Source organism: Danio aesculapii, chromosome 18 (genome assembly GCF_903798145.1).
Source record: "Danio aesculapii chromosome 18, fDanAes4.1, whole genome shotgun sequence".
Classification (NCBI taxonomy): domain Eukaryota; kingdom Metazoa; phylum Chordata; class Actinopteri; order Cypriniformes; family Danionidae; genus Danio; species Danio aesculapii.
Window position 1 is genome coordinate 1,428,228 of NC_079452.1, and position 72,089 is coordinate 1,500,316.

At 36.8% G+C, this 72,089-nt stretch overlaps 1 protein-coding gene and 4 long non-coding RNA genes across 5 annotated transcripts in view; 2 read left to right on the forward strand and 3 right to left on the reverse strand.

Annotated features, from left to right (window-relative positions):
* The first annotated feature begins 9,785 nt into the window (after positions 1-9,785).
* Positions 9,786-12,289, forward strand: LOC130245486 (uncharacterized). Its single transcript, XR_008839336.1, has 3 exons — positions 9,786-9,813; positions 10,184-10,243; positions 12,268-12,289. It is a non-coding gene; the product is annotated as an uncharacterized LOC130245486 (long non-coding RNA).
* Positions 12,290-16,085: 3,796 nt separating this feature from the next.
* LOC130245977 (uncharacterized) lies at positions 16,086-18,032 on the reverse strand. Its single transcript, XR_008839382.1, has 3 exons — positions 17,751-18,032; positions 17,069-17,645; positions 16,086-16,886 (listed from the first exon to the last, which is right to left on the reverse strand). It is a non-coding gene; the product is annotated as an uncharacterized LOC130245977 (long non-coding RNA).
* A 9,071-nt stretch (positions 18,033-27,103) lies between these two features.
* On the reverse strand, positions 27,104-27,767 carry LOC130245279 (uncharacterized). Its single transcript, XR_008839322.1, has 4 exons — positions 27,716-27,767; positions 27,581-27,636; positions 27,314-27,489; positions 27,104-27,217 (listed from the first exon to the last, which is right to left on the reverse strand). It is a non-coding gene; the product is annotated as an uncharacterized LOC130245279 (long non-coding RNA).
* A 17,031-nt stretch (positions 27,768-44,798) lies between these two features.
* Positions 44,799-48,494, forward strand: LOC130245480 (extracellular calcium-sensing receptor-like). Its single transcript, XM_056478175.1, has 6 exons — positions 44,799-45,007; positions 45,183-45,471; positions 45,548-46,303; positions 46,425-46,652; positions 47,370-47,493; positions 47,590-48,494. The coding sequence occupies exons 1-6, from the start codon at positions 44,799-44,801 to the stop codon at positions 48,492-48,494; spliced, it is 2,511 nt and encodes an 836-aa protein (XP_056334150.1).
* A 22,712-nt stretch (positions 48,495-71,206) lies between these two features.
* Positions 71,207-72,089, reverse strand: part of LOC130245481 (uncharacterized) — a 1,035-nt gene continuing 152 nt past the window's right edge. The window contains exons 2-3 of the long non-coding RNA XR_008839335.1: positions 71,715-71,770; positions 71,207-71,292 (exon numbers count right to left, since the gene is read on the reverse strand). This is a non-coding gene — a long non-coding RNA (uncharacterized LOC130245481). The remainder of the gene's footprint in view (positions 71,293-71,714; positions 71,771-72,089) is intronic.

Consider the following 72,089-nt stretch of genomic DNA (forward strand, 5'->3'; position numbering starts at 1 on the left):
GTTCCAAATTTGTTAGACTTATTTTCTTCTGTTGAACACAAAAATATATTTTTTGTAAGCTGGAAACATGTAACCAAGGTCTTCTATAAAATTTGTTTTTCTTACTATAAAAATGAATTGTTACAGGTTTTAAGTTTTCTCAAATAGGTTTAAAATCACTTAAAGGAGGGCAAAAATTTTTTTTGCATACTCTATGTCTTTCCTGAAACTCAAGAGTTTTGCTTTTCACACTTGGCCCTACTCACTGGCTCTCTCATAACCAAACTGAGAACAAAATGTTAGATATGGGAATCCTAAAGGGCAAAAGAACTTAAAAAGCAATCACTTTTCACATGCAGTGAGAAGTGTAAGGCCTGTCTTTGCATGAACAATTGACTGATAATGCTATTACGCCTACCACAAAGTGAAATAAAAAAAGACTGTAAATTGTTAAATGCTAAATAATAAACAGAGGAAAAACTGCCTGAAATGTTCTATTTTATCAAAATGTTTTGGGCAAACATTTTTTCTGTATCTTGTTTTGATGAAAAAAAGTTACAATTAACATCTGATGTATTAAATATGATACTATATGTAGCATTTTCCTATGTCTTGATTCAGGGATTTCACATTTATGTCAAATAATCTTATTTTCATTGATTTTAACATAAACATAAGATTTTTTGTTGTCCTGGTTGAAAGTCTCTTCACATTCCAATAGTAATGATTAAATTAAATGATATAAATTTATGTGTATTTCTTATGTTTTGGGCAAGGCATGAGAATTAAAAAAAGTTCATCCAACTAAAGATTTCAGGCTGAAAATTACAATAGGTAGCCCAAACTGTCTGTTAACAAATGTAAATTAGTGTATTTGTGCACCCTATTCATACATACAGAAGCTTCATTTGCACGTTCATGTGCAGCGGTGACCTGCAGCTGACAGAGAAAGCGACAGCAGGCAAACTCAACATCAACATCCTTCAAAAAAACTAACTCGTGGCCTTGTATCCATGAAAAGTATGATTGTTTTTGAAAGGGCTTCTGCTTTGTTGCAAAGATACAGCTTTAGAGAAACTGGCAATAATAAGTGTAATTCCTGCACCCCACTGACCAAGGCACCAAGCACTAAGCATGGTCCCTTTAGGACAGAAGTGCATGTCTCCATGGAGACGTCAACAGAGACCAGCGTTCCTTGCATGCATGAAATATAATTTTGCTTGCTACACAACTGAAAATGTGCTAGATGGCGAATGACATGATGTTTGTAATACATCTACTCCAGTTGGGTTCATGATTTCAGGAGGCATTATTTTGAACAGCAGTTGGGGGATGTATGTTTGCAATGCTATTATTCTAACGTTAGTATTATCCCAGATCTCCTACTGCACCTTTAAATTCAAAATAGCTTTATGACCCTGTTACAAAAAAACCCTGACAAACTACTTATGCATGACAAAAGTCCCCTTGTCAATTCTGTGTTTAAAGAAATATTAGTAATAAATATTAGTGCTTTTAATATATTACAGCAAAGACTTAATGCTTTTGGAAGCTTTTTTTTTTATTTACTTGGTACTTTTATGTTTATTTTAAACGTTAACAAACCAGGATTGTAAAAATATTTTTTGAGTTTGAAAAATAAAAATAAAGAATTCCGTCTTAAAAACCATCCTGTTACGGCCTGCTGTCACTTTCTCTGTCAGCTGCAGGTCACCGCTGCACATGAACGTGCAAATGAAGCTTCTGTATGTATGAATAGGGTGCACAAATACACTAATCTACATTTGTTAACAGACAGTTTGGGCTACCTATCATAATTTTCAGCCTGAAATCTTTAGTTGGATGAACTTTTTTTTTTAATTCTAATGCCTTGCCCAGAACATAAGAAATAAACATAAATAAATTTATATCATTTAATTAACCCATGGTCCCCGAATACGGAACAGAGACGTGTGTCTAATAACAGACATATGGGAGTACACCAGATGACCTATCACTCTGAAGAGTAAGAAAATGGGCCAATGACTGCCAAATTAATTGGTGTAGCTTAGCTCGGGTGCCAGAGGCTGCCTGTTTCAGAAAAAGGAAGTGCTCTTAGTAAGCGCACCCTGATGAAGACCGAGTCCAGCTCCAACCTGAGATAAGAGAAGCTCTGCCCGGGGAGAGCTTGTTCATTCTTGTTTGATCTGAAACCCCAAGAGGCCGAAGTGCCAGAGCACCAGGTCCCTGTTGTAGGACTCAAATGGTCCATTGCATGTTCAAAAATTGACGGAAATCTGAGTTGAAAATTAAGAAGTTTTATTTTGAATGCAAGAAGCTAGAGAATACAATTTCTGCGCAGGAGAGATGTAATATCAATTCAGCTCCCTCTATTATGCCCTCCTTCAGGCTTTTTATACTGTTTTCGCACACTATCTAACCCCAACCCTATTGACTTATATGGTGTTGTCTTGACAGTTTGACCATTCAGCAACCAGATATTCCTCTTCCTGGTATCTGTTATGAGCAGCAGGCCTCCACCCTGCCAGTAGCAGGATGTTGGGTTCCTCTTTCTTGTACACACATTATCACAGTTAACCCTTTAAAAGAAGAAACCCTTTATGTCTGCATTTGTTAGTAAATGTTTAGCAAAATCTAACAATAAAAAATGATATCCTTCACTGTGCATAATCAATTAGTTCAAAGACCTGAAAAATTAAACCAATCATTGAATAATCAAAAATGCCAATTCTCTTGCACTGAAGAGGCACAGGGCATCCTCCATGCATGGAAACAGGGAGAGCCCGAAGGGGAAGACCGTTCACTGCCATGCTCAGCCCCGGTCACACTGGAAAAAACACGATATAAGTAGGGAGAAAGTGAGACATAGAGTGAGCTTCCTTCAGGTCTATAGCTGCAACCAATGCCACGGACGGACGCAATGGGGGATACATTTCTGTATGAGCATCTTGATCTGCATCCTGAACAGATGACAGATCAAAATGCGCAGATAGGATTGGTATAACCCACTGCTCTCTGAGTAAGATGAAAAGGGGGCTTAAACCCGCTCTCCATCTCGGCTGGAGGGATTGGCTCGATTGTATCCTTCGCAAGGACGATGGCAATGATCGCTTAAATACACACCTGTGAATTCGGGAGGCCAACAGCGAACTGAAACATAGAAGAGTCTGACCATCCGTGTGAGATACTACGATGAGCTGAGCAGCGCATCGCTAACCAGGCTGACAGAGTCCAGAACACTGATGTACCTGTGGAGGGGCAGTTTCGGGATGGGGAGTACTCACCACATGAAATGGAGCGTCCAGAGGAAGAGCTGAAAGTAAGACATTGACAGAGAGGCTGGAGGTACAAGAAAGGAATCCATCCTCTGGTGCCCTCAAAGCCTGTGGCAAAGTGCACCAAAGCTGAGAGCTGGAAGGCAGGACGTCCCTTGCTGGCAGCCATTGGACTTCTACATCCAGAGGGAGGAAACCGCTCTTTTTTTTGCTGTATTCATTCACGGGGGGGGCGACCTCTCTAAGCGGCCCACCTTAGGTTTGCTTCGCGGTCCGATTACTGGACTTTATGGCAACTTGTGATGGGTGCATCAACTTCCTGCAGGTGGGCTCTGCACATTCACTAGCCAGAATTCACTGTGACGGCGGAGCATTTTGGTGTTGTAGGAAGAGCACTCTCAGCGATGAATAGTCAGCGCGGATGGGTCTGGTGGGGGAGCAGTTTTCCGAGCCCACTAAGAGATGACCTGCTCCATTGCGCATGGCTCGCTGTACGCCCCTGGGAAGAAGGGGACAGGAGCTGAAAGATTCATCTTACATCAGCCAGCACGTCACACCCTCTAGTCCAGGAGTCGGCAACCCAAAATGTTGAAAGAGCCATATTGGACCAAAAAAAAAAAAAAAAAAAAACTTTGATGGCTATATCAGCCATTTCTATTTCAAGGTCAGCTTGATTCATTCCTGGGAATGTGCTCAACAAGGAAGGGTCAATCTCCAGGGGTGTGACATGGAAAGACAGTGTCGCTTTTTCCTTTCGGAAAATCCGCCAAATTTGACAACTTCTCACCACAGAGCAAACATTCAGGCAATCCTTCCACATTGGCAATGAATGCAAATGATTTGGTCCAAGAAACGTTGAATCCTCTGTTCTCTTCAGTTATTTTTCTCTTTTTCCCTTTGGGAAAATGGCCCATTACACAGCCACCAGTTTGTTTACAACAGCCACCTGCCTGGCATCCCGCCCTGCTGATGTTGAAATTAAATGTTGAAATTAAATATTTATTCGACACACTTTTACAGCATTGGAAAACGTTAAGAATGTTTGTCCTCCTATAGAAACCATATTAAAACAAAAAATATGTTTACCTCCCATATCTTTTTCCATTTTCAAACATTTTTGAAAAAGCTCCAGGGAGCCACTAAGGCAGCGCTAAAGAGCCGCATGCAGCTCTAGAGCCGCGGGTTGCCGACCCCTGCTCTAGTTGGTCCGTGGTGAGACTGGGGGACAAGCCATCTCCAGCCACACTGCGGAAGCAGCCCAGGAAGCGCAGCCATTATGTCTGACACGAGAACAGTGACCACGCAATTCACCCCGTAGGATGGTAGTGAGCCTGGTCTGTCATCTGAGAATGACAGCTCGCTCTCCAATGTTGCGATGGGCGTCTGATCTCTGGTGTCATCAAGTGGAGGCTTGGGGCATGAACCGACACAACCACTTGAAGCTTGGATGGGGCACGCTGTGGAGGAATGGGGGGTCCGCGGGCCCCATTGCAGAGGTGGGGACAAAGTCATTGTTTGGCAAGTCACAAGCAAGTCTCAATTTATTGCCCTCAAGTCCCAAGTCAAAAGCCAACAAGTCTCAAGTCAAGTCCAAAGTCCTACAGCAGGGGTAGGGAACCTATGGCTCGGGAGCCAGATGTGGCTCTTTGACCAAAAATATGTGGCTCTCCAGCTGTTTTTCTTCAATAATATTTCAGATTAAAAAAAATAAATAAAATAGAACTCTGTTACTAGAAATCAGTTTCCTATTGAAAATACAATTACAATTCCCTTTATATTGTATTTTCAACAGAAAAACGAATAAGAACTCTGTTTACAATAAAAGGACGTTTTAACCAATGCACATATGTGGTGCTGTGGTTTAACTTAAGTCGCGACAACAATAAAGGGCAAGTTATATTTCTTACATTTCTATTGTAACCCCACACACTTAGTTCAAATATTCATGAGTGACGGTGCCAAAAAGAAAAAAAAATCTGTAAATTGTCCTTTCTTTATACATTATGATGCATCATATTTATTTTTTAGTTGTGCATGGACATAATGGTTTTGTTTATAAATAAATAAAGGTTTTGTTATACACACACACCCCATATGGCTCTTTAAAAAACGCGTTTGATTAAAAAAAAAAACCTGAAATGGCTCTTTGCTGAAAAAAGGTTCCTGACCCCTGTCCTACGGTTTGACTTTCGAGTCTTTTCGAGTCTTTTTAACAGAAAAATTAAATTTATAAAGATTATTTATGGTTGTTAGATCTGTATTTATTAAACAAACCTTAATGAAAGAACATTGCTCAGATACATAAAAATACAAATGTAAAAAGTGCTGAACAGTAGTGCGTCTTGCTCCACACACAGAATCTACCACAGATTCCATTTTGTCTCACATTACACAGAAATGGCAGGTCTACTGCTGTCTAATTCATTAATTTCATTTTTGTTGTGCTATGTCATGTCTTTGGTGATCAACTTGTGATTAACTAAAATTACATAAACTATCACAATGAGGCAGCAGTAGATCAACATCTGTATGCTGCAAAGTAAAATTGAGTGAAATTGGTATTTTGTCAATTAAATCTCGTGTCTGCTGAAGAGATTGAGATGCAAATCCATCTAGCAGCAATGTAAAATGGTAGCACATATTCTAAATAAAGTAGGCTACTTCATACAAACAATAAAGTTTTTTTCCTTCACATAACATTGAAGAACTTTGCTCTCTACCTTTTGTGATGCTTGTGTATCGATTTCCTCTATTGGACAAAACTGCTTGCGAGCTCTCAAATATACGCTTCTCGTCTCAAATATGCACTGCTCATGCACACATTTTCTTGAGCACTCTCAGAGATTATATGCAAACTGTCATGATTACCAGCGATCTCTAACCACCAGAGGTCGCTGGTAAGCACTCACCCTCACAATAACCTATGGACTACAAATCCGCCATTCATGGACTACATTTTCATACATGCACTCCGTTCACAAACACGCATGCTTCCTCATTTTGACTGATTACATTTGCACCAGCTAAGGATTGTCAGAGACTGATTACACACACTATTTAAACCACACACACTCTCACTTCCATTGCCGAGTCTTGTTTCACTGTAAAGTGACATTACAACGCGTTTTCTTAGTCTTGTTTCGCCGTGTGTTTATCCTAGCCTTGTTTACCTAGTTATCCTTGTCTGCCGCCTGCCTTCCGACCTCTCGCCTGTGTTTGATTACGATTTTGGACTGCCTTTATACATCTGTTTGCACCTGTGTTGACAATTGCCTCCCTGAGTTTGAATAAACCTGCGCGTGGATCCTAAACCTCAGTTGTCTCTGTCACTCTCCGTGTTACAGAAGACTCGGCCAAACATGGATCCAGCGGGGATTAAAATCATGTGCCTGCGTCAGGGAGCACGGTCAATTGAGGAATATGTGGAGGACTTTATTGAACTATCACATTTAACATCGATAAGTGAGGTATGTCTCATGATATTTTTTCATGGTGGGCTATCTGAACCACTATACTCACAGATGCCATTAAATGATCCTCACTGTTCAATAAAGAACTATATTGACCTGGCACTACAAATGAGTGGGTCCCCCTTCACCGTAGAAGAGGTGGAGGAAACTCCTAAATGTTTTTTGGGGAGGGGCAGTGTACAGCATGAACAGATGACAACAGGGGTTGCTGTACACTCCACCGAATCATTAATGCTGGCATCACCATCTCTCCAGTATACGGTACATCCTCCAGCTCACAAGATGGCCGCTTTCAGTCCTCCAGCTCACAAGATGGCCGCTTCCAGTCCTCTAGCTCACAAGATGGCCGCTTCCAGTTCTCCGGCTCACAAGATGGTTTCCTGTTCCGAGTCTGTTCCTGCCTTTGTTCCTGCCATCGTTCCAGTTCAAGTTCCTGAAAGACCATCGCCAGAGCCACTACTGCCAGTGCCACTGCCTGAGCCACTGCCGCCAGAGCTGCCAGAACCACTGCCAGAGCCACCACTGCCGCCAGTACTGCCAGATCCTCCAGAGCTCCACGCCCCAGGCCCTCCACAGCTCCACGCCCCAGGCCCCCCGCAGCTCCACGCCCCAGGCCCCTCGCAGCTCCACGCCCCAGGCCCCCCGCAACTCCACGCCCCAGGCCCCCCGCAGCTCCACGCCCCAGGCCCCCCGCAGCTCCAGGCCCTCCGCAGCTCCACGCCCCAGGCCCTCCGCAGCTCCACGCCCCAGGCCCTCCGCAGCTCCACGCCCCAGGCCCTCCGCAGCTCCACGCCCCAGGCCCTCCGCAGCTCCACGCCCCAGGCCCCCCGCAGCTCCACGCCCCAGGCCCCCCGCAACTCCACGCCCCAGGCCCCCCGCAGCTCCACGCTCCAGGCCCCCCGCAGCTCCAGGCCCTCCGCAGCTCCACGCCCCAGGCCCTCCGCAGCTCCACGCCCCAGGCCCTCCGCAGCTCCACGCCCCAGGCCCTCCGCAGCTCCACGCCCCAGGCCCTCCGCAGCTCCACGCCCCAGGCCCTCCGCAGCTCCACGCCCCAGGCCCTCCGCAGCTCCACGCCCCAGGCCCTCCGCAGCTCCACGCTCCAGGCCCTCCGCAGCTCCACTCTCCAGGCCTTCCTCAGCTCCATGCTCCAGGTCCTCCGCAGCTCCACTCTCCAGGCCTTCCTCAGCTCCACGCTCCAGGCCCTCCTCAGCTCCATGCTTCAGGTACGCCTCCTCTACATGGTCCTGGTCCTCCATCCCTCCCCCTGTTCCGCCTCAGCTCCACCTCCCGCCTGATCAGTATTAGGAGTGTCTGGAAGCCACTCCTAGAGGGGGGGGCTCTGTCATGATTACCAGCAATCTCTAACCAACAGAGGTCGCTGGTAAGCACTCACCCTCACAATAACCTATGGACTACAAATCCGCCATTCATGGACTACATTTTCATACATGCACTCCGTTCACAAACACACATGCTTCCTCATTTTGACTGATTACGTTTGCACCAGCTGAGGATTGTCAGAGACTGATTACACACACTATTTAAACCACACACACTTTCACTTCCATTGCCGAGTCTTGTTTTACTGTAGTGACATTACAACGCGTTTCCTTAGTCTTGTTTCTCCGTGTGTTTACCCTAGCCTTGTTTACCTAGTTATCCTTGTCTGCCGCCTGCCTTCCGTCCTCTCGCCTGAGTTTGATTATGATTTTGGACTGCCTTCATACATCTGTTTGCACCTGTGTTGACAATTGCCTCCCTGAGTTTGAATAAACCTGCACGTGGATCCTAAACCTCAGTTGTCTCTGTCACTCCCCGTGTTACACAGACTCACAATTTGTGTCTAGTTTTTCCTCCTCCTTTCCTGCTTTTTGATCTGAATTTTATTGGTGCATTATTTACTAACAATAACTAAAATTACTAAAATAGACTTAGATATTAAATTTTTAATCTAATAAACCATAAAATTTTGGCTATGTTATATGATGAGATATTTCCAGTTTCAAACACTTAAAGACAGAGAACAGGCATTGAATGTAAAAGAATACATTTTATTTTTACATTTATTAATTTCATTTATTAAACATCCAAAAGGTGCACCATCCTCTCAGCTGTGCAACATCAATGCTTTTACAGTGAGAGCATGAGCTGTCCACAAGCAGCGCATTGACATGATGGACCCCCAGACCTGTGATGCCAACCCAGTCTCACGGCAGTTCGTGAAATAGTCACGAAATTTAATCTATTGATTCATGTTCATGGGCACGAATTTCCCTCTTTTTTTCGTGTCACCTTGCACGAATTTCCATCCAATGTATTTCAATAGGAAATAATTTTCATGTCTCTAGCACGATTTATTTTGCCATAGGGTACCCGATGCTGCGCTTTTAAAAAAAATATTTGTGTTAAATATTATTATAACCACAGGGTACCAGACTTAGTATTACGATTATTATTATAGCCACAGGGTACCACACGCAGTATTTTGATTATTATTACAGCCACAGGGTACCAGACGCAGTATTTTGATTATTATTATTACAGCCACAGGGTACCAGACGCAGTATTTTGATTATTATTATTACAGCCACAGGGTACCAGACGCAGTTTTTTTTTTATTATTATTATTGACAAAGTGTACCAGACGCAGTTTTTTTAATTAATTTATATTTTATTAAATTTTTTTCCATAGAAATTGCAGACGCTGTATTGTTTATTTATTTTATTTTGCCACAGGGTATGCAGTATTTTTTTATTTATTCTTTTGCCATGGGGTACCAGACGTTGTGTCTTTTCATAATTTATTATAATAATTGTTACTTTTCTTCAAGCACTATTTTCTATACCGACGCAAAAGGAATTCCATTGCTTTCAATGGGTTGCCTCAGGCGTCATATGGAGACGTTCAAAGCCTGGTATAATTACCAAAAGATGTCAACGCAATATTTTAAACCTGGTTTACGCCTATTATCACAGTTTGTTTTTTTTTAATATGTGATTTTTGTTTTGTTCATGAAAAGCGTCTGTAAAGAGGGTCGAGACAACTGTAAATGGGAATATACATCGGTCAACGTGACTTCTATTCAACAGTGAGTTTAACATCGCTCAGCTATTGGTCAAAATGCATCACCGGTGAGTTCACCGATGAGTTCAACTGTGCAGGAATACGTGGTAGGTTAATGCTACATAATGTGTTTTTTAATTTCTATTGGAGATTAGTTGGTATTCATAAATATGTTATCATTTACTTTATATTTGATGAGTGAAATTATATTCAATTGCCCAGTTTAGGGTAATTATGCCTAATAAAATTGATTAATTTGCTTGTTTTTTTTTTACTTAAAAAATATTACATTTAAAGTACTAAGTTTTAAAAGTATTTTTAGCTGATCTTTTTATAATTAAATTATTAATTGAAGTTGGGGTCATAGTACGTCGAGATCTATTTTTTTTTTACAGTCTATGGTCGCAATCCCAAGGTTCATTGCGATCCCAAGGTCCACTGCGGTTTTCCACGCGGTGAGTAAAAAGTAAACAAATAAAGACGATTTGTTGATTTAGATAAGAGGTTTGTTTAGAACTTTTATAAAAGCAAGGAAGTTATCTCCTGATGCATTAAATGACTGCAGACTTGATATAAATAAAGCATGTACTGCAAACTAGCGATGTTATCTAATTACATCCAAGTTCATTTATCAAAAAATATATTTTCCCCACATATAGTCGTGCATAGCTCAGAACAATATAGTTATACATTTGAAGATGAGGAACAGTATTACCAGATTGTTGTTTTCCACAATAGTAATTGTCCAAAATCTAAATAAATTATACAATATGCAATAAATATTACCTCTAATAATACAATTTTATTCATAACTACATCAATATTAAAGCAAATCAAGTGTTTCTCTAAACTTTAAAGGCTACATTGTAACTGCAATTATTTTTCTTGCCTTAAAACAGACACACACAAATACACATTATATATAATGCCCCCCTTTGAATTTTTTTTCTTTTATGAATATTTCCCAAATGATGTTTAACAGAGGAAGGAAATTTTCACAGTATGTCTGACAATATTTTTTCTTCTGGAGAATGTCTTATTTGTTTTATTTCGGCTAGAATAAAAGCAATTTTAATTTTTTAAAAACCATTTTCACCTCTTAGGGCTTAGTGGCCACATACATGGACAGCACATTTTAGCTGTTATGTCTTTTGTTTTTATATTTTGCTACAGACATACAGTGTCATACTGCAACTGTTTTGCAGCATATGAAATGTCCCAAACACTATTTTAACTGTCCAAAAAGGGCAAAAAAATGTTTTTACTGATAGTCAAAGCATGTTCAAAAATATGTGTGTATGTGTTATTAATGCATTAAAAAAGGCAAGAAAAAAAAACTGCTGTGTTCAAGGCAGAAATAAAGAGTTTTTCATTCAATTACACAAAGGTGACTTTATTGTGTTTTATATAAATTCGGGCATATTCCACATATATGGACATGTTTTTCTCTAAAAGTACATTATATCAAAAGATGGTACTTAGGTTTTATTCTAATCAGGTTCCAATAAGCCAAAATAAAAAAAATAAAATAAAGAGAAATATAAAATGCATGTAAAAAACAGCTTGGGCCTTAAGAAGTTAAGGTAAAAAATTTTAGCCCCTTTAAACTATATTTTTTCGATAGTCTACAGAACAAACCATCATTATACAATAACTTGCCTAATTACCCTAACCTGCTTAGTTAACCTAATTAACCTAGTTAAGCCTTTAAATGTCACTTGCAGCTGTATAAAAGTGTCTTGAAGAATATCTAGTCTAATATTATTTACTGTCATCATGACAAAGAGAAAATAAATCAGTAATTAGAGATGACTTATTAAAACTATTATGATTAGAAATGTGTTGAGAAAATCTGCTCTCCGTTAAACAGAAATTGGGGTAAAAATAATCAGGGGGGCTAATAATTCTGACTTCAACTATATATATATATATATATATATGTGTGTGTGTGTGAGTGAGTGAGTGAGTGAGTGAGATAAGCCTGTTGAGAGAAGAAGGCTGGAAAATTGCAGGGCATGTAATTGATTATGCCCTTATTTTATGCCCAACTTTTCATTATTCAAAGCATAACATAAGCTCAAGTTTAACATAAACTGATGTATTTCACACAATATAATACACTATTACCAGTATAATTTGGCCTTTACCAATTAATTTAATAAAAGAAAGAATCTATCATCTCTAAATTGTGGTAAAGAGACGCAACAAGCTGTCTTCTCAAATATTATGTTAGTCATGATGTTAATGGTAAAACTCAAGGATTATATTGCACCTTCTCAGAAATTTACCATTGATCATATGTATTACAAGAGACAGGAATTTTTTAATGCAAGAAATACTTTTTAAATCATAATCTTAAACAGATTAAGGCTAATTTTGGACTACACTTAAATGACATTACAATTGCTTAATGCAGTACTGATGTACCTAGTAGTTTAGTGTGTTTAACTAATGTCACATCTGTTTTTATTCATTTCAGATGCAGAACCTTTAGACACTGGATTAATGTCCTGGATTAAGTCCTATGTATTTATTGGAAAACAGTAGAAAAACCTGCAAATAAGTGGGTTGCAGACATAATTACTCATCTGTCTTCCATACATGTAGCAAAAGAATGCAGAGGCCATATGAATTCATCTTGACTAAGGGTAAGGTTTTTCAGAATTAATCATTATTTAAAATTATTGTGTTTTCTTTGTTAATATGTACAGATTTGAAAAGAATGTACTTTCTTTTAATAAAGAACTCTTCACAGCACTGCATCTGAACAGTCACAACCTTACAGCAGCACAACCACCCCACTCAGGATCAGTGTTATGCTGCCATTTTGAAGCTGGAACCTCATCTTGTGTTCAGAAAAGGTAGAGTTGAAAATTCACTGGTTGTCTTGTATTGTGTGGTAAGTCATAGTTTTATTATTTGTTTAATTTCATTGCAACACTAAGTAGTCCATTCTGTGGCCAATATGATATAAAGGGCATAAAATGGGACTGATCTGATCATTGTTTTGATTTCTAATTAAGTACTCAAGGCGCTACACACGTAGCTGAAGTTAGCTACATTGAGTAGGACATTTCTTTCAGTACACTCTTAAAGAGATAGTTCACCCAAAAATGAAATGAAAACTCTTGTCATTAACGTCTCATCCTTCACTAGTTCCAAATGTGTCTGAGTTGCTTTCTTCAGTTAAACACAAAAAATATATATATTTTAAAGAAAGATGAAAATCTGTAAACATTGACTTCCATAGTATTTTTTTTTTCCTATGTGTGTCAATGGTTTCAGGTTTTCAGCTTTCTTCAAAAAACTTCCTTCATGTTCAACACAAAGAAACTTAGAAGTTTTAAAAATAAAGGTTTACAACCACTTGAGGGAGAGTAAGTAGTGAACTATTCCTTTAACCAAATCTAGTTGACTTTACTTAACAATTGTATAGAAACTCATTGCCTTAAACCCCTTACATTATATGCAAGATAAAACTTAACAGCCCTACTTGAATTAAAATATTACTGTAAGTCCAATAAGATTGTAAATGTAAGTATGGCTGTTTAGTTTCACCTTGTATAAAAACATAAGTGGTTTCTGGCAACAGGTTTCTATGCAGTTTTCTAATAAAGTCAACTAGTTTAGGTTAAAACTGTAATGGGTTACAGTAATCTTTATCTGATTACTTTTACTTTCATGCAACTTATTGTGTCTTGGGGTGAAACTCAATCTGGATAATTTTGTAGACACTGCATTTAATTATTGTTTTCATCATGGGTTAATTTGCTAATTATTTTCTTTATTAATCAAATGATTTGTAAGAATTGCTGCATTGTAAAAATCATAAAAATTGTAAGAAATTAGGTTACAATGACGAAAAGATATCTTTACAAATGCTGTGAATAGTTCAAACCTCCAAATGATTATAACACATAGCCATTAACCAACAAAATAAAAATGCAAACCTTCAGATTATCTAAACTAAAAGTAAAATAATGTTGTGCCGTACTTATATGTAAGTATAAGCTATTGAGATGGATTATGTCTACCAAAAAATCATATTTTATATATTTTTTGTTAGTTTTGAAAATGTTTTAATTGGCATCATTTGATTTTTTTTTTTTTTTGCATTCAATAGAACATTGTACAAATAGTATTTTTATTTTATTATTATTATTTTCATTTTCAACAGAACAACAGTGGTACTGGTATCTTGTAACAATATGTACAGCAGTTTTTGTTGGACATTCTAACAAATGCATACAAATGCAACAAAGCAAAGACAAAAATAAAAGGAGATAAAACAAATTTAGAAAGACATATCGTCACCTTAGAGTTATAAGGTTCTATCTGACATATTGACTGGAGGTATCTGAGCAGTTGACCATAATAATAATAATAATAAACATTTTTTGGCCAAGTATATGCAAAAATTCAATACACATTCTTCATCATAGAATTCATATTTTAAAAGCTCTTAATGTCAGTTAATGTATTTATTTTATTTTTATATAGAGTACCTCAAATCTATATATGTTGTAAGCAGTTAGGTGTTCAATAATGCTCAAAATTAACACCACTGATTGATTTAAGAGGCACACTGTAAAAACTAATCTATAGAATTTACCCAATAAATCTGAGGTAACAATTTGCATCGACTTTGGTTGGGTAGATTTAACCCCATATATTGAGTATAAATTATCTGAAGTAAAAAGTTTTTAAATACTTGCATAAATTGGGTAAAAAATACCTCACATTTATGTATATATTCAACAGCTACTTATTAGGTAAAAATTATCTCTTTAAATCAAAGTTTATTAATATCAGTTACTTAATAACAATTACTTATTCAGAGAAGGTAAAATGTACCTCTACAATAAAGACATTCAAATGGGTTATCAACTCAATGTTTCCAAAAATCCTAAAACACACTCAAAATATAGTGCAGTACATCAGCTTTACACAACATTTTAAGTATTGAACCTGTTTTATAACTCAGTGATCTATCAAATGTTTCAATAATGTTGGATAATAAAACATATCCCTGTTTTGGGGCATCCAGATCAGAGCAGAAAAGAAGTGAGCAAAAAAAGGGAAAATGAAAGGAAAAATGAGGAGATCAGAGCTGAGCTGGATGTCCAATCGCATCAAGATTTTCTTTTACTAAACTCTTAGACAAAACTCTTTGTGTCTCGTCAGATTTACACAACAGTGGTCTGTTGTCCAGATACATTTATAAAACAAATAACTGAACAGCCTTGCTTGTATGAAGCAATGATGTAGGGGTGGGCGATATGTAAAAAAATATCATATCCCGATTTTTTCTGGGGAAATCACGATTCACGATTTTTATCCCGATTTTTTTTTTTAAGTTGGTTTTTTAAGAATATTTTGCAAATTACAAAGGTACAATACAACCAAACTAATGTCCCCATATAAAAATATACTCTTAGCATGTATGTATAAGAATATTTTAATCAAGTGAAGATTTAATGCAAGTGCTATTCTGCAAAGAAAGAACATTCAACAAGACTTGCATTACAATTACTGTACCAACAACAATGTATCAATTAGATTTAACCTAATGCACAACACAATGTAAAAATATATATAAAATGTTTAAATGTACTCGCGTGGGGTCCTTTTAAAATTTGACTCCGCATATTCTTTCGGGTGCTTTCTCTTGAGGTGGTTAAAAAGGTTCGTTGTGTTGCTATCCGTCGTGCGAATCTTATCATTGCAACATTTGCAAATAACTGTTGTTTGCGCTGTGTCTGTTAGCAAAAAATCCGAACCATTTCCATATTACAGAAGTTCAATTTTTTTTAGGAACCAACTCCGTGTTTCCTTCCATTATCACCAACTCTGTCTATCGAACTGCAAAGGATATGACGTGTTGTGCACTTTATATGGCGATACAACGATTCTTCCGAAAAAGTGGATCGTGCAGTAATTTTGATCGTCCACGATCAAATATCGTGTTATCGCACAGCCCTACAATGATGCACCAAATTATCAAAACACAGAATAAAGTGCTAAATATAGTACAAAAGCTTCTCACAACAATGAACAAATAAACCTGTTATAACTCATTAAGACAACAGTTTCAAATGATTGTTTCAATAATGTTGGATAATAAAACATATCCCTGTTTTAGGACATCCAGATCAGAGCGGAAAAGAGAAGTGAGGAGAGAAGGGAGCAAAAAAAAAGGAAAATGAAAGGAGAAGTGAGGTAATCAGAGCAGAGCTGGATGTCCAATCACATCAAGATTTTCTTGGATCTAAAAACACAGAATAAAGTGCTAATTAAAGTACATCTTAACACAACAATGAATGAATAAACCTGTATTATAACTCACTAAGATGATTTTCAAATGTTTTTTCTGGATAATTGGCTACTTGCTTACAACACTTTCAAAGGCCACTTATTCTATTTTAAAAGCCAAAAGCACACACAAACTTGTGGTTGTTTATGTGTATGTACAGTATAAAATATCTGAATAAAAGTAAAACAAAATACCAACATTCTTTAGTTTTTGTCCTACTCTCACTCTCGCAGATAGGATGAGAATAAAATAAACAAATGGGGAGGAAAAGAGGGTAGGTGAGATCAAAATTGTTCAGGCCACTTTCTATAAGTATTCCTTTTCTGTCAATATGGGAGAAAACAAGAGCAATGTAGAGGGCTGAGAGACAGTGGATGGGTCTGTGTCTGTGTGTGGAGCAAATGAGGGAAGAGAAGAAAAATATAAAACACTCCATTACAACTCCATCAAGGTATATCCAAACAAAAGATCCTCTTCAAACAAGAGGAGAAATGTCTACTGCATGAGCTTATTTTTGAGGCTTTGGACCTTCTTCAGTAGTTTTGCCCCATCAATTTCCAAAAAAAGTTTTTGAAAAGCCTAAAACGTGTTCTTCAGCTCCTTTGGATATTCAATGTTGATTGCATATATGAGTCCCATCAGCAGTATGCATGCCTTTGTTCGGCTTCCACATCCTTCCATCACTTGGTTTCCCTCGATCACAATGGACAAATCGTCCTCCTCAGCCATGACATTGTGTTTCACAATCACCTTCATCGTCTTGTCTGTGTACTTGTCTCACATTCCTACATGTTTAAAAGACACAAACAATAAGCATACACAATTTTTGTTTAATATGCTGTTTCAATATATTTCAGTTTATCTAAAGGAGAGCAGAAGGGGAGTAGAAGACAAAGGAAAAGGGTGGATATGAGAGGAGAGGAGGATACCTTGAGTTAATCAAGAATCTGTTATCAGTATGACATACCTGCCAGTCATGGAAAAGATCTTCTTGTCTTTCACCGAGGTAGTTAATGAGGCAGCAGACAACAGCATCTCTTTTTTTCTCAATGTTCTGTGTCTGTAGGGAGATACAATTTAGCAGAATGAGGAGTGATTTACATATACTAAGACTGAATTCCAGTCCTGCAATAGACTGGTGACCTGTCCAGGGTGAACCCTACCCCTTCGCCTGATAAATGCTTGGTTGGCTCAAGCTTCTCGTAACCCGAATGGATAAAGCAGTAAAGAAAATGGATTGATAAGACCGAATTCACACATTGATGTTAAAAGGTAGTTTAAGTTGGTAAGGAGCTCAACTTAACACAACAAAGCAATTGTTTACAAATTATTTCACTTTTAATTCCCTCATATTAATAATTATATATTTGTGAAAAAATAAAATAACATTCAATTAAAGTGTCCAGCAGAGGACGCATCTTGCAACCAGCTGCTCCTCCTTTGGCACGCATTAGCTGCAAAAGACCAGGTGTGTACTCATCAAGCTTCCGCAGGAATGTGTCCTCCAAGGAAACTGTTGTGATGCGTCTGAACTCCTCCTTGATCTAGGAAGTAAATGGACCAAAAATTATATTTTAAATGACAGACCAGATCTTATAGTAATCACATGAAAGTATTTTAGTGGGAAGAAAAAAATAAAACATTCTCACCTGAGCCTCAGTGAATAATGCTGGCCACCTTTCTTTAAACACACCAACTGAGGGGCTGAGGCTGACCACTTCAATTCTTCGGCTAGAGAAGGTTTTATTCATTTTATCTGCAATTGTCTTTGCATTGTTTTTCTTTGTAATTTCACAAATTAATTCAAGTCTCTCTTTCTCCAGTGTCTCTTGGCTTTCACCAGTAGGGTGTGGAGGGAGGTAATTAACCTCTGTTTTTTTATATTTTTCAAAGGTCCTACATCAGCTGGATGCTTCCTTTTTAAAGTGTTGATTTCAATTTCCGTCTAAGAATATTTTCGAGATCTTAGCTTGGCACGGTAATTGTGCATCTTGTTTTTTATGCGCTGCTGCCAGCCATATAATCCCGCAAATGATCCTGGCTCCGTAAGACACGGAAACTTAGAAACCAAGGTTTCAGCTACTGAGAGGATCTGCTCATTGGTTGGGTAAGCAGTGTATGAAAAAATTACTTTTGCAAGCTCTTGCATTATTGCTGATTTAATACTGGCATCCATGAAGTGTCTTCCAGTGGCATGATATGAGTTGTTTGCCTCTGCGAGGATTAGTTCTATGTCTCTAGAAAACTCTGGAACTTGGAACGGCACTGGCCATGCAGCAGAGCGACATGAATCAGGAAGAATAATGGTATCACTGGAACTTGAAGATGCGCAGTTTGATACCTCTGAGGATGCATCATGATCTGCAGGGCAGATGTCCGTTTCAGTAGTACTAGCAGAATGGGTGCTCACTTTACTCAATGTAGATGATTCAAATACTGGGTGTAGGTCAAGGGTGATTGTCGGCTCTTTTAGGATCACTTTAACAGTGGCCTTGTCATACAAGTCAGCAGTTGAGGTGACACTGAAAAACTGATTGTCAAAGTTACTGTCTTGGTATAGTAGTCCAATTTCCCCATGCAATTGGAAAGTTGCAGTAATTATGGAAACAAGATCTTCCAATGTTTTTGGAATTCCTGTTGGAAGTTTCAATTTTTGAATGTTGTGTTCTTCTAAAATTACTCTTAACTGGACCGACATTGTTGATTGTAGTGTGTTTCTTTAGCTGTAGAGAGAGAAAAAGAAAAAAATTAGACAGGTTATTAATAGTTGATGAGCTTATTTGCATAGGTTCAATATTGTTCTGGCAAAGCAATAAACTGATATTTAGTGAAGTGGAAATTTCAAGAAATAATCTTTGATTTGTCATTATTATTTTAAGAAGAGGTAGATGAGGAAAAAAGAAGGAGGATAGTATCACACATTTTCTGTAGCAATATTGTATGTATCGTCCCTGTTAAATAAACATTACAATAAATAAATAAGACAGGATTCCTGGCCATACAGCTGTTAAATAATTGTTTCAATAACAATTTGAAATGTGCTTACATATTTGACATGACAACATATATAAATCAACCCATTACACTTACTCTGATGTACAAATGAAATGTTCTAGGGTCACCATACGGCCATCTGCTGTATTGTATGCAGCCAAGGGGTATGTTTCTTTACATTCAGAATGTTTAAGGATTTCTGTCTCTCCTGTGTGTTCTACTTTGAAACTCCTCAGGTGTTCACAATACCAACCATTGAGCAATTTCAGAACAAAGACAGAAGTTTTGTGCACAATGATTATTTGCTGGATTTCTCCAAAGTCAGGTAGGCCTCCTGTTGAACCAAATGGCAGCATCATGCCAGTATTATAGTCTGTGCCTAAAATGTTTGCTTTATTTGTCATGTTCACAAACACTTCCCCAGGGAACTTCCTTGCAAAGGACTCCTTAATGCCATCTTTTAGAAGATCAACTGCGACCAGAGTCCTCTGGGACACTGACAGTGCTGGCCTTTGGTTGTTGCAATTGTTGGTATGATATGCAATCATCGATTGGTGCTTTCTTGCCATTGTCATAAGTATGTTTCTAAAACACCCAGTCTGTCTCACAATCCTTTTAAAGAATCGATGTTTGGCTTCAAACCGCATAGTCCAGAAATGTACAAGTGGCCCGTAAACAGTTGTAAGCCATGGATAATGCTCAAGAAAGTGGTGTTTTGGTCGAACTTTCTCTTCTGGGAACACTTCAAAATATCTGTAACGGTGTTCTGAGATCTTACTTTGCATGTATCCGATTGTTTCATCTGTGTGGTGAGGAGCCATGACAAGCTCCACAACATCTTTTATGGTCATCAATACCTCCCAAGCAGGCTCATCTTCTGAGACTTTTTCGCCAATCATGAGTGGCATCATTCTCAACAAACACCAGTTTTCATGTGCGTTACCTCCTATGCTTTTTCGTAGGTGGAAATTTGGGGCAATGGGCTGTGGACGGTTTGTTTTGTCACTCCATTTGAAAGGAAAGCATTGAATGGAATGGTTGAGCTCCTGAAGAGAGAAGTATTTCTTTTTGATTAACACATCGAGACAGATTGATATTTCCAGAGTTACAATCCCTTCAAGCAAATCATGCAAAGCATCAGGGGGATAACTTGATATAGCATGAAAGTTATGAAGTCTGACTGAGATGGGACACTGTCTTTTAACTCCGCAGTGGTGACCTTGTGCTGGATCAGAAAGTGCTGCTTTGACATGCATGGCATAGTTGGACTTAGTCGGTAGAGGAAACAGTCCTTCTCCTACTTCATGCTCCTGGATCTGTGACCGTTCTCCAATGCAAAAGTGACAGAAATGGGAAGCTGAAAAGCTTTCAACAAAGCCACCTATTGAATGAGCACCAAGATTGTCAGCGACAACAGCTCGTACAGTGCCCTTGACCACTTTGCCCAGACTTGAAACAAAAATACCATCATCTTCAAAGGACTTCAAATCTTTGAGCAATGGGTCCAAAACTTTTGCATAGCCATACTGGTTGACATCATTTGCCTTGCACAAAATGGCTAAGTAAATGGAAGTCAGTGTAGATCTCGATGTGGCATGTATGTCTGCAAACACCCAGTACACTGCTGTGACTTTATGCTTCTTGCGGGATGTACCCAGAGGGTTGCATATCTCAAAGTCATCTATATATAATATGAGGGGGAGTTTAAGTTCATCCTCACATAAAAAGTTGTTTTCTTTTAGTAAAGATCCATCATTAAATGATTTGTATCCAGAAGAGGCATCAGACGGCTTTTTGTTTTGTAATATTGTGTTTTGAATGTGTCTGTTGTTCACAAGTTGAGTTAATAATGGGAGGATTGGTATATACTGAAATGACTTTTTCTCTGTACTATCAATTATGTACTCAACTGGTTCAATCAATGAGAAATGCTCCTTACTAAATTGCTCTCTCCTGAACTTGCTGCTTAAAGGACCATTTACTTGTAAAGCAGCACAGACAGGGCTTAGCCGGCAAAGGTCTTTGACCAGTTCTGATATCACCACGTCTTGGAATGTACAGCCATGTTTTCTTAAAGTACTCAAAATGATCTCTTTAATGGCAGGGCCAGATGCAGACGCTGTAAGGAAATAAAATTCCTCTACTAGTTCATCAATGCATGAATTGGAGACATTAAAAATGTTCTCCATTTTCAGGAGGAGCAACCCCACTCTTTTAGTAATCATTTTGTTGAAGTCTTCATCCTCCTCAAGGACTGAGCCACAGTCGTTTTCATCCTCAACAAAATCACTTTCTTCGTCTAGGTTGTTATGGTGTTGTTACAGTCAAATGTAAATTATGCCTGTCTGTTTTGCTTGTGTGTGTTCGCTCGCTCTCTCTCTCTCTCTCTTTCGCTCGCTCGCTCCCTCCCTCTCTCTCTGTCAATTCTCAGGTACGCCCATTCCAGTTTCCCATTCGTCCGTGAAGATGTCAATCTCTATTCCACCCTGTGACGTCATCGACAATCGCTACCAATCACATTAGGAGCTCACAGTTTAAAGGGACGCGAGCGGGGAAGCTCGTTCTGCTTTTTGTTCTGTCTTGTTTGCTTTATGCTGCTTGCTTTTGTGTGTGTTTTGGCTTATGTGATGTGATATTGATGTTAGTTTAGAGTTTTGATTTTGGTCTTGTTCTTGTTGTGTTCATAGCTGTTACCGTCTTGTTTGTGTGCTTGTAAAAATCCCTTATCTCTGGCGTCAGCCTTTCCCTGGGATTCGAGGAGTTTAGAGGTCACGTGACATACATCTTACATCACGTAGATAACTCCACTGTCTTAACACACTAGTTTAGAAGTGAGCGCCACCCGCTGTAAGTTTTCTTCATATTTTTGGTTAGAAGAGTAGGATTAGATATAGCGTAAAAACGCTGAAGATGCTCTTTTTGTTTATTTTCTATTAGATAGTTTAGAGGGTTATAATAGCTAGATTTGGGCGTTTTGTTCTATTACTTTCATTTCTTTGGCGCCACTTAATTCTCGTTTCCCCAACCATAATACGTTGATTTATTCTCTTTTGTGTGATCTTGTAAATAATACTTTTCTTTTCTGTTTGCCTTTTCACGATTGTAAATAAATTCACCTATTTTTGGCAGTATTTTGGTTGTTATTGAAATTTTGCCACCTACTCACCACAAATTTTAACCACCTTTAAATGTTGCCTCTTAAACCCTAGAACAAAACTATAAAGTCGTAACATTTAAATGGGGGCTCGTCCGGGATATGAACCCGGGACCTCTCGCAAGTTAATATCTGATTTTAACTGTTTGTTTAATGATGTTCCAACCCAAACAAATGTGTTAAAACACGATATTAATGTGGATGGCGCGCGTCCAATAAAGCAGCACCCATATCGTTTGAATATGGTTAAAAGATCCATTATGCGTCAAGAAGTGAACTACTTGCTTGAAAATAAATTGGCAAAACCTAGCAGTAGCCCTTGGAGTTCACCGTGCTTGCTGGTGCCAAAACCAGATGGAACGAACAGATTTTGTACTGATTACCGAAAGGTTAACGCAGTCACTGTCCCAGACAGCTATCCTTTACCACGCATGGAGGACTGCGTTGACAACGTCGGTTCTGCGCGGTTTGTCTCTAAATTAGACATGCTGAAGGGTTATTGGCAAATTCCACTCAAAGATAGAGCTTCTGACATCTCAGCATTCGTCACTCCAGATTCATTTACACAATATACTTCGATGGCTTTCGGTCTTAGAAACGCACCCGCAACGTTTCAACGTCTAGTAAATACGGTGTTGGCAGATGTACCAAACTGTAGCGCATATCTCGATGATGTAGTAGTTTATTCCATGAGCTGGCGTGATCATGTGAATTCGTTAAGGGAAATATTTACACGACTTTCTAACGCATCTCTGACACTGAATTTAGCTAAATGTGAGTTCGGCCAAGCGACTGTCACATACCTGGGTAAGGAGGTTGGACAAGGTCAAGTTCGCCCTGTAGATGCGAAAGTAACCGCTATTTCACAGTTTCCAGTCCCCACCACTCGCCGAGAACTACGGAGGTTCTTGGGTATGGCCGGTTATTACCGCAGTTTTTGCAAAAACTTTTCTACTGTGGTTAACCCCTTAACATCCTTACTTAGCCCTTCTACATCGTATGTATGGTCTGATGCTTGTCAAAGTGCCTTTGATAGTGTGAAAGCACTGTTATGTAATGCACCTGTTCTTGCCGCTCCTGACTGTGCATCACCATTTAAGCTTGAGATTGATGCAAGTGCTGTGGGTTCTGGTGCAGTACTCCTCCAGGAAGATGAAACTAGTATTGACCATCCTGTTAGCTATTTCTCTCGTAAGTTTAATAAACATCAGCTCAATTACTCTACGATTGAAAAGGAAACCCTTGCTCTGTTGTTTGCTTTGCAACACTTTGAGGTTTACATTGGTTCCAGCTGTTTACCTGTGATTGTATATACGGATCACAATCCCCTCGTATTTTTATCCAGGATGTACAATCATAACCAACGACTGATGAGATGGTCTCTGCTAGTCCAGAATTATAATTTGGATATTAGACATAAAAAAGGCATTGATAATGTCATGGCGGATGCCCTGTCTAGAGTTTAATTTTTTTTTCTCTGGTTTATTTTAACAAACAGGTTTGTTCTTGAGGGTCAGGGCGTTACAGTCAAATGTAAATTATGCCTGTCTGTTTTGCTTGTGTGTGTTCGCTCGCTCTCTCTCTCTCTCTTTCGCTCACTCGCTCGCTCCCTCCCTCTCTCTCTGTCAATTCTCAGGTACGCCCATTCCAGTTTCCCATTCGTCCGTGAAGATGTCAATCTCTATTCCACCCTGTGACGTCATCGACATCGCTACCAATCACATTAGGAGCTCACAGTTTAAAGGGACGCGAGCGGAGAAGCTCGTTCTGCTTTTTGCTGCTTGCTTTTGTGTGTGTTTTGGCTTATGTGATGTGATATTGATGTTAGTTTAGAGTTTTGATTTTGGTCTTGTTCTTGTTGTGTTCATAGCTGTTACCGTCTTGTTTCTGTGCTTGTAAAAATCCCTTATCTCTGGCGTCAGCCTTTCCCTGGGATTCGAGGAGTTTAGAGGTCACGTGACATACATCTTACATCACGTAGATAACTCCACTGTCTTAACACACTAGTTTAGAACTGAGCGCCACCCGCTGTAAGTTTTCTTCATATTTTTGGTTAGAAGAGTAGGATTAGATATAGCGTAAAAACGCTGAAGATGTTCTTTTTGTTTATTTTCTATTAGATAGTTTAGAGGGTTATAATAGCTAGATTTGGGCGTTTTGTTCTATTACTTTCATTTCTTTGGCGCCACTTAATTCTCGTTTCCCCAACCATAATACGTTGATTTATTCTCTTTTGTGTGATCTTGTAAATAATACTTTTCTGTTTGCCTTTTCACGATTGTAAATAAATTCACCTATTTTTGGCAGTATTTTGGTTGTTATTGAAATTTTGCCACCTACTCACCACAAATTTTAACCACCTTTAAATGTTGCCTCTTAAACCCTAGAACAAAACTATAAAGTCGTAACAGTGTTGATAAAGAACATTGGTCTTAAAATCTTCCAATGAATGTGGGTTGTGTTGTCTACACTTGTGGCTGTGATATGTTGTATATTTGTTGGTCTTATAATCACAACCATCAAAAACACATGGCACAGTTTCAAACTTTTTTGGATGGCCACCAAGATGTTCAAAAAAATGCCTCTCATTGTCAAAAGAGCATGAATTACAGACAATGCATGTAAACGACAGGGTGTTTCCTGGCTGGTTTGACTGAGAATGATGCCTTGACAAATGTGTCCTTAATTCACCCCATGTCTTGACGGTGCAAGGACAATCTGCATAGAGGCAGGGTATGGAGTGGACTCGACCTAAATGCTCATGTTTTAGCCTGCTGTGTTTCAGCAGGTCCAATCTTTTTGATGTTGTGAATTTGCACAACTTGCATTTCCAGTTCATTTTCCCATAACTGAGAACTTTGGTTAAGGTAGCTACACCTTTAAGGACAATGCGATTTATTTTATTTAGAAAACTTGCATACCTGTAAAGGATACACTTGCGGTGTGGACGTGGGTGGATGTATCAGCCCTAGAATGCATAACAGCGGTCCATCAGTGAGTCTCTACTTGTGGAGGACAGACAAGAGAAACCGAAGAGAGGGTCAAATAGTGAATGTCCACATACACAGACTCTGCCTACAACAGAAATAAATAACCCCTGGTGGTTATTCAGGTGGGTGTTTAATATGCAAAATGGATTATAACCCCAGCCATTTAAATAAACTAATTGCAGAACGGCGATTAATTGGGAAAACACGGTAGTTTATCTGTGCTCCTCTGATCAGGGCAGTCTGTCTGACAAGGGTCGGTTATGCAGAAATAACAGACTGTGTACTTAACTCACTAAAATTAAGGCATTGCAAATACATATTAATATCTATGGTTCATTTATTTTTAGCATCATAGATTTAATATGCCTCATATAACATATTACAAGATTATGGAAACATTTATTAAGCACTGATGTTCTAAAAATACAAAATATAATATAAAATCAGCTCTTAAATGTTTTAAGTGATCCCACAATTTGTTAAAAAAAACTTAGGTGAAGCAACAGTGGGTGTTTTCACACATATTTGTGGTATACAGTGGTACTATGTTTTTTATTTTTAATCCTCTGCCCATTGAATATATAAGGAAAAACTGGCGTTGACTAGTTTCTAGCCTTAAAATCTGCGGTCAGACGCGGCCATGCATGCTGACTAATCTTGTAAAAAGCAAACCACTACCACATAAGTTACCGGCAGTTGTGTATACAGTTAAAGTCCGGGACACACCAAACTGATGGCAAAGAACTAGCAACGACGAAATGGGGACTGCAGGGACTGAAATGGCGGATGCGCTCTCGCATTCACATTTAGGTGCTTTGTTGGCATGGCAAATAACTGTATGTTCGTTTTGCCAAAGCAGTGCAGCGTTGCTGCGGTAACGTTAGTGCAAAGCAGTGGCGCGCTTTCTGGTTCTCCCTTTCTCACACACACACACACACAGCACGGCTGATGCGCGCGCTCTCTCTCTCTCTCTCTCTCTCGGGAGTGCCATATAGTTACTTAGGCCGCTCTCAAATTACAGCTACTTTCAAAAAACCGCTACCGCGTTTTATCCGGAAATTTATTCCCGCGCTCAAGAAAACTGCTGGAACAGCCGAAAGAATGCAGATCTCTAGCCTGCTCGTCGGTCAGGCAAATTGGTATGTTGTTTTTCACGCGTCGGTTTGATGTGTTTAAATACACAAACTGACCTTGTATTTGAACACATCTAACCGACGCGTGAAACACAACATACCAATTTGCCTGACCGACGAGCAGACGTTGCTCAACGGCTGGCTGTCGGCTTGGTGTGTTCCGGGCCATGGTGACGCCAGCGACAGTTTCAAACTTAATTTTCAAGTAAAGACATTTTAAACAAACGAACGCCGAATACAAGTGAAGTGTAATATCTCATAAATTTCAAAAATGACCTTAAGTTGAGCTTACCTTAACTTCTGCTGTTCGATGGCAGCCGGTGAGAGGATCCAGCGACGCCCACATACTCAAAAACACGGGCTGACGCATGCGCAATTTCAAGCACAAAAACTCACGGTTTGGGGGGGTATACTTTACTGTATTTTTCTATGTGATGGTTGGTACTGTTGACGAATGGGTAGCATATGTAGAATTTACCCATTACTTTTGAATTCCTTGGCTGGCTGCAATAATCAAGTAAATATTATATGGTTTCCACAGATTAAATTTACCGCTCTCCAAAATCACTTTTTTCAGTGCATGCATACATACTGTACATGTCTATGTAGTTGAAAAAAAAAAAGAGACAACAATTTGGTTATAGATTATGAAATTCAGATTTTATTTGGAGCTTTATTTAAAAGATGTATGTTCTCTGCTCCGGCCAAAACATGCAGGTACCTTGCAGGTCTCTAGCTTGCACCCTCGTGTCATACTTTTTTTTTTCCTCAGTTATTTTGTTGCTTTCTGAGAATGATGATCCACAGACCTTTTAACCCCTCTTCGTTTAGGCCACATGTCGTATCTTAAAAGAAGAACACAACCACATTAAAATGTATTAACATCCTTTGGACTGGGTAACCTTATGCTTATGTTTGTGCTAAATAATACAAATGCATACTTTTCAGTAGCACATAAGCAGGACAGTTCTCTGAAGGAACCAGGATGAGTTGAAAGGTATTTGGTATTTATAATGGTTGGCCATCTCTGCCACAAGAATCCTCTGCTTCTCTTGAAGAATACTTACTAGCATGATGATGTTGAACGCCCTTCTCGTTGTTGTTAGATCGACAGAGTCTGAAATGTATTCATAAGAAGAAAGTTGTATCACATGGATTATACATCAACTTTTAAAGAATCAAAACTGTCAGAAGTCTAGTGTACATACCATGCTATAAGGCGAAGACATCCACATCACTTCTGTTTTTTGTTGTCTTGCTTCTGCTAGTGAAAATACAAAACTATAATAGTAACACTTACAATTATTCATGACTATATATAATATTAATAATAATTTCCTCACCATCTGCCCACTTCTCTACATCATAAACCAAAGTCTTCAAATTGGTTTCCGGTCACTGCCAGTTTCATGGATTCTGTTTTGCAACTTGCATTGCAGAGCTGTTGTGGTCTACAGTGATAAGAAATCAAAAATCATAATACTATTCAAATTGGCTACTGAACATCTAAAACAAATTCTACTGGATGTCTTTACCTTCTGATATCAACAGGTCAGCTAGATGGCCAAATAGTTGAACATCTGCTAATTCCAGTACATGACCATGAGAGTTACAGTAGCATGTCTGGTCACTGCAATCCTAGAGAGGAAACATTTCACTGTTCCAACCTCCTTCCCAACAGTTAAACCACACCTATCCTTGTATGCCAATATCCTAGAAAGCAATAACAAAATTTTGGCATCAGTTTAAGATGCTCATATAGTTCACCAATCTCACATTAAAACTCATGTGCTTTGGCATGGAACACCAAAATGAAGGACTTAAAGAGGGTGCTGGAACTTTGGACAGCTTTTTGCAACTCTTTGGAGGTAGTGTCATTAGTGTCACTTGTTCTTCCTGTCAAGAACAAGTACATGACAGTTTATATCTTCTAATCTAATTTTACTAGGTGAACATCAAAGAGCTGTTTTCTTGTTAATTTAGTTTCAACACATACAGTTTAAAGTACCTAGTACATCCTTCTTGCAAATACTATCCACCTTGTATTGCACAGACTCCCACTCAAGAATATCTAAGAAAAATGTCTGCTGAGATCTTGGCAGTCTATTAAAAATAATTATACCAACATCTTTTCCACCTACAATGGAAAGAATATAAAAATATTTTATGATATCAATTAATTACTTGCATGACCAAATCTGAGACAAAAAGGCCATCATTATGCCTTAGTTTAAATAAAACCAAAATTTCACTCTAGCCCACTGTCACCTAGGTCTACAGATACAGGGACTAATGGATACAATGAAGTACACACCAACAGTCACTGGAGCAAGGCCCTCTCACAGTTGGGACGATTGGAGTTCCTATGAGCTGTACAAGATTAAAACAACAGAAAATTAACAATAATAACATTTCAACTTATCCCAAGACTAGTAGATAAGCAGCATAATCAGACTTCTTATTTCCTGGACTCCAATGTGGACAGTCGAATCAGTTTATGGTCTATAAGGTGTCATACAAATCAGAATAAACAAAATACTTTCTGAAAAAGAAAAAAAAAGGTTGGCCACTAATCAACACATAAAACAAATTGTTTTAAACAGTTAAGCCACAATATTTTGTGAGCTTATACTGTAGCTTAATGTTTTTCATAAACAACAGTAAGAGTAAAACTAATGCATCTCTTTCCGTTAATACAATAGTAGTGGAAGAATAAATGCATGTAAATTTTATCTCATACAATCATTTATGCCTAAACATTGTACATATTTAATATACATGGAATGAAAATCTAACCCTTTATTGATTCCAGATTGGTCTTGGCCTTCCTTACACAATGTGTCTTTCTCTTTTTCCACCATACCCTTGGTTCAGTTGTCTTTACTGCAGTTGCTTCCTGCAGATCACCAAGTTGTCATCAAGACTTGAGCTTATAATTGAAATCTTGATCAATCCGAGTATCAAGGTTTAAAAGTTGCTCTTGAAGTTCTGAATCACTCATTGTGATAGGCAGAAACAGACTGAAAGACACAAGGATTAAACAAACAAATACAAATGTGTTAAAAAAGATAGAGAGAGGGACAAGTGCAATTTAACAATATAAACATGGGTTCTAAAAGTGCCTTTACCTTTTGCTTATAAGAAAATTGGGAAATTGGATTTAAAGTAATTTGAAGAACCTGAAAACAAAATATTCATATCTGAACACCTTATAATTTATATATATATATATATATAGTTGAAGTCAGAATTATTAGCCCCCTTCTGTTTATTTTTCCCCCAATTTATGTTTAACAGAGAAGATTTTTTTTCAACACATTTCTAAACATAACAGTTTTAATAACTCATTTCTAATAACTGATTTATTTTCTCTTTGCCATGATGACAGTACATAATATTAGACTAGATATTCTTCAAGACACTTCTATACAGCTTGAAGTGACATTTAATGGCTTAACTAGGTTAATTAGGTTAACTAGGCAGGTTAGGGTAATTAGGTAAGTTATTGTAAAATGATGGTTTGTTCTGTAGATTATCGAAAAAATATAGCTTAAAGAGGCTAATAATTTTGACTTTAAAAAATTAGAAACTGCTTTTATTCTAGCCAGATAAAACATATAAGACTTTCTCCAGAAGAAAAAATACTATCAGACATACTGTGAAAATTTCCTTGCTCTGTTAAACATCATTTGGGAAATATTTAAATTAAATATATAAATTAAAAGGGGGGCTAATAATTCTGACATCAACTATATATATATATATATATATATATATATATATATATATATATATATATATATATATATATATATATATATATATACACACACACACACACACAGTTGAATTCAGAATTATTAGCCCCCCTGAATTATTAGCCCCCGTTTATTTTTTCATCAACATCATTTGGGAAATATTTAAAAATTAATATATGGTAGATTAATCAGTTTTTGGTTAGTTTTGTGGTCTAAAATGAATAAAATGTGCTCAGTCAGGCAGAATTTTCAGTTATGTCTGCCTTTTTTTTCTTTTAAGGCATGAAAAATAATTGCAGTTACAATGTAGCCTTTAACGTTTAGAGAAACACTTGATTTGCTTTAATATTGATGTAGTTATGAATACAATTGTATTATTAGAGGTAATATTTATTGCATATTGCACAATTTATTTAGATTTTGGACGATTACTATTGTGGAAAACAATCTGGTAACACTGTTCCTCATCTTCAAATGTATAACTATATTGTTCTGAGCTATGCATGACTATATGTGGGGAAAATATATTTTTTAATAAATGAACTTGTATGTAATTAGATAACATCACTAGTTTGCAGTACATGCTTTATTTATATCAAGTCTGCAGTCATTTAATGCATCAGGAGATAACTTCCCTGCTTTTATAAAGGTTCTAAACAAACCCCTTATCTAAATCAACAAATCGTTTTTATTTGTTTACTTTTTACTTACCGCATGGAAAACCGCAGTGGACCTTGGGATCGCAATGAACCTTGGGATTGCGACCATAGACTGTAAAAAAAAAAATAGATCTCGACGTACTATGACCCCAACTTCAATTAATAATAAAAAGATCAGCTGAAAATACTTTTAAAACTTAGTACTTTAAATGTAATATTTTTTTAAGTAAAAAACAAACAAACAAATTAATCAATTTTATTAGGCATAATTACCCTAAACTGGGCAATTGAATATAATTTCACTCATTAAATATAAAGTAAATGATAACATATTTATGAATACCATCTAATCTCCAATAAAAATTTAAAAATACATTATGTAGCATTAACCTACCACGTATTGCTGCACAGTTGAACTCATCGGTGAACTCACCGGTGATGCATTTTGACCAATAGCTGAGCGATGTTAAACTCACTGTTGAATAGAAGTCACGTTGACCGATGTATATTCCCATTTACAGTTGTCTCGACCCTCTTTACAGACGCTTTTCATGAACAAAACAAAAATCACATATTAAAAAAAAAAAAACTGTGATAATAGGCGTAAACCAGGTTTAAAATATTGCGTTGACATCTTTTAGTAATTATACGAGGCTTTGAACGTCTCCATATGACGCCTGAGGCAACCCATTGAAAGCAATGGAATTCCTTTTGCGTCGGTATAGAAAATAGTTCTTGAAGAAAAGTAACAATTATTATAATAAATTATGAAAAGACACAACGTCTGGTACCCCATGGCAATAGAATAAATAAATAAAATACTGCATACCCTGTGGCAAAATAAAATAAATAAACAATACAGCGTCTGCTATTCTATGGAAAAAATGAAATAAAATATAAATTAATAAAAAAAACTGTGTCTGGTACACTTTGTCAATAATAATAATAATAATATTAATAATAAAAAACTGCGTCTGGTACCCTGTGGCTGTAATAATAATAATCATAATACTGCGTCTGATAAACTATGTCAATAATAATAATAATTAAAATACTGCGTCTGGTACCCTGTGGCTGTAATAATAATAATCCAAATACTGCGTCTGGTACCCTGTGTCAATAATAATAATTATCAAAATACTGCATCTGGTACCCTGTGGCTGTAATAATAATCAAAATACTGCGTCTGGTACCCTGTGGCTATAATAATAATCGTAATACTGCGTCTGGTACCTTGTGGTTATAATAATATTTAATACAAATATTTTTTTAAAAGCGCAGCATCGGGTACCCTATGGCGAAATAAATCGTGCTAGAGACACAAAAATTATGTCCTATTGAAATACATTGGATGGAAATTCGTGCACGGTGACACGAAAAAAAGAGGGAAATTCGTGCCCATGAACATGAATCAATAGATTAAATTTCGTGACTATTTCACGAACTGCCGTGAGACTGGGTTGGTGATGTGGTACCCATGCCCATTATCCGGAAATAGGAACCACCACATCCAGAAACGCACAGTCAGAACAGCATCTTAAAAAAAAGACACGTTGCTTGACTGCGTTGCTCTCTTACGGAATCTTCTCTTTAAATGGAAACTCCTCTTTTGTTCACACTGCCGCTGTCAAGTCTTCTCCCGCACTGGTGAGTAATCTGGTTTCAGTCTTGAAATCAGGTTGGCTGATAGAGTGTCGTCAGTCTTGTGAGAGGCTCTGAAAGTAAAATTCTAATGCTCACTCTCTGCCGCCAGCTGATATATCCCACTAATGGCTAATCACTGGCAGCTGTGGAGCTGAGATCCGCCAATGAATTTGGCATCCATTGGCCCGTTTTCTTACTCTTCAGAGTGATAGGTTGTCTGGCGTACTCCCATATGTCTGTTATCAGACACATGTTGGAGTTCCCATGGAGGCAAACAGAAATCTGAGGTTGCTAGGCAGAAGTATTTATTGTCATAGCAAACAGTAACAACAGAGACAATCCCGGGGCCCGTTTCAGAAAGGAGGTTAAGTGAAAAATCTGAGTATTTTAACCCTGAATTAGAGAAAGTCTGGGTTTTCCGTTTCAAAATGGCAGGTTTGTTACTCGAGAAAGCAGGGTAAGTCAAGCCTGTTTCTGAAAGAGAGGTAACTAAGAGTCAGTTACTGTGGTAACTTTTTCTGTGAACCTAACCTGGTCAGGAGCAGGTTTTATTCTCTAAACTCGGAGTTTCTGTCGGTCTCCTCCCCTTTTTTAATGATGAAGCAGTATTTCTCACCTTAGCCGCACGTTTACAAACACCTATTTCTATGCTTATTTTGGAGATACGCATAAAAATGATTGATGGAAATGTCATGATGCACATAACTTTTTAAAAAAATGCATATAAAACACGCGCATAACTGAGTATAGTGAGATAAACTTTCATTCGATAGAAAAGATGTGCATAAACTACGATGGAAACACTTTTACTGAACAAATTACAGTATATGTTTTAAAAAAGGTTTGTTATAAGAGATCATATGATGATGAAAATATGTCTGAATGGATAAACGAGCAAGCTGAGCACACTGTAACACATCTTAAATGTTGTTTTGGTCATTCTTTCTAAAATGCCCTAACCATTTTCCCCACATCTGCAGCGTCTGTAGCGTGTCAAGAGCGTATGTTCTTCACGTCTCATGGCTTCAAACGGCCCCAAGTGTTCATTGTTTGTCGGCATTGTCTTCTGAGGCGCAAGTAGCCTACGTTTAATAAATAAAGATAAGATTGACACAGCTTCTTCTATCACAGTAAATTATGTCTTTACTGTTGATATTTGGCACCCGTTTAATTAGGAATTGATTTTGTTCTCTTTGACTTGCTAGATGGAAACGCTGCTTTTTTCGCACATCTTTTATGCAATATTCCAGTATTGCACATAAATGTAATTAATATATTTGGATGGAAACATCCACACACTTTTAAATCTATTAAAACGTGTATAAAAGTGGGAACGTGTGTAAAAAAAAAATTATAAACGTCACACATAACATTACATATTTTATTATACTTAAATATTTAAGTACTTTAAATGTAAAATTACGCATTAACTTGAGCAGCTGTTTTCCCACGCTATCTCTGTTTCACTAATGCAGTGGTGTTGCTTTTTAAAATATATGGTCATATTTGCTTTAACTTTGCACAAGCGCAGTTTCTCACAATTTAGCTGGAGAAAGAAATGCTGATCTCTTTTTTTAAGATGTTGCCATGGTCACTCGTAGTATCTGCGCTCCATTGATAATGCCTTTATATAGTTGCGGTGTGCGCGCTTAACTCTGAGTTGGTCTACTCAAAGTTGATTGACCTAACTCAGATCCGCTATTCTGAAAGTTTTCTCAGTATTCTGAGTTTTTAATCTCTCGGTAAATCAACTCAGAGTTCAAGTTTAAACTCCAAGTTGGTTGAACCTCCTTACTGAAACAGGTCTCTTAACTATTTTCCTGTTTCTGGCTGTGTTTGAACAGTGTCTTTGCATTTCTGATCAGACTACAGTCTGATTGAACATGGCTTCTTCATGAAAGTTTAAAGGTCAAGCATACAAAGGATTATAATAATAATGCAACTCATATGTAGGATGATCATTTACTAATAAATGCAGACATAAAGGGTTAACTGCTATATTACGTCCACAAAGTATAGAGAAATGTTACCGGATGCTAGAGCATACTGTTTTCTATCAAATAGATGAACGTTTATTTCTGATGCCAAATCCGGAGGCGCCTCTCTAAAAGAAAGGTAAGCAGAAACCTTTTTCTAAAATTCTGCTATTGAACATTCTAAGTAAGTGGCTTTTGTCATCGGTAAATACGTTGTTCATTTCTTTGATACATTTGATGCATGCAGGAGGTTACAGACTACATATAAAAATTAAAAAAAAAAAAAAAAAGAGAAGAATGAATTGTGATAAGTTGTGATAGAGAAAGTTAGGGTGAATCATTAGGATTTACGGAGAAGTCCTGTTCCCTAAATAGGCAATTAGGGTAAATCATTAGGTTTTAAAGAGAAGTCCTGTTCCCTAAATAGGCAAATAAATTGGAAATTGTTTGTCTTGACGAAGTCACTCATATTTCCAATTATCAGGGTAAATACATCGGTATTTAAAATACATCGGTATTTAAAGTCCTTTCCCTGAGAAGGCAAAACCCCTGAAGATCCCTCTTATTCTGACGAGAATTTGACATTTTCAGGTAAATTATCAGGGTAAATACATCGGTATTTAACAGGGTAAAAGTACATCGGTACTTAAGAATACATTGGTATTTAGAAGTCCTTTTTCCCTGAGAGAGGCAGACCCTTGAAGATCCCTCTTATCCTGACGAGGATCTGACATCTTCAAGTAAATTTCTCAAGGATAGCAGGTTTAGTGAATTGAGAAATAGTGAGAGTGTAGGGATACGGATAAAAAGTAAATGAATAAAAAAAATTTTTTTAAATAAATAAAAATTTTTTTAAAAAATGGAACGAGAACTTGATAGAGAATGTGAGGAATATGATTGTCCTCCTTTAAGACAACAATAGGATAAAATGGTAGATATCTTATTGGCACAAACTGATCAAAAAGATAGGAAAAAACGGATAAAAGAACTGGGAGAATGTACGCGCAAATTTATTGAACATTATAGCACTGATTGTATGGACAAAAAGGGAACTCTGTTTCAGAAAGTGGGAATACAAGAGAAAAGAGCACAGGAAGCTGTTTTAAGACACAGAAAAGAGGAAGTAGGGCTGTTGCACAAGCGAGCCCATGCAAAGAAAGGAAAACAGTTAGATGCAATTTAAGATGGTCTAGAGTCACACTTGCAGCAACTGTGTTGAAACCAAAGAAAAGGAAGTGAACAGTTAGGACGCTGAAACCAAACTGAGTAAGAGATAGGAAGTTGAGGCTGAGGCGAAGAGTGATCCAATAGCGACGCCCACTGCCCCCACCATACAGAGACTATACTAACATCACTCATCCCCGTAAAACCCAACTATAAGCCAGCAGCTGAAGCAGTTAGTGGTCAATAGAGAGCATGAAATTTAAACATTGGGATGGTGAAAATGGAGCAGCATACATAAATAGATGCTGTCAAAGAGTGGGAAAAAGCATGCGATGAAAACCAAATGTCTAACGCTGTTACTAATAGAATTTTCAGGGCAGCAGTGTTACAAGGAGCTCCTGCTGGTGTGACCCAGGCCATGGAACAGTCTCCTGAGGTACCAGGCAGTAATGATACTAAATGGAAAAGGTATGCAGTAGATTTCATAGACAAAGCAGTAGAGAGCGGACAAAGAAGGAATTGAGTTGTTAAAGCTGCAAAAGAACTTCTGAAACTGCAGTTTGAGGAGAGGAAGTCAGCTAAAATAAAATAAGGGCCTGAATGCCTCCCCACTTCCTGAAACAGACAACCCAATAACACTGTTTACAGATGGTAGCTGCCACAGGGCAGATGATGGAACTCTGAAAGCAGGCTTTGCTGTGGTTAAATTACAGCATGATCAAGTGGTCACCATACAATCTGGAACCCCTAATTGGCAAACAATCTGCACAAAAAGCAGAACTATTGGCCCTAATCAATGCATTGAGACACTCAAAAGGACAGTCTGTCAATTACTCTGATTCTGCATATGCAGTATTCACAGCCCACGTGGAGCTGCCTTTGTGTATCAGATGTGGATTCACAACTTCCTCTGGCCGGCCTATTACTCATGAGAAAGAAGCAAGAGAGCTCTCTGAAGCCATAATGTTGTCAAACAAAGTGGCTATTATTAAGTGCACTGGTCATTCTCAAGGAACTGACCTAATATCAAGGAATGATGCAGCAGACTTGGCGGCAAAACGTGCCTCAGACTACCTACAGGGTCAGTTTGTGGTGACTTCTGAGACAGACGTGACATCCCTCCTACCAAAACTCTCAAGAGAATTCTTATCTGAGCAGCAAGACATGGCTGCTGATGAAGAAAAGTCTGTGTGGAAAAACAAAGGGGCAATCAGACACGAGGATGGGCTTTGGACAGCACCTGATGGTAGAGCTTTGCTCCCAGCGTCACTAGTCCCAAGCATGTTGAAAGAAGCCCACACACATGCACACTGTGGTGATAAGCAAATGTCACGAGCATTGCAATCATGGTGGCATCCTTTTATGCCACACCTAATTTCTGGGTACATAAGGACATTTGACATCTGTCAGATGCACAATGTCAAATCAACTATGAAACCGTCTCAGGGATCGTTCCCATTGGCAAATGGAACTGGGGATGAAGTTATAATTGATTTCACTGACATGATTGAAAGGGTAAATGGTAAACGATACTTGCTTGTTATGATTGATGCATATACTGGATGGCCAGAGGCCTTCCCGGTGGGCAAGGAAGACAGCACTGCTGTCATTAAATGTCTGATAAACCAGTACATCACACGTCATGGTTTTCCAATCCGGATCAGATCTGACAACGGCTCACACTTTAAAAATTAACATCTGGCTGATGTGGAAAAGGCATTGGGTTTAGTACATAATTTCGGGGCAGTCTATCACCCACAGTCACAAGGTAAGGTTGAGCGGTTGAATCTAACATTGAAAAACAAATTGGCTAAAATCTGTACACAGACTAAATTGACATGGATGGCTGCTCTTCCACTGGCTCTGATGTCAGTAAGGAGCTCTGTGAGTAGGGCAACAGGATACACGCCCTTTGAACTGTTGACTGGTCGCCAATTTCCTGGCCCACTGACCCCACTACAATTGGAACCAGTACAACCGTTATCACACAAAATTTACTATGACAAATTGACTGCTCTAATTGAATCTTTTGACAAAATGTTACCAACTGATTTTAGGGGACACGAATATCCAGCACCCCTACCTGACCGAACTTGGGACTGGGTGAGATTGAGAATCTACAGGCGTAAATGGAAAGAGCCTCGCTGGTCTGCTCCAATTAAGGTAATTGCATGCACCTCTCACTGTGTTTGTCTTGCAGGAAAAGGTGACACTTGGTACCATCTGAGCCAGTGCTGTCCGGCGGACCCACCGTCCAGATCATTGGACGACACGTATACCACAGGAGGTGCAGGAGGGAGTGAGGGTACCACAAAAGGAGGTGACACACAAACACATACACACGGAAAAAATTTCATCCATCACAATGTAACCTACAAACTTTGCAGGTAGTCCACAAAACTAGGGATTTATTCACAGCCCCTAAAGAAGAAGCTGTAGCCCATTGTGTCAGTGCAGACTGTGCATTTGGAGCGGGCATAGCAAAAAAATTCAGACAAAAATATGGGGTTGACAAGGTAAAGGCCCAGAGAAAAACGAAAGGTGACTCTGCTATAACTTACGAGGCAGACAGAATAGTTTTCCACCTGATCACAAAAACACTTGCCAGAGACCTACCCACATATGAGGACTTTGAGAGCAGTCTAATCTGCATGAGAACGTGGTGTGACAAATTACACATCACCAGATTGTCAATACCCCGGCTGGGGTGTGGTTTGGACAAGTTGGAATTCTATAGAGTTCTCCACATTATTGAAAAGACATTTAAAGGCCAGAATATAACCATTTCAGTTTATACGTTAGAATAAGTTTACTGTGCTTGCTATTTTTTACTGTAGCTTTGATATTGATTATATATTACTTGCTGTGAAAAATAAGATAAAGGGAGGATCAGAATTGAATAATAAGGAAAACCAGCATCAATAAAACATGAGGGTCAAGTTGTGGGAAAACTGGAAACTACTGGGGATAGTGGGGATATTAACACTGATAATAGTGTGGACAATTCTAGGAGTAGGAAAAAGTCAGAACAGGAATGAAACTTCAACTGTAAAACCAACTAGAGTAAAAAGATCCCTAGGGGAAGAAAACAGGTGTTCAAAGTATTATGGAGGGCTGTCCATAGAATATGTAAAGGGAGAGACGACATCTTACACATTTGATCTATGTCAGGTAATTGACTGTGGGGGACACAATAGTTCGTGGCGAGGATATGACGTATATGTTTGTTTATATCAGACTATGAATGCATGGTGTAACACGAGGGGTAAAGTGGATAATAAGTGGTGTAGAGGGTGGGATCAAGTGGTAGGGTACACAGGGAAATGGACGCCAAACCCAACATGGTTAGGGAATTTTAAAAACGAGTGGAGAAAACTGAAAATACAAAGGGATTATAGTTCTATCCAGAACCCCATTACTATGTCCATAGGGGAGTGGACAGGATACCCCCTTAGATGAGACTCATTATGCTGGGAAAAACAATCCGCCTGTTTCTCCATATACTATTAGGAGTTGAGATATCAGGAACTGACCCCCTGGGAATCATAGAAGTTGAGTTTTTAGACAGGGTCAATGTAATAGATAGAAACAAGACAACGACTATAGGACCCCAATCAGAGATCATAGTAGAGAAGTTAGAGGTCGAAGGGTTGTGATAGAAATGGATTATACCAAATTAACCCCAGAAGATATACTAGAGAAAGCCACGGGACGAAGCAGAAGCTTTGATCTAACTACTAATTGTCAAACCTCTACAGACTAAATAGGAGTCCGAGAGGAGTCCCTGATGAGTACAAACTAGCAGACCAAATTGCTGCCGGGTTCTAGAATATCCCAATAATTTCAGCCCTATTCCCTGTCACCCCAAGTAAAAATGTGGATAGAATTAATTATGTGCACTATAATGAGATGAGATTGGCAAATCTGACACAAGATGCCATAGAAGGATTATCAGAACAATTGGCCCCAACCTCATTAATGGCAATACAAAACAGAACAGCATTAGATATGCTACTGGCGGAGAATAAAACGCGTTTTTTTTTTTTTTAAGATTTTTGCTGCACTTTTATTACCAATCCGCCCAGACGGATCAGTAATGAGGGCTTTAGAAGGATTAAAAACCCTTTCCAAAACAATGGCAGAACACTCTGGTGTAAATAACCCATTTGATGATTGGCTGACCAGTGTGTTTGGAAAATATAAAACCATGTTTACATCAATTTTGATCTCTATAGCTACATTCGGGGCCATAATAGTGACCTGTGGATGCTGTTGCGTCCCGTGTATCAGAACATTGTGTAACAGGGTGATAATTGCAGCAATTGAAAAGAAAGATGGAGCTCAAATAATGATGAGGAGGAAGAGGTGGAGGAATATGACTTATAAATGTTGTTTTTTCCCAATAACTGTGCTTCTTTGCAGATGCTGATTCATCACAAGTTATGTGTTTTTTAGATATTGATGTTTGAGAAATTTGCTGTTTGAAAATGTGTTGATTTAAATTTTGATTATTGAAATGTTTGTAGCTTAGATAATTTCAGTGTGATTGCCCAAACATCAAATAGGGGACCGACTGGGTGCCTTTCCCCACAGGGGTTTTCGGCCCAGTCCAGCCTGAGCACACTGGTTTGTAGGGAATGTTATTTTTTATTATTATTACGTTTTAAGTACTTTTCTTTCTAGTAGTCTGAAATGATGTGTCAGGTGAACATGTGGTGGCTGCCCATAAGCCAACTAGGGGGCCGCTTGGGTGTCTTTCCTCACAGAGGTTTTCGACCCAAGCTCATCTGGACATATTGGACCAAGAATTCTGAGATTTTTAAGTGTTTATTAAAGTGTTGTGGCCTCTTTTCAGAGGCCATGAGAGGGATTGAAGGATAGCATTTTTTTTATTGTTAGATTTTGCTAAACATTTTCTAATAAATGCAGACATAAAGGGTTAACTGCTATATTAGGCCCACAAAGTATAGAGAAATGTTACCGGATGCTAGAGCATCCTGTTTTTGGGTGGGGGTGATCGAGAGTGACAAGATGTATAAGCTACGAGTACGTGCTCTGAAACATCTGCCTTAAAAGGTGAACTGTTAAGAGAAGATACACAGATACCAGGAAGAGGAATATCTGGTTGCTGAATGGTCAACCTGTCAAGACAACACCATATAAGTCAAATAGGGTTTAGGGTTAGAGAGTGTGTGAGAGACAGTATAAAAAGCCTGAAGGACAGCATAATGAGAGAGGCTGATAGATTAGTACATCTCTCCTGCGCATAAATTGTACTCTCTAACTTCTTGCATTCAAAATAAAACTTGTTAATTTTCAACTCAGATCTCCGTCAATTTTTGAACATGCAATGGACCATTTGAGTCCTACATCATCCAAATAAGCATTAAACTGAAAGTAATGTGATTATCAGAAATTCCTCAATATAACCTTCTTGCTATGGCTATCAGTAATGTGGACACCAAAATATTAGCATCTTGTCTTTGACCCACTTATTATGTGGATAGGCTTAGAATGCAGGTTAATTTTATGGTACACAGAACATGTGTATCAAGGATCCTTAAATTTAAATGTTACCATAGTTGATTAAATACATTAACTACTTATTAAAATGTGCTTTTTGTTGTCAGTAAGACTACGTTCACACTGCAGCCAAATCTGATGACCCGAATCTGATTTTTTTGCCCAGGTAATGATAGCGTGAAAAGCCCAAACCGCACGGAATCTGATCTTTTCAGGTCAAATCTGTGCCACTTTCATATGTAGTCTTAAATCAGACACAGATCTGATGTTTTGCAATGTGACCACAGTGTGAACGGTTATGTCAGATTTCTTGTAACTTTTACATAATCTTCGAGCGACATGCGTCATCATTCTGTGCTGCAAACATCCTCTACTCCTTAGCAGCATAGTAGAATGGCACACATGGCAATTACTTTACCACAGAAAGTTGGTTGTTCATTTTAAAAAAGATTTTGGAGGCAAAAGCTTGTTAACGATTGAGGCACAGGTTGATCGCGAAGGTGAAGAGCGTTGTGTGTGTTGCGGATAGGTGATCCGTGTGCAAAAAAAAAGAGAGAAAAAAAGGCAGGTGCTCGAGCACCCAAACCCCCCTTCTGCACGTGTCTGCTGTTTATAATGAAGTAAAATGAAATAACTCTGCAAACGGAGATAAAGCAACTTCGCCTTTACAGATCAGTCTGCGGCTGCTCATTAACCCTTGATGAGTTTACTACACCGGTGGTCAAACAAATGCGCACCTTGGTTGTCATAAATCACAAATGATCAGTGTTTTCAATCACAAGTGACTTAATTCAGATTTCAAATGCCTAAATACACATTAGTAGTAGCAGAACTAGGCTTGTGCCGGTATTCGGTAATGCGATAAATCACGGTAATGAATATGCACGATATTGTTATCGCGGGCACTTCAAAATACCGTGGAAAAATAATAGATCCGAATTTATATTCTTAGAACGCGCCTTAGCTTATTTTCCATCAACCGCTTGAAGAAACACTGCGTATATGCTGCGCAGAACTGATGCGCACTCTTATGTAAACAATCCCCACATGTAGAAACCCTGTGTGCGCGCCGCCGCTGCCACCGCACTATAATCCTCACACGCAGACCGGGCACTTTCCCGGTGGGCCGACGTACTTTTTGGGCCGGGCTGATCATCGTCTTATGATTTGATCGGCCCATAAAAGGCTTAGCAGCCTATCGTTTTTTTCTGCCTTATTGATTGACGCTGCTGTGATCTGTGACTCTCTGAAAGTAGATGCTTTTTTCCCGGACAGACAGACCGGGCCGGTCCATGTGACACTCTGCAGCCCATTGGTTCTTTTCGGTATTGACATTGGGCTGGCCCAATAACAAACTCCTATTTTGGACTCCGTGTGAGCGTGCGTCGTCTGTGTGTATTTGTCAAAATAGTCGAGAGTCAGAGAGAAGAAACGCAAGGGAGGCGCAGAGAAATCGCGGGAAATACACCGGCGTTTCATTTAGCGATTCTGAAAGTTCTCTGTTCATTCTAGTACACGGCTAAAACGCAAATCACGTGAGCACACACTCTCTGCCCAGAGCTGCAGCCACTAGTTCAGCGGGTGAGCATAAACCCCAGGTGAAAGTATAGTGCATGTCAGACAGTTCATCTGCTGGATGATCTCATCTCACTATAGTTGTTAAACGTGATATTGAATTCATCTTGTTGTCTCTATCTAACAATTCTTATGTCTTTTAAATCACTTGTTCTCAGTTAACTGTTTTGGCTGAGTGCAAAGATAAGCTAATATATTAATTTATGTAACCACACACACTGATTCTGCACATTGACTGATTGCTTACCTTTATCGTTTAAATTTAATGTACGTTATACTGTTATAATGGCCATTATTGGTTATTAAAACTGATATTCTGCAAAAGAGACAGGGTAAAGTTCATTCTTTTCAATGGAAATGAAAGGAGACAGTTATATTTAAGCCTTGTTTTGTTATAAATATGCAGTGTGAAGATGATGCTCCTAAAAATATGCAGCTACACGAGGCTGTTTGGTGTCTATTAATCATAATATCAAAATGAAACAAATTTGACCATATTATGTTTTCATTGTTTAGATAGTGAAACAGCAAGCAGGATGAGGTGAAAGAGGTTAAAATGTAACACTGTTCCCTTTGAAGATTTACCCATGCATTAGCAGGCAGTTTTTGTTATGTTTATTATTGAATAAGCTAAATTGACTGTAGTGTATGAGTGTGTGTAAATGAGTGTGTATGGGTGATTTCCAATATTGGGTTGTGGCTGGAAAGGCATCTGCTGCATAAAACATGCTGGAATAGTTGGCAGTTCATTCCACGATTGCTGATCGAAGACGGTTTCCCTTTGCACATTCACTTTGATATAATTGCTCAAGTTTACTTTTATATTGTGTTTTGTTTTATTTATATTTATTTATATTTAAATCTTTGAAGTACTTTTAGTTAATTAAAAAGTTATTAAAGTTACTAAGATGACGAAACTGAAATTTTTTGTGTTTTTTTACCTGTTTCTCTAGTAAAATTACAATATCGTGATAATACCGTATACCGTGATAAAAGCTCAATCAATTAATCGCAGCATGAAAATGTGATACCGGCACATGCCTAAGCAGAACAATAATTTACAGTTTATGAAATACACCACGGTTGTCTGTGAAAAGGGCAATAATCATATAAGCATGATCTGACAATGTGCTTACTTCATTCAGTATCACGTGTGCATAATTTGACATTTGTGCTGTCCGTAACGGGTCAGTTTAGGACCATGATCTGTTCACACTGCAAATCTGATATTGGCCACATTTATAAGAGCAGCGTGAACAGCCATGCAAAAAAAATTTAGATCTGAGAAAAAAATCAGATTTGAGCACTAAGCCTGGCAGTGTGAACGTAACCTCAGTAACAGCAATGACACTAACAGAAAACTAATTAGTTTGATTTGCTCATTAGTGAAAAGGTTAACTGTTAATAACACAGTTTATTAATAACACTTTTATTCCTTACGTTAAAGTTTCAAAAAGTTTTTTTTGGTCAATAGTTTTAGGACAACTTTGGTGGCAAACATGTTGGAATTGTTTTTTAACTACAGCAGTTTGAACTATAGTTTTGGTAAAAAAGTTATCTGTGTGGTGGTGAAAAACTTATACACTGAGACATTCACCAGACCAATCAACATGTGACCACATAGTAAGCTCCCAAAAAACACACATCTTAGCCAGACCATAATTTTATCGGAATCTGTATGGGCCTTGTTGGTGAAAAAGACATGTTTTGTAATACAAACAAACAAATGCATATGATAATTTACATTCTTACACATGGCAAAAACAATTGTTATTCAAAATAAACTACTTAAAAAAATAAAAGAAACTAAATTAAAAGAGGGCATTATTTGTTATGTATACAGAAGAAACTAAATGAATAAAGACAAAAACAAGACAAGAAAAAAATATAGATAAAATAAAATACTGATAAATCTGGATACTTTACAATATTAGCAAATTACTACCTTCTGACATTCTGCAAAATTAGCTTAACTCTTTTACCGGCCTGCTTAACCTGGTTAATTTGCTTTTCTATGAGGTCATTGGCTAAGTACTAAATCATTCAACCATTATAATTGTGTCTATAAGAGGGCAAATTCTTATGGTAATTTGCATGTTGCATTCGCTGTGGAGCTCAATTATTGGGATGCTTTTCTTTCTTCACACACTCCCGCTTCTCTATCAACTTAATACAAAGGCGAAAAACACTCCTTGTCAAACAATGGGAGACCCTAAATATCCTCTGTTTTCCAAGGATGGAGATGTAACTATTGGAGGAGTTTTTGCAATACACAGAAAGGAAACATTGCCTTCTTTTGAGTTTGCACAAAAACCGCTACTTCTGTCATGCTCCAGGTTTGTATTTTTTTAACTATATACTTTTAAAATAATTAATACAGTACAATAATAATAATAGTAACAACAACAATAATAACACTGTTTAATACCATTATTATCCTTATTTCTCCACCTGGAGTATCTGTTAATTTAATTGATATTGAGCCATCTGATTTATTGTTTGATTTTACAGTGTGAATTTGAGAGATTTCCGGCTTGCACAAATAATGATTTTTGCAATTGAGGAGATTAACAAAAGTAAAACTTTGCTTCCAAATATTTCTGTTGGATATCGAATCTATGATACCTGTGGTTCAAGGCTGTCTACCATGAGTGCAACTATGGGAGTACTGAATGGCCAGGAGTTTAGACCAGGAGACAGATGCAATGATCAGCCTCCTTTGCATGCTATCCTTGGTGAATCAGAGTCTTCTGCCACAGTAATTTTGTCCAGAACTACAGGACCTTTCAAAGTTCCAGTGGTAATAAGCAACAGTAACAACAATTAACCACAAATTACCATACTGAAGACTGCATCATTCATGATTTCTTTTTCAGATAAGTCCTTCAGCCACATGTGAATGTCTCAGTAATAGGAAAGATCACCCCTCTTTCTTTAGGACTATTGCTAGTGATTACCACCAGAGCAGAGCACTTGCATACATAGTCAAGCACTTTGGCTGGACTTGGGTGGGAGCTGTGAGCAGTGACAATGACTATGGAAACAACGGAATGGCGATATTTCAGAAAATTGCACAGGAGGAAGGGATTTGTGTTGAGTATTCTGTGAAATTCTACCGAACAGAGTCAGATAAACTCAAAAAAGTGGTAAATGAAATTAAAAAAGGCACAGCAAAAGTAATTGTTGCATTTGTTTCATTTGTTGAGATGGGCTTACTTATTGATCAATTGAGTATTCAGAATATTACAGGCTTCCAGCTGATTGGTGTGGAATCATGGATAACTACAAAAAATTACTTCACTTCAAATAGTTTTCCATCAATGAGAGGGTCTCTGGGATTTGCAGTGAGAAAAATCAATATTGAAGGGTTTATAGATTATGTTATAAAATCATTCTGGGATACAGCTTTTCCATGCACCCAGACTGAGGGTAATTCTTCTCAAAATTCAATAAGTTGCAGCAGATCTGAGGATTTACTTGAGCTAAGAAACTACACTGAAGATGTGCTTGAACAAAGATATGCAAGCAATGTCTTTAAAGCAGTTTACGCAGTAGCTCATTCATTACACAGTCTATTGGGGTGCGAAAACCAAGAACTGTGTGATAAAAATAAGCCAATACACCCACAACAGGTAAAAAAATAATCAGAAATGGAAAAAAAATAGGGGTGGGGGCAGGGGGGGTTGGTATTGGAAAGTATAATAAATGTTGATTCTATCAAAATAATTGGTCTTTGTCTCTTTCTTTAAAAAGGTAGTTGAGGCCCTGCAAAAGGTCAATTTCACCATACAAATGGGAGATCAGGTGTGGTTTGACAGCACTGGTGGTACAGTGGCCCATTATGAAGTTGTGAACTGGCAGCAGGACTTTGATGGTTCATTCCTGTTTAAAACAGTGGGATACTATGATGCTTCGCTTACCCCCCAGCAACGTTTAGTGCTTAATACTAAAAATATAATTTGGGCTGGAGGACAGCAGAAGGTAAATCCTATTAAACTTTTTATACTACCATGTGATTTTAAATTAAAGCAATGTGAAATTAAACATTCACTAATTGTATTCAGATTTTTCTGAAATTTATAAAGATCAATTAATTAGTTTAGGAGAAAAAAATTGCCTCATACATAAGAATTTATATATTTTGTAAGATAGAAACATGCTGAGATTAAAAAATGAGTTTCATATATGTAGGACAACACTTTATAATAATTCTAATGTCACAGTTAATGTAACATTAGGTAATAATTGTATGGACCATAAGTGGGGCTTACGCACATGGTCCAAATAAATTAAGAATTGGTTCTAGATAAAGATCTAGGTGTTAGAGGCAGAAAGCTGCCAGCTGCAGGTAAGAAAGTTAATGTAGGTAGTAATGTAGCAGAATACACATCAATAGTTTATAACAGCTGTGACATAGTTGCTTTGTGAGCACCCTTCTGGAATCTTATGATGGCCACTGTATGTAAATATTGTTATTGTTTATGTTTCATCACATTAAACAGACACGCTACTTCTCTGTGCATTTTTAGTAATGCTGAAATGATTTATTTATTTATTAACAGTTGTGAATGCTGTACGACAGTAAAAATCATGCATATTATTTGACGTTTTATTAATGTTATGACTTAAAATATTGACAAAACAACCTTTATACTTTAGTGTCAGTATAAATATATTTATGTATATTATTCCATGCAGAAGCCAAATTCTGTATGCAGTGAGAGCTGCCGTCCAGGTACTAGGAAGGCTGCACAAAAAGGAAGACCTGTCTGCTGTTATGACTGCATTCCATGCGCAGAGGGAGAAATTAGCAACGAGACAGGTAATCTTCAGCCGATTTGGTTAATTTTTCTTTTATTTCATATAAGTGAAATCATTTTAATTTTGTTTCTAACTTTTATTGCAACTTTATTTACAGATTCAATTAACTGCAAGCAGTGTTTGGAGGAATACTGGTCTAATGCTGAGAAAAATAAATGTGTGTTAAAAGCTGTAGAGTTTCTGTCATTCACAGAAATTATGGGTATAATACTAGTCTTTTTCGCACTATTTGGAGTAGGACTAACCACACTAGTGACTATCCTGTTTTACAGGAAGAAGGACACTCCCATAGTAAAAGCCAACAACTCAGAGTTGAGCTTCCTATTGCTCTTCTCCTTGAGTCTGTGTTTCCTCTGCTCACTCACTTTCATTGGTCGCCCCACTGAGTGGTCCTGTATGTTGCGTCACACAGCGTTTGGAATCACTTTTGTCCTTTGTATCTCCTGTGTTCTTGGGAAAACAATAGTGGTGTTAATGGCCTTCAAAGCTACACTTCCAGGTAGCAATGTCATGAAATGGTTTGGGCCTGTACAACAACGACTCAGTGTTCTTGCCTTTACACTTATACAAATTATTATCTGTGTGGTTTGGATAACAATATCTCCACCATTTCCCTACAAAAATATGAAATATTATAAGGAAAAGATTATTATAGAGTGCAATCTGGGTTCTACATTAGGCTTCTGGGCTGTTTTGGGTTATATCAGCCTACTGGCTGTCTTGTGCTTTGTTCTGGCTTTTCTGGCTCGGAAGCTGCCTGATAACTTTAATGAAGCCAAATTCATCACATTCAGTATGCTCATATTTTGTGCTGTATGGATTACTTTTATACCAGCTTATGTCAGTTCTCCTGGAAAATTGACTGTAGCTGTGGAGATATTTGCCATGTTGTCATCTAGCTTTGGTTTACTATTTTGTATTTTTGCACCTAAATGTTACATCATCCTGCTTAAGCCTGAACAAAATACAAAGCAACATATGATGGGAAAAAAGTCATATTGAAAAAAATTTTATTGTACTGTAATAGCTAAATATTTATTTTCAAATTCAAAAGGAAAAGGTATTAAACAATACTATGTTTAGACATGTATTTTGTTGTCACAGAAATAAGCATATCAGAATATGTTTCAAGGCTAGTTCAACAACAAGAAACAAGGCATCAAGTTAGTATTTATTTCTATTTTAAAATTTGCTGTAAAATTCAGTTTAGTTTTGTTTATTTTATGAACGGGTTTGTTTGTTTTTAGTTTCGTTTTTATTTTGTTTCTACTACAATTGCAAATCAAAAAAATTTGGGACAGTATGAAAAATGCAAAAAAAAAAAAAAAGAATGTAATGATTTCTAAATTTACTTTGACTTATATTCCATTATAGACAATACAACAAACATTATTTAATGTATTGCTTGTGATTTTTATTTATTTTTATTTATTTGTTTATTTATTTTAATTTTTTCAAACTAAACACGTATTCCAATTTTGGTTCTTGTAACACATTTCAAAAACAGTTGAAACAGGAACAATTTAGTAATAGTAGGTAAATTGGCTAGTAATCAGGCTAGTAATCAGGTAAATTGGTTTATTATTAAGATGTGATTTGAAACAGGTGATGTCAACAGATGATTGTAATTATGATTTGTACCAAAGCAGCAGCCAAGAAAGGTCTAGTCCTTTAGGAGCAAAGATGGGTCGAGGATCGCCAGTTTGCCAACAAATAAGTAAGAAAAAAGAAAGACATTTGGATATTTCACCTTCAACAGTGCATAACATCATTAAACGATTCAAGGAATCTGGAGGAATTTCTGTGTGTATAGGACAAGGGTACAAGCCTAAGCTGAACAACGGTGAACTCTAATCCCTCAGGCAGCACTGCATCAAGAATCCTCATTCATCTAAAAGTAATATCACCACATGGGCTCAGGAATACTTTGGCAAACCTTTCTAAAGTACCACAATATGTAGTTACATCCACAAATGCCAGTGAAAACTGTACTGTGCCAAAAGAAAGCCCTATGTTCCAGAAGCGCAGTCGACTTCTTCTGGGTTAGATATATCTGGGATGGACCATCACACAGTAGAAATAGACACCATATGCTTTGGACCAAAGCCGAAAAGGATCATCCAGACTGTTACCAGCAACAAGGTCTGTCATGGTATGGGGTTGTGTCAGTGCCCTTGGCAAAGGTAACTTGCACTTCTATGATGGCCCCATTAATGCTGAAAAGTACAATAGATTTTGGAGCACAATATGCTGCCTTCTTTTACAGAGACGCTTATGCATAGTTCAACAACACAATGTAAAACCACATTCTACACACATTACAAAGTCCTGGCTGTTAACGAAAATGATACAGGTACTTGACTGGCCTGTCTGCAATCCCGTCTCCAACAGAGAATATGTGGCACACTTTGAAGCGCAAAATGCGACAACTAAGACCCTGTACTGGTGCCCACCTTAAGACTTGTTTGCAGAGAGAATGGGACAAAATTACACCTGAAACACTTCATTACTTTGGTGTCTTTAATCCCTAAACGTCTTTTAAGTGTTGTGAAAAAGAATGGAAACATTACAAAGTGGTAAATGTTATACTGTTCCAAATTTTTAACAAATGTTTTACAAAAACTAAAGTTGTAACACAGATGGTAACAGCCGTCTTTGCGGTGGTAATATCTGTAAAATGTGCCTGCAGCTTTTTACCGCTGGGTGGCGCTTTAACCATATACTTCATCAGCTGAAACATCAACATGCAATTTTCATCATGGTCAACTTTGCCTTTTCACAATACTAGATAGGACAGTACTGTACATGTATCTCATACACAGGTACTGTAGGTGATGTGATGTGTTTAATTAAAATATAATTTGGTTTGCTAGTTTTGGTTTCCACAGCAATAAACATGCTTTTACACTATACTGCATGTTTTAGAAAAAGAAGTCTACAATACACAGTGAGAAGCATAGCCCATAGTCTGCAATTATTAGGCAAATATAAGAATTAAAGTTCTTTAGCCTTTATAGTGCCCTATTAAATTGTGATGTGGTAAAAAGGATGTTTGATTTCTAAATCCTTTAGTTTTTTTTTTTTCAGGATAAGAAAATAAATCTGAAAATATGCAAACAAATAAATGAATTAAACAGATTGTAATGGCATACATTTTAACTACACAGGAGACAAGACACATTTAATAAAAGCTAATCAAATATCTCTAATTCTGATTGAATAACTTTTTTAACGTAAAAGGGCTTTGTTATTCAATCACCACACACAGTTTAACCTTTTTCAAATTGTGTCTAATCTGTTTCACTGCAGGCTGCAATGTGGTATGCAAGATTGACATTGTAATACTGAAACAAATTCCTTCGGTTTTGACCATACAGAGTATTCAATAAGAAATAAAATACTACAAACAATTTAGATATTAATAAACTAAATAAAATAAAGGCTATGCAATAATCCAAACAACTCAAGCGCAGACAAATTGTTTTCAAAAGTCTGCCATCTATAAGCTTTGTAAATCTACAAAAACAACCCTGGAGTTTTCAAACTAGCTTATGCAGGCTTTTCAAGTATATAATTAAGTTTTATTATTGTCAAAGTATGGCAATATACGGTATAGACTACACCTGCTTCATATATTGCTTTAAAGCTTTTGGAAATATATGGTACAATTTGGGAATTCGCTTAAATAAATTTTTACTTAATACTTTGTTCCATTTAAAAGTATATCAATCAGTTATGTAATTGAAAAAGTAGCCTAATTCTAAACTGATTCATGTTGGCATACATATGTAAAAGGTTGAGGAATGCGTAGAGCATTAATAGCCCCATGGTCTGAACACTGACACAAAGCGCACTGCACATCAAGCTTCCAATGTGTGATCGAATCCCGCTTCTAGAACACCATTTGAATCTATCTTGCCTTTCTCAATTTTTACTGAATTCTTAGAGTTTTCCAATTCTTGTCTGCTAAAAAGGCAAAGACACCAAAAATAAAGTTTAAAAACAATTACATAAAAGTAGACAAAATTGTTTAGCCTCTGGTCATACAAAATTCTATTATCTATTGTGTCCTCTTCATGTCGAAGAAATTATACACTGGTTGATGAGGTTAGATCTCTTATTTTGTTAATGTGTTAACTTAATATTCGTGTAGGTCTTTTGTGATGTTTATTATAAAAATGCTTAGGTTTGTGCATTTGTAAAACTATCCTGTTTATCCTAAACATCCTGTTTAGGCTATACTGCTATTGTTTTTGGAATAGAAAAAAAATTACTATATTTACTATTTACTATATTTTCAATTGACCAAAAACAGTTATTGATTCAAATTGAAATGTAATGTTAAAGATGTTGATAATGATTAATAACAGATGCCTTTACCAATATTAAAATGCTTTTTTGATGCAAAATTAAATTCCTTATGCATATTAAGAAACGAAAATAGGCCTAGGCTACTATAGAAAAGAAAATCCGATCTAAAATGTAAAACTATATAAATTGTTAAATACTCTTTACACATGAAAGTGTAAAGTCTGAAGCCCACAATAAATGTGGAAAGTTATTGTGAATTGAAGGATAAGCATTTTATTAAGCTTTGTTAGCAAGTACGTAGTAATTATAGACATGAAGGCTTTTGCTTTAAAGGGTTAACTGCTATATTAGGTGCACAAAGTATAGAGGAATGTTAGCGGATGCTAGCGCATCCTGTTGTTGGGTGGGGGTGAATGACAAGATGTATAAGCTGTGTGTACGTCAACCCAGTCTCACGGCAGTTCGTGAAATAGTCACAAAATTTAATCTATTGATTCGTGTTCATGGGCACGAATTTCCCTCTTTTTTTCGTGTCACCTTGCACGAATTTCCATCCAATGTATTTCAATAGGAAATAATTTTCGTGTCTCTAGCGCGATTTATTTTGCCATAGGGTACCCGATGCTGCGCTTTTAAAAAATAATTTTATTAAATATTATTATAGCCACAGGGTACCAGACGCAGTATTATGATTATTATTATAGCCACAGTGTACCAGACGCAGTATTTTATTATTATTATTGACATAGTGTACCAGACGCAGTATTTTGATTATTATTGTTGACACAGGGTACCAGACGCAGTTTTTTTTTTTTATTTATTTATATTTGATTTCATTTTTTTCATGGAATAGCAGACGCTGTATTGTTTATTTATTTTATTTTGCCACCGGGTATGCAGTATTTTATTTATTTATTTATTCATTCATTCTATTGCCATGGGGTACCAGACGTTGTGTCTTTCCATAATTTATTATAATAATTGTTACTTTTCTTCAAGCACTATTTTCTATACAGACGCAGAAGGAATTCTATTGCTTTCAATGGGTTGCCTCAGGCGTCATATGGAGACGTTCAAAGCCTCGTATAATTACCAATAGATGTCAACGCAATATTTTAAACCTGGTTTACGCCTATTATCACAGTTTTTTTTTTTTTTTTTTTTAATGTGTGATTTTTGTTTTGTTAATGAAAAGCGGCTGTAAACAACTGTAAATGAGAATATACATCGGTCAACGTGACTTTCATCCAACGGTGAGTTAACATCGCTCAGCTATTGGTCAAAATGCATCACCGGTGAGTTTACTGATAAGTTCAACTGTGCAGCAATACGTGTTTAATGCTGCATAATGTATTTTTTTTTTTTTTTATTGGAGATTAGTTGGTATTGATAAATATGTTATCATTTACTTTATATTTAATGAGTGAAATTATATTCAATTGCCCAGTTTAGGGTAATTATGCCTAATAAAACTGATTAATTCATTTTTTTTTTACTTAAAAAAATATTACATTTAAAGTACTAAGTTTAAAAAATATTTTTAGCTGATCTTTGAATTATTAAATTATTCATTGAAGTTGGGGTCATAGTACCTCGAGATCTATTTTTTACAGTCTATGGTCGCAATCCCAAGGTTCATTGCGATCCCAAGGTCCACTGCGGTTTTCCACTCGGTAAGTAAAAAGTAAACAAATAAAGACGATTTGTTGATTTAGATTAGGGATTTGTTCAGAACCTTTATAAAAGCAGGGTAGTTATCTCCTAATGCATTAAATGACTGCAGACTTGATATAAATAAAGCATGTACTGCAACTAGCGATGTTATCTAATTACATCCAAGTTCATTTATTAAAAAACATATTTTCCCCACATATAGTCTTGCATAGCTCATTACAAGATAGTTATACATTTGAAGATGAGGAACAGTGTTACCAGATTGTTGTGTTCCACAATAGTAAACGTCCAAAATCTAAATAAATTATGCAATAAATATTACCTTTAATAATACAATTGTATTCGTGGCCACTTACATGGACAGCACATTTTAGCTGTTATGTCTTATGGTCTTATGTTTTATATTTTGTTATAGACATACAGTGTCATGCTGCAACTATTTTGCAGCAAATGAAATGTCCCAAACACTATTTTAACGGTCCAAAAAGGGCAAAAATGTTTTTACTGATAGTCAAAGCATGTTCAAAAATATGTGTGTATATGTTATTAATGCATTAAAAAAAAGAAAGAAAAAAACTGCTGTGTTCAAGGCAGAAATAAAGAGTTTTTCGTTCTATTACACAAAGGTGACTTTATTGTGTTTTATATAAATTCGGACATATTCCATATATATGGACATAATTTTTCTCTAAAAGTGCATCATATCAAAAGATGATACTTAGGTTTTATTCTAATTAGGTTCCAATAAGCCAAAATAAAAAAATAAATAAAGAGAAATAAAAAATGCATGTATAAAAACAGCTTGGGCCTTATGAGGTTAAGGTCAAAATTATTGGCCCTTTTAAGTTATATTTTTTTGATAATCTACAGAACAATCCATCGTTATACAATAATTAGCCTAATTACCCTAACCTGCCTAGTTAACCTAATTAACCTAGTTAAGCCTTTAAATGTCACTTTAAGCTGTATAGAAGTGTCTTGAAGAATATATAGTCTAATATTATTTACTGTCATCATGGCAAAGATAAAATAAATCAGTTATTAGAAATTTGTTATTAAAACTATTATGTTTAGAAATGTGTTAAAGAAGTCTTCTCTCCGTTAAAAATTGGGGTAAAAATAATCAGGGGGGCAAATAATTCTGACTTCAATTGTGTATTTATATATATGATGCTATATATATATATATATATATATATATATATATGTGTGTGTGCGTGTGTGTGTGTGTGTGTGTGTGTGTGTGTGTGTGTGTGCGTGCGTGCGTGTGAAGTCTGTTGAGAAAAGCAGGCTGGAAAATTCCAGGGCATGTCATAAACTCAAGTATAACATGAGCTCAAGTTTAACAAAAGCTGATGTATTTCACACAATATCATACACTATTACCAGTATAATTTGGCCTTTACCAATTTATTTTATAAAAGAATCTATCATCTCTAAAATGTGGTAAAGAGATGCAACAAGCTGTCTTCTCTGTCAAATATTATGTTAGTCATGATGTTAATGGTAAAACTCAAGGATTACCTTGCACCTTCTCAGAAATATACCATTGATCATATGTATTACAAGAGGCAGGATTTTTTTTAATGCAAGAAATGCTTTTTAAATCATAATCTTAAACAGATTAAGGCTCATTTTGGACTACACTTAAATGACATAACAATTGCTTAATGCAGTACTGATGTATCTAGTAGTTTAGTGGGTCTAACTAATGTCACATCTGTTTTTATTCATTTCAGATGCAGAACCTTTAGACCCTGGATTAAGTCCAATGTATTTATTGGAAAACAGTAGAAAAATCTGCAAATTAGTAGGTTGCAGACATAATTACTCATCTGTCTTCCATACTTGTAGCAAAAGAATGCAGAGGCCATATGAATTAATCTTGACTAAGGGTAAGGTTTTTCAGAATTATTCATTATTTAAAATTATTGTATTTTTTTTTTTAATATGTGCAGATTTGAAAAGAATGTACTTTCTTTTAATAAAGAACTCTTCACAGCACTGCATCTGAACAGTCACAACCTCACAGCAGCACAACCACCCCACTCAGGATCAGTGTTATGCTGCCATTTTGAAGCTGGAACCTCATCTTGTGTACAGAAAAGGTAGAATTGGAAATTCACTGAGTGTCTTGTATTGTGTGGTAAGTCATAGTTTTATTAATTGTTTAATTTCATTGCAACACTAAGTAGTCCATTCTGTGGCCAATATGATATAAAGGGCATAAAATGGGACTGATCTGATCATTGTTTTGATTTCTAATTAAGTACTCAAGGCGCTACACACGTAGCTGAAGTTAGCTACATTGAGTAGGACATTTCTTTCAGTACACTCTTAAAGAAATAGTTCACCCAAAAATGAAATGAAAACTCTTGTCATTAATGACTCGTCCTTCACTTGTTCCAAATGTGTCTGAGTTGCTTTCTTCAGTTAAACACAAAAAATATATGTTTTAAAGAAAGATGAAAATCTGTAAACATTGACTTCCATAGTATTTTTTTTACTCCTATGTATGTCAATAGCCGCGTTTCCACTATCGCGCCTAAAGCGAGCGAGCCAAGGCCAGTCGCGTTTCCACTATCACTTCCGGGGCGTAATCGGGCCAAAGCGGGCTTCCTTGGGGCCAGCGTCCGGCCTTTTTCGGCCCGCCAAATACCTTGGGCCAAGGAGGGCCAACTGGGGCTTCGGGGCGGGGTTACGTACAAAGGCGGAGTTTTCCTGTCAGGTAAAGAGGAGACAAGATGCTTTCTTCCCTTACATTTGTTTTGCTATCGCGCTTGATCAACTCACTAAGAAGAAGAAAAAATGGATAGCAGACAGTACTGGTCAGTTGAGGACACCAGGGCTCTTCTGAACATTTGGGCCGAGGAAAATGTTCAGAGGCAAATAGACGGCGTTAAATGCCGCCGAACTCGAATGTCCTTATCTAGGGATCGCTGTCTGGCCTTACATCAACAGACCACAAACAGTAAAAAGGCAATCGCTTCGGTGTTCTCCATCTTCCAGCTCTCGTAGTGATGCCAGGTTGTGTTTGCGGTTATAATTTGAGTTTTTTGTTCCCGCTGAAGTGGGCGGTTTGTGTGACGGGTTGTGTGACGTTTGATTCGGGGGACGTTCTGGGGGGCGGTGTTTGCGTGACGCGCTGCGAGCAACTAGCCCGACAGTGGAAACGCGACATGATTTCGGCCTCATTTCTCAACCTCCCGGGCTATTGGCCCGGCCTGGCCCGATTAAAGCCCTGGCTCGCACTGGCCCGATAGTGGAAATGCGGCTAATGGTTTCAGGTTTTCAGCTTTCTTCAAAAAACTTTCTTCATGTTCAACACAAAGAAACTTGGAAGTTTTATAATAAAGGTTTACAACCACTTGAGGGAGAGTAAGTAGTGAACTATTCCTTTAACCAATCTAGTTGACTTTACTAGAAAATTGTATAGAAACTCATTGCCTTAAACCACTTACATTATATGCAAGATAAAACTTAACAGCCCTACTTGACTTAAAATATTACTGTAAGTCTAATAAGATTGTAAATGTTGTAAGTTAATTCAAGTATGGCTGTTTAGTTTCACCTTGTATAAAAAATAAGTGGTTTAAGGCAACAGGTTTCTATGCAGTTTTTTAATAAAGTCAACTAGTTTAGGTTAAAACTTTAATGGGTTACAGTAATAGCAGTGAATCATGCAGGTATAACATAAATGTTTAGCCATGTAAAGTAAAAGACTTGTCATAATTTAGCAATATTAGGGTGGAGCACTGTATGCTGTTGTAGTTTTCAAATAATTGATGAGTCAAAGAGTGTGTTTTAAATAGCAAGAAGTGAACAGTGCAGTCACTATCCTCATATCTGAGTCTGTAGGACTGTCAGATCTGCTTGGAATACATGAAAACATGCTGAAAATGTTGAACTTATTTAAGCAGTTAATTCAAGAATGCCAGATTTAATGACACTTTACAGATATAAATTAATATCACTGAACTTTCTAAATGAAACCTAACAATCATCTTGATTCTTTGTTCTTTAATGATATTGTGCACTTCTGATACTTTACAGTGGCAAAAGCTGGGATAACACATGGGATCCTTCCAGGAATTCCTGACCCTTTACACCCAAGTCTCCTCATGACAACCGGTTTGCAATATGACAGTCTAGTCACCATAAACACCTGGACTCGCCAAGCACACATTGGTTCTCAGTGTTTTGTAAAAATGTTGCTGTTCTTTAGTAAGTCTTTGAATATGTTTTTGAAAAGTGTTATAGCTTTTAGGTACTTTTGCTGTTAAGTTCAGAAAGTTGTCATTATAAACATTTTTGTATTTGTCATGAACTTGACTTGCTGTTGTTGTGAAAGTTTGTTATAATGGCATTTCCAAAGGCATCATTTGAAAAGATTTTTCGCAGTGCAGTTTTACTTGAGCTTGACATACCAGATGTGTGACATGAATAAATATCACAAAATAAATAAATATAATAATAATAATACAAAATATACATTTCCTTCAATTATAATTATTTTTAACCATTTACATATATATGTATGGTAATAAAATATTGCTATAAAACTGTTATAAAATATATATTTTTGGTGTTTGCATGTTTTTGTGATTTTTTTTATTTTGTGGTATTATAAATAAATTATAAATGTTTCATTAAAAATGTATTGTCTTTATTTGCATACTCATTTACAACACACTATTTTTACTATTTAATGGGCACAATATTTGTCCTTGAAGTTTGACATATATTTATATTTGGATACCTACAGGATGCAGGGTCAATTTACAGGAAATGCTGAACTATATTTGTTTTCAAACATGACATTTATTATTTTATTATTCATTTCAAATGAATGCCTACGATCTGGTTTTACTGTGATTATTTTGCACATCAGATTACACCCACAAAGGAATCTCACTGTAAATATACATTTGTATTTTTAATAAGACATAATATTAAATATGTAATATTAATATAAATTTTAATATTTAAGTTATAAGTTTATAATCTACCTTCAGCCGGATTACCAAATAGAGACAACAAGTGTGACGTAGATTGCGACGTTGTGATTGGACTAACTTTAAAGCCAAATTAAAAGATGCTTCGTGTTGCTAACTATGTTTTGCTAACTTTGCCACTTTACTAACAGTGTCCTTTATCAATGAGGTATCATTATGTTTCAAATAGTTACCGATTAACCAAGATCGTAACCCTAAACCTAACCCTAATTACACATTTCAATGAACTACAATTTGCAGCGCCATGTTGTTCCCGTCCCATCTATAGAGTGACAAAGACTTGTGGGTAATGTAGTTTAAAATATTATTGTAATAAAATGGAATAAATACGATCTTTAATGAACATAGGACTATCTATATAAGGTCATTGTCCATATATTTATGACATATCTGAAAGCCAGGCATAAATTTGTTTTACAATGAGTGTTTTTTTAAACAGCTTTTATTGACTTTCAGTATATATCTGAAAGTTATGTCCAACATTATTTATTGAATATAGTATAAGTAATAGTCTTGTGGTTTTTCCCTTATATATTCTAATTTGACTTTGAGTTAGAGACGTTTGAAATGTGAATAATATTTTTCTTTTTCCATGGGGCTCTACACATCCCCTGGGAGTAGAAAGGCAGTAAAACCTATGTAGATGTATCATCTTCAACATGAACAAGACATTGTTATTGTCACATGTACAGTTGTGTTAAAAAATAAGCTGTACAACATCAGTATACTCTCAAATCACTAGTTATTAGCAATAGTCATCAATATTCATCACAAATTATATGAGTAATTGCTTAATTCACTGAAGTGTTCAGAATAATATGTGTGGATTTTATGACTCTGGATTAATCATGGAAAAGAAGTTTCATTAATGGTCATCATGTGATGTTTAATTGTTTCTACTTTATTTGAAATATGGATAAGTTATATTAAAATATTTAAATGTTTATAAATGTAACCTTTTAAAGGCTTTTTGTATTTGTTTTGAAAAAAAACTCTTTATCTGATTACTTTTACTTTCTAAATCTTCAACTTGTTTGTGTAACAGTATGTTTTGATGACAATGGATGAACTTATGTATTTAATCTAGGAAATAATTATTCCACATAATGTCTTTGTCCTGCATGTGTCCCTATAATAATAAACTTTAAACAGTTTTCAGTTATTACTGCACACTACACTAAGATACTGACAAATGTGGCCTTTGTTATCTTTCTTCAGCAAAGGACTGAAGTCTAAAATAAAAATTTCCCCTTTAGCATACCATATTAATTCAAATTAGTATTACACTATGCAACTTACTGTGTCTTGTGGTGAAACTCAATCTGGATAATTTTGTAGACACTGCATTTAATTATTGTTTTCATCATGGGTTAATTTGCTAATTATTTTCTTTATTAATCAAATGATTTGTAAGAATTGCTGCATTGTAAAAATCATGAAAATAGTAAGAAATGAGGTTACAATTGTAGCGCGTACTCAGTGGTGCTCGATTTGCTACTAGTTTAGCACTTTGAAATAGCCTGGACCAGCAATCAGAAGATTCTAGGTTCGACTCCTGGCTGGCTCGCCAAGTTTTTGTAGCGCGTACTCAGTGGTGCTCGATTTGCTACTAGTTTAGCACTTTGAAATCGCCTGGACCAGCAATCAGAAGGAAAAAGATTCGACTCAAGAGCAAAAAAAAAGGTAAGTAGAATATGTATAAGTATACTTTCACTATTAAACAATTTAAAAGAGAATAAACCAGTCACTGAAATTTTGATAAATTGTCTGTAATAATAAACTCACTCAGATACTTAAAATTTGCAGTAAGTGCAGAAATAACAAAATATAATTTCACAAGTAATTTGAATAATAAGACCACAAAATAAAGAAGATGTCAAAAGTTAAATGCACAGTTCAGAAAATTCAATAAGAAACAGTTCAATTCAAACATCAAAGTCCAGTGTTCCGTTAGGGCTCAGATACTAAAAGTCTGGGCTCTTAATGTTCAGTTCAGTTCGCAAAAAAAGTAGAAAAAAAAATATAGCAATGTTCCTCAACGATGAAAAGTTTAATCCAAAAATTGGGAAAAAATATATATATAATCCACAAAAAATCCAGGAAGCAAAAGTCAAAAAAACATAAATCAAATGGTTCGATCCTACCAGATTTGATGACTGATCCCTTTGTGTCTCACCAGTCACAATTTGATGGGGTGGCTCGCCAGTCCAACCCGGACAGAATGCTCAGGATGGACAGTTCTCAATCACGTCTCTTCAAAGTGAAAAAAAAACAAACCCAAAAAAACCCGGCCTTGAAACAACAAAGCCGAATAAAACATTATTTTCAGTTGTCCGAATAAATCATCTTAAACCTAAAATGAATTGTGTGTCTAAATTATTAACACACACACACAGACACAGAACACATATGCTAAGTCACCATGTGCTCGTGTATTACATTGCGGTCTATGTACATAGTTAGCAAAGCTAGCATCCATCTAATACACATTTCACTGGATAAATCATTTTCAACCATAAAACTTTTCAACTAGAACACATCACAAACCTTTAAATAATTATATACGCACATTTCACACTCATTGCTTCACATTTCACAGAGTTAGAGCTTTTAAACTTTTAAATAACTTATGTTCTGAATGTTTTTAATCACAATTCACAGTATATGAACACAAAATAATAATATACATATCTTGTAAAGAATCAGAACTTACCAAGAAGAAATGTTGATGATAATGAAAGAAAAAAAAAAAAGGAATAGCAGCTCTCTGAGGGAATAGATGTTAAAGTATAATAGATTTGTCAGGTCTCCTCTCAATTTTGTCAGTTGCTAGGTCTCAAACTGTCAAGCATTACTGATAGTTTCTCACAGTATCAAATAAATATGAAGTTATTTGTTAATAATCGCTGGATTATTAAGCCGTGTACATTAAGCTCGCGCTCTCTCGTTCAAGTTCAATCGCGTTCTCTCGCACTCTGTCTGGCTGTGCGCGCACTCAACAGGGGCGGAGCTAACTTCCGGGTAACTTCCGACTTCAGGTTAAAAGTCTCTTAGGAGTTTTATTCTTTTTCTTCCTATCTCTTTACTTGCATAGCAATCAATCTTTAAATTTCTATTTCTTCTTAAGTATTATTGTAAAAATCATTAGATAAATAAATTAAGCAGTCATGTAAGCTAGATTATTGATCTGGGTTACACAATGACGAAAAGATATCTTTACAAATGCTGTGAATAGTTCAAACCTCCAAATGATTAAAAACATAGCCATTAACCAACAAAATAAAAATGCAAACCTTCAGATTATCTAAACTAAAAGTAAAATAATGTTGTGCTGTTCTTATATGTAAGTATAAGCTATTAAGATGGATTATGTCTACCAAAAAATCATATTTTATATATTTTTTGTTAGTTTTGAAAATGTTTTAATTGGCATCATTTGATTTTTTTTGCATTCAATAGAACATTGTACAAATAGTTTTTTTATTTCATTATTATTATTTTCATTTTCAACAGAACAACAGTGGTACTGGTATCTTGTAACAATATGTACAGCAGTTTTTGTTGGACATTCTTTTTTTTTTTTGTTCAAATCTTTTTATTAACATTTTGGTCAGTAAAACATCAATTTCAAAAGTATTTGAAAAACAGAGACAAATTATCTTTGCTCCAACAGAGCCCCCCACCCCGCTGCACCTTTTCTGTACAATATGTTATGCCTATTTTAAATCTGTTTTACATCATGTCATGATATATTCATGCATACATACAAGTAGATAAAAGTTACATTATATGTTCACTCATCTATTGTACATATATACACATGCATCGAGTCACAATAGGCTTCGCAAATGTAAACTAAAGAAATAAAATAAATTGAATATAAAATAAGATGATGGGAAGGAAAAAAAAATGTGAGAAACAAATAAATAAAGGTCAAACTGAAAATATTAAGTTTGGATCCATTTGTTTTATATATGTCAGCACTGGCTGCCAAATAAGATAAAATTTTTGACTGCAACCTCTGGTGGAGTACCGAATCTTCTCCATTGTAAGATGGTACATAAGCTCCCTAATATATTGATTAAAAGTTGGAGGAAATTTGTCCTTCCATTTAAGTAGAATAAGACGTCTAGCAATTAATGTTGAAAAAGAAATCATATTTTTGGTATTATTGTCTAAACTGGGATCTGTGATTAAACCAAATATTCCTATAATAGGGCAAGGGTCAATTGTTACATGCAAAACATTTGAAAAAAAACTAAATAATAATTGCCAGAACTTGGTAATTTTAGAACATGACCAAAACATATGTGTGTGATTAGCTATCTCTACGTCACATCTACTACATAAGGGATTTATAGTTGGTGAAAATTTAGCTAATTTTGCTTTTGTCCAATGAAGGCGATGGACCACTTTAAACTGAATAATTGTATGTCGCAAACAAATTGAAGTTGAGTGAATCTTATTTATAATATCTTGCCAAATTTCCTCTGAGAGAATCAACTCAAGTTCATTTTCCCATTGTTGTTTCGACTTTGTTACTGAAGTTAGATTTTGTGAGGAGATAAAAGAGTAAATTACACCTATATTACCTTTAAGAACTGGGTTGGTTTTTAAAATGGTGTCGAGTAATGTTTCTGTAGGTAAAGTTGGAAAGTCTACTGTATTAGAAATCATAAAACTGCGGATCTGTAAATATCTAAAGAAATGTGTTTTAGGGATATTGTATTTTGTTCTTATTTGGTCGAAGGACATGAAATTGGAATCGCTATATAAATCGTTCAGTGTGGTGAGTCCTTTTTCTATCCAGCAGTTAAAAGTAGCATCTGCAATTGAAGGAGTAAACATATGATTTCTCATAATAGGGGCCTGCATTGAGAGATCTGTAAATGATAATGCTCGTCTAAATTGGTGCCATATTTTAAAAGATGTTTTAACAATTGGATTCGGAGAGTATCTAGATATTGGGTCAGGAAGAGGAGTCTTAGAACAAAGTAAAGAAGATAATGTAAATTTACAAGAAGCCTTTTCTAGTTGTAACCATGTGGGATTATCAGATGGGTTAATCCAATACAGCATAAATTTAATGTTAGAAGCCCAATAATAATGTTGAAAATTTGGGAGAGATAACCCACCAAAAGAGCGATGTCTTTGCAATAAATTTTTACGCATGCGAGGTATTTTCCTATTCCAGATAAAATCAGATATAAGGGAGTCTATGTTGGTAAAGAAAGACTTAGTTAAAAAATTGGAAGACATTGAAATAAAAATAGCAGTCTAGGCAGTATATTCATCTTAACAGTGTTAATTCTACCTCCCAAAGATAAAGAAAGCAGGTTCCAACGATCAAGATCTTGTTTTAAGTTTTGCAAAAGTGGGCTAAAGTTAGCATTATAAAGTTTATGATGTTTATGAGTAATCCAGACACCCAAATATTTAATTTTCTCAGTACTTATTTTAAAAGCAAATGAGTTAGATAATGTTGTGTAAGATGTACAATTCACCGGCATAAGTTCACTTTTCTTAATATTAATTTTATAACCCGAAATTTTCCCGAATTCATTTAAAAGTTCCATCAGTGCTGGCAAGCTTGTAAGTGGATGAGATAAGTATACTAGCATATCGTCTGCATACAGAGACACTTTGTGTTCAATATTCCCTTTGTATATTCCTTTAATTAGAGTATTCTCTCGTATAGCCACGGCTAGTGGTTCGATTACCAACGCAAATAAAAGAGGAGATAATGGGCATCCCTGTCTCGTACCACGTTGCAAAGAAAAAAAAGAAGATAGATTATTATTTGTTCGCACTGCCGCCACCGGTGAGCTATAAATTATTTTAATCCAATGAATAAATTTTGAACCAAACCCAAATTTTTCCAAAACATAAAAAAGAAAATCCCACTCCACCCTGTCAAACGCTTTCTCAGCATCAAGCGATAGTAGTACCTCAGAAGTATTAGACGGAGTGGGATCATAGAGAATATTTAAAAGTCTACGTATATTAAAAAACAGTTGCCGGTTTTTAATAAATCCAGTTTGATCCCTCGATATTACAGAAGGCAGAACATTTTCCAGCCTACGAGCTAACATTTTGGCCAGGATTTTGCTGTCTACATTGAGAAGAGAGATGGGACGATAAGAGCCACAATCGAGAGGGTCTTTATTTTCCTTGAGAATAAGCGATATGACTGCTTGTTGCATAGTTGGAGGCAAAGTGCCAGAATGAAAGGATTCCCCAAAAACATTTGACAGCAGTGGAGCCAAGTCATTCCTAAATTTTTTATAGAACTCGCTCGGAAACCCATCAGGTCCAGGTGACTTAGAGTTTTGCATTGACAATATTGAGGCATTTATTTCTTGAACTGAAAAAGGGGCCTCAAGTTCGGCTGCAGTCTCTTTATCAATTGAAGGAATAGTTATTTTATCAAAGAAAGATGAAAGCAAATTTGGGTCCTTAGGAGATTCTGATGTGTATAGTTCTGAGTAGAACTCATAAAAACATTGATTAATCTGCTGATGCTCTGTATGTTTTTGGCCTAATTTATCTTTTATTTGAGTAATAGTGCGATCTGCTGCTTTTTGTCTCAACTGATGAGCTAAAATTCTACCTGTCTTCTCACTATGTTCGTATATTCTATAACGAGTTTTATTTAATAAATTCTCAACATGTTTGGTGTTTAGAAGATTATATTCAGTTTGAAGTGATAATCTTTGTTTATTTAGGGTGGGTGATGGTGTAAGGGCTAGTGTAGCATCTAGTTTAATTATAGCATTGGTTAATTCCTCAAGCCTGTCTCTTTGTTTTTTTCTAATATAGGAACTATAGGATATTATCTCTCCTCTTAGATATGCTTTCATAGCTTCCCATATTACTGAGAAAGATGTTTCTGGTGTTTGATTAAGTTCGAGAAATATTTTAATCTTAGAAGATATCAAGTTAGTAAATGTTTCGTCTGAAAGCAGTAACGTATTTAAACGCCAGGGACAATAATTGTTAAGTGTGTCTGGAATGCATAGCGTCATTAATAAAGGGGCATGGTCAGAAATAACAATAGCACAATACTCGCAATAACTAATCAGAGGTATAAGATTGTTGTCTAGAAAAAAAGTAGTCTATGCGGGAGTATGTCTGATGAACAGATGAGAAAAAAGAATAGCTTCTAGACACAGGATTTCGAAATCGCCAAATATCTGATATCCCATATGTGTCTATAAATGTTTTAATGGCCTCCGCTGACTTTGACGAGGGAGTAGTTTTAACAGAACTACGATCTAAGGATGACATTACACAATTCATATCTCCTCCTAATATCAAAGAGTGTGTGTCCAAATTTGCTAGTTTAGAGAAGGTATTTGTGAAGAAAACACTGTCGTCATAATTTGGTGCATACACATTAGCTAAGATGACTGAGATATTATAAAGTCTGCCAACTACAATAATGAAGCGACCTGCAGGGTCTGCTTCTACCATCGAGGCCTCAAATGGGACATTTTTTTCAATAAGGATTGCTGTTCCCCTAGATTTAGAATTAAAATTAGAGTGATATAATTGACCCACCCAATCACATTTCAACCTAAAATGATCTATTTTACGCAAATGCGTTTCCTGAAGAAACGCAATCCCTACTTTATGTTGTTTTAAATGCAAAAGTACACTTTTTCGCTTAACAGGGTGATTTAAGGACTTAACATTCCAGCTAATAATATTAATGTTGCAGCCTGCTGACCTATTCATTTTATTAATCATTTGAAAAATGTAGCAGTAATCCCTCCTCCCACCTAATAAAGAAAAAACGCGTCAAGTGATTTATAAAATGTAAAACTGGTGCAGTTAAACCCACCCTCACATCACTCGAATGAACAGAGTGACTCCCAACCCCATTGATAAAGTTTCCACACATTTAAGTGTTTGTTTTGGAGAAATCACAGTGTAGCAGGCGCTCCTAAACCAAACATGAACATAGAGCCTATAACCTTATTTCACTATATTTAACTTAAAGTGGTCTTTATACACAACAAAATAATAAACAACTAAAAGGGAGATGACATTTAAAAGATTTAAAGAAAGGAGTGAAAGGGTTGCTTTCTTCGACATTGTTGCGTCTTCAAATTCTAAAGTTGTCATCTACTCACCATTTATAGAAAAAAGATTAAATGAAGTTGAAATAGAAAGTAAATAATAAATGTCTTTTTGAAGGACGTTGAATATCTGTCGTGCAAATTCAGTGTCTGTTATATACAGTAGCATCACCCGTCAGATGCATACTAGTATCTATTGTCTAATGTTCAACATTGTCCAAGACGATATTTCTCTTCACAAATGTCATGGCTTCTACTGGGTCACAGAAATCCTTCTCGTTGCCATTGTAAGTGATCCTGAGTTTCGCTGGATGGAGAATACCATAGCGCACTCCGTCTCGTCCTCGAAGCAACTTCTTGACATCATTAAACGCTGATCGTGCGCGAGCCACGCTCGGAGGGTAGTCAGGAAATATGAGGATTGTAGATCCTTTAAATCTGAGGGGTCCCGTCTCTCTAGCTCTGCGGAGAATCTCCACACAGTCCCTGTAGTAGTGTAATTTGGCCACAATTACCCGAGGTTTGCCACCAGGCTGTTTTGGCTGGAGGCCACGGTGCGAGCGATCCACAAGTATCTCTCTGTTAATTTCTAGGACCTCCTTTAACAATTTAGAGACTGAATCTGGAGAGCTGGAGCCTGGTCCTTCCGCCACGTTCAGTATACGTATGTTCGACCTCCTCATCCTACCCTCCATATCTGTGCATTTTTCCTGCAACGCCGAGACAGCCGTTTCAAGTTTGCTCACTGACCTTTGTAATGAAGTCACATCATCCGAACATGTAGACAGCCCATATTCCATTTCAGTTACCGTCTTTTTCATAGTTTCAAGGTCCGATCGCAGTAGGGTAATGTTGCCGACAACTTCAGTTTTGACAGCCAGTAGTTCCGATCTCATGTTGTTAAATTCGTCAGAAAGAACAGCTTTCAGTTCGACCCTAAGCAGCGTGGGGATGTCATTTTTCAAGAGCGACAGGATTTCAGCTTTTGTATCCGCCATCTCAGTTAGCTTCTCTGGCGATTTCTGATCAGTACACGAGGCGCCAGGCCTACTCGCAATAGTCTTTCCGGTGAAGGTATATTGTCGCAGACTTTTCGCCATTTACGTATCACCGTAACCAAAACAGAAAGAAAAGTTGTGTAATCAAAGTATTAAATGATGTTTTAACGCGGATTTCAAATAAAAGAGGCTCAAAATACAGTTAAGTTAATCAAATTTAGCGGAGCTCACCCAAAACACAACCTATTCCATACCTGCTCACTAGCGCCCCCCCTTTTGTTGGACATTCTAACAAATGCATACAAATGCAACAAAGCAAAGACAAAAATAAAAGGAGATAAAACAAATTTAGAAAGACATATTGTCACCTTAGAGTTATAAGGTTCTATCTGACATGTTTGTCAAAATTGTGTTATTGACATATTCTTATTAAATGACAACTTATTTACTTTATGAAAGTTTTTAGTATGTTGTAAGTTGTTTAAATTTTAAGACTTTTTATTTAAACAAATGTTACAGACATACTGTTTGCTATGAAATGCAAAAACTTTGAAGCTCAATATCTCAAAATCATTCAGAACGCAGATAGAACCTTATAATTCCAAGGTGAAGAAATAGTCACGGAGTAACCTCAAGAAAAATCCAGAATGAGGACCAAATGCGCAAGAACACATCAGATCTTTGATGTAAATCATAGGTAAATTTTTCGAGTGGTAGAAGTCTTGTTACCTGACTCAGCCACATATTGACTGGAGGTATCTGAGCAGTTGACCATAATAATAATAATAATAATAAATTTTTGCCCAAGTATATGCAAAAATTTAATACACATTCTTCTTCATAGAATTCATATTTTAAAAGCTCTTAATGTCAGTTAATGTATTTATTTTATTTTCATATAGAGTACCTCAAATCTATACATGTTGTAAGCAGTTAGGCGTTCAATTATGCTCAAAATTAACACCACTGATTGATTTAAGAGGCATGCATACATACTGTACATGTCTATGTATTTGAAAAAAAAAAGAGACAACAATTTGCTTATAGATGAAGAAATTCAGATTTTATTACATGCTTTAGATTCAGGGTTAAGGTCATCGTCTTCTTTCTTTACAGTAAAAGAAAATCTGTAGTCAATGTCACACTCATGAGTTGGAGCTTTATTTAAAAAATGTATGTTCTCTGCTCCGGCCAAAACATGCAGGTACCTTGCAGGTCTCTAGCTTGCACCCTCGTGTCGTAGTTTTTTTTTCAGTTATTTTGTTGCTTTCTGAGAATGATGATCCACCCACCTTTTAACCCCTCTTCGTTTAGGCCACATGTCGTATCTTAAAAGAAGAACACAACCACATTAAAATGTATTAAAGAGCCCATATTATACATGAAATAGGGTCATATTTAGGTTGTAAGGGTCTCCAACAACAGTCTAATATGCATGCAAGGTCATAAAACACTTTTATGGTCTTATAATCTGCATTTATTTTTACCTAATTATCCCAACGACTCCCATATGAATCGTTCAGCGATTCATTTGTTCCCAAACCCCTCCTCAGCGCGAAGCTAATCTGCGCTGATTGGACCGATGACAGCCTGCTGCGATTGGTCGACAGTGACAGGCTTCAGCACGAGACAGAGTGAAATGCCCAGCTGGTAATCAACTATATAAAAGTAGTCACAGTGCACACGCGCTTCATAGTGTAAGGCTTTTTTCACACACACACACAACCCTCCTCAGAAGAACTGGGGAGATCGACGCGAGTCTCTCAGCCTCTCCCTCTCCCTCTCTCTCTCTCACACACACACACAACGCTCCTCAGAAGAACTAGGGAAAGCGACGCGAGTCTCTCTCTCTCTCTCTCTCACACACACACACACACACACACACAACGCTCCTCAGAAAAACTAGGGAAAGCGACGCGAGTCTCTCTCTCTCTCTCTCACACACACACACACACAACGCTCCTCAGAAGAACTAGGGAAAGCGACGCGAGTCTCCTGTCTCCTAGCTTACGATCGCCATAGCAACGACAAACGGCAGTGGAACGCGAGCTCACAAAAGCCTTTAACGTTAAATCAATAAACAAAGCGGCACGCGTCGCGTTTTTAACGTGGCTTACATGTGATAAGAGAATATAAAGAGTAACCGCGTGTACTGTACCAGGTTAACAAGTAACAAAACACAATAAATACATAATTTGCAAGTTAAACGAGGCAACAATTTTAATCGCACTTACTTACACTAGTGAATAAACCTCAACCACTGACTCTTCACAGTTCACAACTCATCTTTGGGTAGAGACTGTCAATATTATCCATCTGAGCACAGCTTGACTTCATTAGACCGGCGGCGTCTGTGTGTGTGTGTCTAGTGTTTTTTCTGTGTTAGTGGGCGGGGCCGCAGGTTTCAAATCTCCCTGGTTTGCGCGCGTAACTACTGGCGAGGCTTGTGTTTCGTGGCTGCGTCATCACGAAACACCTAATGACTCGTTATCAAGACGACTCGTTTGAAGCACTATGAGTCGACTCTTTTATAGATGAATCAATAGTTTTAAACACTGTACACTTACAGATTTAAGCCTTAGCTGGATATTTCACTTCACTTAGAGCTGTGTTACACACTACATGGAAGGGCATTTTCAAAAACCCATAATATGGGCTCTTTAACATCCTTTGGACTGGGTAACCATATGCTTATGTTTGTGCTAAATAATACAAATACATACTTTTCAGTAGCACATAAGCAGGACAGTTCTCTGAAGGAACCAGGATGAGTTGAAAGGTATTTGGTATTTATAATGGTTAGCCATCTCTGCCACAAGAATCCTCTGCTTCTCTTGAAGAGTCCTTACTAGCAGGATGATGTTGAACACCCTTCTCGTTGTTGTTAGATTGACAGTGTCTGAAATGTATTCATAAGAAGAAAGTTGTATCACATGGATTATACATCAACTTTTAAAGAATCAAAACTGACAGAAGTCTAGTGTACATACCATGCTATAAGGCGAAGACATCCACATCATTTCTGTTTTTTGTTGTCTTTGCTTCTGCTAGTGAAAATACAAAACAATAATAGTAACACTCACAATTATTCATGATTACATGTAATCTTAATAATAATTTCCTCACCGTCTGCCCACTTCTCTACATCATAAACCAAAGTCTTCCAATTGGTTTCCGGTCACTGCCAGTTTCATAGATTCTGTTTTGCAACTTGCATTGCAGAGCTGTTGTGGTCTACAGTGATAAGAAATCAAAAATCATAATACTATTCAAATAGGTTACTGAACATCTAAAACAAACTCTACTGGATGTCTTTACCTTCTGATATCAACAGGTCAGCGAGATGGCCAAATAGTTGAACATCTGCTAATTCCAGCACATGACCATGAGAGTTACAGAAGCATGTCTGGTCACTGCAATCCAAGAGAGGAAACATTGCACTGTTCCAACCTCCTTCCCAACAGTTAAACCACACCTATCCTGGTATGCCTCACTCCATTTCACCTGGTTAACATATACAAACAAACAAATAAGGAAAGCAATAACAAAATTTTAGCATCAGTTTAAAATGCTCATATAGTTCACCAATCTCACATTAAAACTCATGTGCTTTGGCATGGAACACCAAAATAAAGGACTTAAAGAGGGTGCTGGAACTTTGGACAGCTTTTTGCAACTCTTTGGAGGTAGTGTCATTAGTTAATGTAGTCCACAAATCTTCCTGTCAAGAACAAGTACATGACAGTTTATATCTTCTAATCTAATTTTACTAGGTGAACATCAAAGAGCTGTTTTCTTGTTAATTTAGTTTCAACACATACAGTTTAAAGTACCTAGTACCTCCTTCTTGCAAATACTATCCACCTTGTATTGCACAGACTCCCACTCAAGAATATCTAAGAAAAATAAATGTCTGCTGAGATCTTGGCAGTCTATTAAAAATAATTATACCAACATCTTTTCCACCTACAATGGAAAGAATATAAAAATATTTTATGATATCAATTAATTACTTGCATGACCAAATCTGAGACAAAAAGGCCATCATTATGCCTTAGTTTAAATAAAACCAAAATTTCACTCTAGCCCACTGTCACCTAGGTCTACAGATACAGGGACTAATGGAAACAATGAAGTACACACCAACAGTCACTGGAGCAAGGCCCTCTCACAGTTGGGACGATTGGAGTTCCTATGAGCTGTACAAGATTAAAACAACAGAAAATTAACATTAATAACATTTCAACTTATCCCAAGACTAGTAGACAAGCAGCATAAGCAGACTTCTAATTTCCTGGACTCCAATGTGGACAGTCGAATCAGTTTATGGTCTATAAGGTGTCATACAAATCAGACAAAACAAAATACTTTCTGAAAAAGAAAAAAAAAAAGGTTGGCCACTAATCAACACATAAAACAAATTGTTTTAAACAGTTTACTCAAAATATTTTGTGAGCTTATACTGTAGTTTAATGTTTTTCATAAACAATAGTAAGAATAAAACTAATGTGTCTCTTT

Bases quoted from the DNA above. Each gene is read 5' to 3' on its own strand.
- LOC130245480 (XM_056478175.1), top strand. From the start codon at position 44,799: ATGCTTTTCTTTCTTCACACACTCCCGCTTCTCTATCAACTTAATACA. The intron at 45,008-45,182 runs GTTTGTATTTTT...TTGATTTTACAG, and splicing joins CTACTTCTGTCATGCTCCAG to TGTGAATTTGAGAGATTTCC. The intron at 46,653-47,369 runs GTAAATCCTATT...TATTCCATGCAG, and splicing joins GGGCTGGAGGACAGCAGAAG to AAGCCAAATTCTGTATGCAG.